Consider the following 72,089-nt stretch of genomic DNA (forward strand, 5'->3'; position numbering starts at 1 on the left):
CCTTAGTTCATTCCAGTTGGTCTCCATGCGGTTTGGGTGTCGAATATTACCAAGGGTGTGGGGAAACTTCGGGTTTCAACCGCGACGACAATATTGTCGCGCTTATCTTAGATTCTCAGCCAGCTGCGTTCGAAACGCGCAGCCTCAGATCGCGCCAGACCGCGCACGTATCACGGAACCAGAAATCAACCCAAATATAGGTTCTTTTCACTCATATCGGCTCTTCCGTGCAAGAACCCAAATTTGGCTATACCGCGTTAAAGCTCTGAGTGGGTAGTTTCCGTTTGATGCCGGCAGAAAATTGCAACCCATCGCAAAGTTCTTTCTACCTAGCGTTAACTTTCGAAGTACCCTAGTGGGTTGAAAAAAACCCACTTTTGGGTAAACGACAAAGAACCCAAATTTGGCTTCTCGCACGGACATTTTCGGCTAGGTAGCTGCTTCTCGCTTTGTTTTTGACAACAATGCGAGCGGGAGAGCGAGAAAACAACCCACTGCTGGGTAAAAAGTTCAAGCGGTATACTTATTTTTGCGTTCTTTTAACGTATTTTTTAGGTAATCTGTTTTTTTCGTCCTTGGCTAAAACTGTTTTGCAGCCGCCGGGTGCAGCTGTCAGCCGCCGTGTACAAACCAAACGGGCGCAATCTTATGGCGGCTGACTCAGATCAGCAGGATCTGAGTGATTAAGCTAGGATGCACAATATAAGCGCAATATCAAACTTTTTTACATTTACACTGTACATCGCTGTGACATTTGAACACTTTTTAATTCGACATAATATTATGTCGACATAATATTATTCGACATAATATTATGTCGAATAAGTGGGGTAAATTAATTTACCCCAATTAAAAAGTGCATTAAAACGTGTCGATAATATGTGCATGTCCATCCGAGTGTCCATCTGATCTTCGCACATTCACAAGTTCTTCACATCCGGAAAACCTTAAACTGCTCGACTACAAACATTAATTTCTGCCGCCCCCTCGAAATCGCCCAATGCTGAGCGGCTTATTACGTTGACAGCAGAACATCGGGTGACCAGTAGTAACGGTGTCATCAGTCATTCATTACTTTTGGCTGTTTTATTTTTGTTTTTACACCATGTACCGTTATAGACCGGGTCGGGTGCTGCCGGACAGAATCCAAATCTCGCGCAGCACATAAGCAAAGCAGGAGAAAGGCAAAAACGCTCCCGTCCGAGAGTGGACGACACAGAAGGACGTGATAGTGATCATTGCTACGCTACACAAGAAGAAAACGTGAAAGAGATCCGAGGTGCGTTTGACCGGCACAAGTTTAATGATCGCGGCGACCATCTCTCGGCGCACGCAACGGAACGGAGAAAGAACCATTCATTTTCAGTTTCAGTCGACGAGAACCCATCGTGCGGTTTAGACACTCGCGACAGTCAGTGATAAGACGCCAGCAGGGCAATAGGTTCGTTTTCCGGTTGATTTTATGAATTTCTTTGGAGAGGCAAGAGTGCCCAGTGTGTGCTTTTTAAAGTGACCATAATCCGGAGATTGTAAGATCGGTTTCATTTCTTTGTTACAGCAGTGATTAAGTGATCAGAAGTATCCCCCTTGGGAGTTGGTTGAAATTTGGTCTGATAAGTGAACTTAAAGCTCATTGAGGCATGTCGGGAGACGTTCAGCCAAGGAAGCGCAAGGACAAGAAGAGGAAGAAAGGTAAGTCGAATATCGGGGCGATCAAAAAGACTTCGATTATGTCGTAACGATAATACCGTGGACATTCCGCTCCAAAGGTGCTCCCTTCGTGCAGAGGAAAGTCACACGGAGCAGCACAGATAAGTTATTCCTTGGAGCCAGTTTTAATTTAGAACTTTTTATTAGCTTATGTGAAAAATCTTTAAATAGAAATTTTTGACTCGCTGCTCTCAGTCGTCTTCCGTTTGGTTGCTTTCGGCTGGTCTCAGCTCAGCTGGTCGCATATTGTGAGAAGGGAAGCGATGTAGCCGCCGCCGGTCGACACAGACTGACACTTTTCTCGCATAATATTTCTCGAGATGATCTCTGATGTGAGTTTGTCTCCATCCCAGATGAACACTGACTTAGGGTGGCGGGCCCAGATTCTTGTCCTACACAGCGTAACAAAAATTAACTGTTGGTCTGTCTCAAACGCAAACTTATATGTCGACCCGTTCAATCTGAATCTGACCTCAGATTTGCATCAGCACGCTTCCTTTTTCAGCTAAACCACACTTTAAAAGCCAAAATATGCATTTTTGGGTTTTTTTTTCACTGCATGCCATTAGGCATTGAAAGTTTTAAGCGATCAAAAGGAGAACACCCTAATTTCACCAAGATACTCTTTTCTTATCCCATGGCGTTTGAGTGGTCAGCAAAAGACTTATCGTCGGCTTTTGACTGCCCTGATAACAAAAGATCATAGAGATACAACGGAATGTATTGTTACAACACGCTGAAATGAATGGTATTTGCCATTAATTCAATTGGGTTGTTTAGTGAATAAAATATTGCTATTTTCTGTAGTTTAATCGAAAGAGATCATTTTTTTTTAGTATAACGTGATTTTATTGGATTCCAATACCTTTGTCTTGATGGTTAAATTAACACAACAGTTTTAACTTTCGTGGATAGAATGACAGTCCAATCGATAAAGTGACAGTTCGACCCGAACAAAAAATTTTCCCCATACAAACTTTAAATGCATTTTAAAAATAGTTCCCGGACTCCAAAAATAATGAAATTTTGGATTTCGACTAATTTTTGGGCGGAGAAACTGATTATGAAATAATCCGGATACCCCTAAAGAACCCAATTGTTCAAAACGATAGAGTAACAACAGACCCAATGGTTTTCCACCGTAGCATGTATTGTTAATGTCACTTTTACGATAGAAAATGTTGTTATGTATCTTTACCATAAAAAAACCCAAATTTTCTGGAACAAATTCATGTCAACTACCATTCAATTTATGGTGTTTTACCCTTCTTACACCCATAAGAAGGGTATAAATATCGCTCGAAAAACCGACTTTCGATCCGAGGCCCGGAGGGCCGAGTCTCATATACCAATGAACTCAGCTCGACGAACTGAGCAAATGTCTGTATGTGTGTGTGTGTGTGTATGTGTGTATGTGTGTGTGTGTGTGTGTGTGTATGTGCGTTACAAAAAAATGTCACGCACGTTTCTCAGCCGTCTGTCAACCGATTTGAGTTCTCTTGGAAGCAAATGAAAGCTACTACATCCTAGTAGAACGCTATTGAATTTTATTTTGATTGGACGTTTGGTTACCGAGATATCTCTCGAAGAGTACTTATGAGTCATACTTCTAAACTTTTTAAGATTTTTGACCAAGTGTATCATAATAAATATTTCGACCGTTTGTCAATTGATTTGGGTTCTCTTGGCACCAAATGAAAGCTACAGCATCCTAGTAGATCGCCCAGAAATTTTATTTCGATTGGACATTTGGTAACAGAGATATCTTTCGAAGAGTACTTCGGATTTATACAACTAAACCTTTTGAGATTTTTGACCAAAAGTATCATAATACATATCTTAGCCGTCTGTCAACCGATTTCGGTTATCCTGGCACCAAATGAAAGCTACAACATTCTAGTAGAACCCTATACAATTTCATTAGGATTGGACATTTGGTTATCGAGATATGTTTCAAAGAGTACTTGGGAGTAATACAGGTTAACTTTTTGAGATTTTTAACCGATGGTATTATAATAAATATCTCAGCCGTCTGTCAACCGATTTGGGTTCTCTAAGCACCAAAAGAAAGCTACAATATCCTTGTATAAGGCCCTGAAATTTTATTTCGATTCGACATTTGATTACTGAGATATCTTACGAAGAGTATTTCAATAAATTATTTTTTTTTATTATATTCACTTGTTATCTTGCATTTGTTTTTGACCAGTCTATGGGAAATTATTTTTCAATAAATAATGCTGACCTCATACAAAGTGTATACTAGCAGGTTATTGTTTTCAACAAAATTATAAATAACAGATTACAAATACACAGGAATTTTATGGAAACTAACATATGTTAAATGAAAGCTTTGAATTTATATATTGTGGGAAAAAGTGCAAGCCAAGAACCAGACAGCCAAAATAACTAGCTAATGCCAAAACTGATTAACTTAGTAGATATATAATTTTTGTCGTTTTTATACCATAACCATGAATACCAAGTACTTCGGAGCTAATTTAATCGACTGATTAAGAGATATTAGACAAAATGTATCTCGCTGATTTTCTTACCCGTTTGTTTATCTATTCAAGATCTTTTGGCAGTTAATAAAAGATACAATACTCCAGAATATATAAGGTATTTTTTAAACATTCCATACAAGATTCTAGGAAGTGTCTGGCATTTCTGGTAGTTTAGTCCATGGTCCATGATGCTATTTTGGAAACCAATCCACAAGATGCCAAATCCACAATATTTTCTAGAACTTTTGGTCAACTACACAAAATAAATATGTTTAATACAAATAATACAACAATAATTTTAATAAGTGTAAGAAGGGTTCTGTTCACCATAGGTGGATTAAATCGGGTTTTTATTCTTGTAATCAGTTGGACATCGTCCTGTAGATGGGCAACATCGAGCCCGGAACCGGTCGACGAAAAGGTAAATGTTTAATTACTTTTTATGTTTGTAAGAACGATAAGTGTTGTGTCCGCGTCGCGCCGCGTCTTGTGTGTGTTCTTACGTTAGCACGAAACCTAAAAAATGAGTAAGCATGGTTTATTGACTAATTAAAAATATATTACATCCCAAGTGGAACCAGTGTTGAATAACCACTTTCACAGTTTTATGACAAATTTTGCTGTTTTGCTGTTTAGCTGTTTTTTTCACAATTATAAATTGAGTGATTTTTTACCAAGAAATAGAAAGAAAGGCATTTCTCACCGTCTTCAGCCAGAGGCTGTAGAGACTGAACACATTACTTACATTAGGCAACGGACAACACTCAGAACACCCAGCCTAGTGATAAATGTTTCGTTTGACAAAAAGTTTCCGCCGACTGGAGTGGAAATCGAATCCAAGAAGCCTACCTTACCAGCAAGGATTAAACACAAAGCTTTTCCTTGTCTTGAAACTGGTTGCGGAGCTGAGGCAATCAGATAACTGTATATTGTACAGACAGCCTGTGTGTTTCATAATTGCACAGTGATAACCCGATTTAAGGAATTACGGAAATAATTCTCCAAGAAATCCCATGAAATTTGGATGATTCCTTAGTGAGATTCCTGAAGAAACCCCTGAAAAATTCTTCATAGGAACAACCGGGAGAAATTCATTGAAAAAGCTTATGATGGAAATCTCGGAAGCGTGAGGATTTGTTTATAGGAATTCCAAAAGGCGAGTCATCAAGCATTCCTAGAGAAATTATAGTGGGAACAGTTGGAAGTATCCCAGTTTTCATTTCTAGAGACATCATAGGATAAATCTTCAAAAAACAAGAGGAGTTCATGAAAAAATCCCGGCAATTTTGCTGGAGGAATTTCTGGAGTAATCCCAGGAAAAGTTCTTACCGATGTTACTGGAAGTATCCATGTAGGAATTTCTGGAGGAATCTCAGCAGAATTAAAGGAAACCCATCTGAAATTCCGGGAGAAATGCCACAGCAGATAGTTTCGGAGGAATCACTGGAGGAAATTCTGGAAGAATTCCTAGATATAATCTCTGGACGAATTCCTTAAACAATTCCCGAAGAAATCATAGGAGATTCTGGAGGAATTTGAGGTGGAATTCCTGTAGAAATCTCATCGTAAAACACGAGGTAAAACAGGTATACTTAGGTGAACACTAGAAAGAATTCATGGGGCTAATTCAGCGTGCATTTCTGGAGAACTTTTGGCAGTAATAACTTAAAAAAAACAAAAAGAAACTTCTGAAGGCATTAAAAACTGGACTCAAAAAAGTGAAACACAAAAAATAATGCAAAACTTGTGATTGCGTGCAAAAAATAGCTAATTTTTTAACCAGGAATAGCATATCATGTGTAGTTAATACCATAAAAACTTTATCAAAATTGGTGTAGTATTGGCGCAGATGTCGATACAACAAAATGTGATTATGGAAATTTTGGGCATCCATTTTAAAAATTGTTTAGACTATAGCTTATTGGCTCATCGAAACGTCTGAAAATTGACTGTAAGGTTGAGACGTAAGGCATAATAAGTTAACAAATATTAATATTTGTATTATGTCAGACAGTCAAGCAGCTTTGAATGATTAAATGAAACTAAGTTTTATAATAATTCTACTTAAGTACTTATGACCTTCAAATGGGCGTAACTGCAGAATTTGACCAACATTATTATTTTTGAAATTTAGTTTATGGGTGTGCATTAACTATATAAATAAAAAAGTAAATGAACTGTCGTTTATGTTTTTCATTGTATATTGTTCTGGCTATGATAGTAAATGAAGCCAACAACGTCCGTATCCTACAGGTTAAAGAATACTTCCCTTATACTGGTGTTATGGCTAATTTTTATACGAAATGCAGTCAATATGTGTGCATAGTATCAAATTGTGGCATTATTAATGATACTTGTTATTATTTGGGACTTTGAAGCATACTTCTGTTATGAAATATGATGGTATTCTATAGAAACCCCTATTTTTTGTATGGGTAAGGCCCATTAAAAGGGCGTAACTCAAAATTTCGTCTAACGATTATTTCAATAATTTATCCAGAGGTGTAGGAATGATAAAGAAAAAGAGTGGCGTTTCAAATTTTGTTGGCCGAAGCATGCTTCTGTGATTAACAGTGGCGTCGCGTAACCTTACTTTTTACCTGTGCACCAAGTATAAATTCTTGAGTTTTTTGAACAAATTTGCTTGTAATAATTAGAAAATGACGAGAATAGCTGCTTTCACTCATTTGTATTTCGATTTCGATCATAAATCCTCTGCAATTGCAAGTTTTAGGGTCGGTGCACAGGTAAAAAGTGAGGTTACGCGACGCCACTGGTGATTAAATATGCTGTTTTTCTATAGAAACCTTGATTTTTTACGGGTTAGGCCCTTTAAAAGGGCGTAACTCAAAAATTCGTCTAACGATTATTTTAAAAATTTGTCCAGAGGTGTAGAAATGATAAAGAGAATGGCGTTTCAAATTTTGATGGCAGAAACATGCTTCTGTTATGTAATATGATGTTTTTCTATAGAAACCCTGATTTTTTAGGGGTTAGGCCCTTTAAAAGGGCGTAACTGAAAATTTCGTCTAACGATTTTTTTTATAAATTTGTCCAGAGGTGTAGGAATGATAAAGAAAGAGAATGCACTAAGGGCCAGAATCGCAATCTAGCGGAACTAAATTAATTACTCCTAAACGAAGCATTTCTGACGCATAAAGTCTTCGACAAAGTTGTTTGACATCAGCAGAGGCATCTATTGCTAAGAAAGTAGTAGTTCGCAACCCGTCCGCATAGGTGGCGCCACCATCTAACTTCTTTGTTTTACGTCCTAGAGACTTGGCGTCTTCGGCAAAGTTGTTTATATTGGCAAAATAAACAACTCTTTCTCAGACGTCAAAATTCCACAGCCTACTGTTTTCAAGTTATTTAAAAAATAAAAACAAATCAATGAAAAAACCGTTTTTTAAGCTAATTTTGACATTTTTACCAGAAACCATGTGAGTTTAATTTTTTTCCGAATGCATATGTGTCAAGCCAATCACATTGTACGGGAATAAGTTGAATATTATCATTAAAAATTTAAAATAAAAATACAAATTCGAAAAAATAGTGTGAATTTCAACCCTTAATATCTGACAAAGCGCAAAAAATCGCAACATAAAATTTTCAGCAAATACGAAGCAATACTAGGTGAACATGTTGCCAAAAATTTGGAGAAGTATTTTTTAGTGTTTTTGAGATAATAGATTTTTAGTAACAGTATAAATATAAATAATGTCAGCATGTAACTTTTTACTGTTACACATTAGAGAGTTTATGTCTTCGAAAAAGTTGTTTATTTTGACTAAATAAACAACTCTTTCTTGGACGTCAAAATTCCACGGCCTACTGTTTTCGAATTATTGCATGTAAACTAGATTATATTGATAAAAAATGACAATAAAACAAATTTTGATACAATCAACACTATGAACTATTTTTATTGTTTTTACTTTTACGATACATAGAAGTTCAAACAAATGTCAGTTCACTATTGTCAGCATGGGTCAAGATATCTTTTAATTTATTGCATGTTAATTTCAAAGTGTTTTAAGCTTAACCTATTTTGTCAATCATTTTAAATTTTAGAGCGCGAAATATCTTATCGAAAGCTTGTGGATCTGTTTTTGGATGGAAAGGACGTTGATCGAAGATTGTGAAACAGAAAGTCCATGAAACTGACATGTTCATGACCTACTATGCATCGTAAAAGTAGAAACAATAAAAATAGTTCATAGCATTGATTGTATCAAAATGTGTTTTATTGTGATTTTTTATCAATATAATCTAGTTTATATGCAATAATTCGAAAACAGTAGGCCGTGGAATTTTGACGTCTAAGAAAGAGTTGTTTATTCAGTCAAAATAAACAACTTTTTCGAAGACATAAACTCTCTAATGTGTAACAGTAAAAAGTTACATGCTGACATTACTTATATTTATACTGTTACTAAAAATCTATTATCTCAAAAACACCAAAAAACACCTCTCCAATTTTTTGGCAGCATGTTCACCTAGTATTGCTTCGTATTTGCTGAAAATTTTATGTTGCGATTTTTTGCGCTTTGTGAGATATTAAGGGTTGAAATTCACACTATTTTTCCGAATTTGTATTTTTATTTTAAATTTTTAATGATAATATTCAACATATTCCCGTACAATGTGATTGGCTTGACACATATGCATTAGGAAAAAAATTAAACTCACATGGTTTCTGGTAAAAATGTCAAAAATAGCTTAAAAAACTGTTTTTTCATTGATTAGCTTTTATTGTTAAAATAACTCGAAAACAGTAGGCTGTGGAATTTTGACGTCTGAGAAAGAGTTGTTTATTTTGCCAACATAAACAACTTTGCCGAGGACGCCAAGTCTCTAGGACGTAAAACAAAGAAGTTAGGTGGTGGCGCCACCTATGCGGACGAGTTGCAAACTACTACGTTCTAAGAAATAGATGCCCCTGCTGATGTCAAACAACTTTGTCGAAGACACTATGTGTCGGAAATGCTTCGTTTTGGAGTAATTAATTTAGTTCCGCTAGATTGCGATTCTGGCCCTTAGTGGAATGGCGTTTCAGGTTTTGATGGTATATTTTTTTGATAATAACGGTAAATGAAGCACCGTGTGGAGGTGTTGTAGCTTTTACAACGGCGCGCGTGTTATTTGTTGAAACGTTGGAAAAATGTGAATCGAATTTATTTTTTTGAAAACTATCAAAATACAATGATACATATTGCCCTTTTTTCTGGCATATTACCAGGTTTGCTGGTATGTCTGAAACATACTGGAAAAACTTGTAATTAGAAGGCACGAAATGTTGCTAATTGACAAATTGAGAGATGAAATTTGTGAAAAAAATCGCGTTCTGGTGGGATTCGAACCCACGACTCCGTATTCGCTAGACAACTAGTTGGTTAAAGCGCCGGTCTAGCGAATACGGAGTCGTGGGTTCGAATCCCACCAGAACGCGATTTTTTTCACAAATTTCATCTCTCAATTTGTCAATTAGCAACATTTCGTGCCTTCTAATTACAAGTTTTTCCAGTATATCAAAATACAGTCAAAAAAATGAAAAAATGAAAAAAACCCGATTTAATCCACCTATGGTGAACAGAACCCTTCTTACACTTATTAAAATTATTGTTTATTATTTGTATTTAACATATTCATTTTGAGTGATGGACCAAAAGTTCTAGAAAATATTGTGGATTTGGCATCTAGTGGATTGGTTTCCAAAATATCATCATGGACCACGGACTAAACTACCAGAAATGCAAGACAAAAAAAAAATATCTTACTTATTCTGGAATTATGTATCTTTTGTTAACTGCCAAAAGATCTTGAATCGATAAACAAATGGATAAGAAAATAAGCGAGATACACTTTGTCTAATATCTCTTAATCAGTCGAATAAATTAGCTCCGAAGTGCTTGGTATTTATGGTTATGGTGTAAAAAGGACAAAAATAATATATCTACTATGCTAATCAGTTTTGGAATTAGCTAGTTATTTTGGCTGTCCAGTTCTTGCATTTTTCCCACAATATATAAATTCAAAGCTCTCATTTAATATATTGTTAGTTTTCATAGAATTCCTGTTTATTTGTAATTTGTTATTTATCTTCTTCTTCTTCTTGGCGTAACGTCCTCACTGGGACAAAGCCTGCTTCTCAGCTTAGTGTTCTATGAGCACTTCCACAGTTATTAACTGAGAGCTTCCTCTGCCAATGACCATTTTGCATGTGTATATCGTGTGGCAGGCACGAAGATACTCTATGCCCAAGGAAGTCAAGGAAATTTCCTTTACGAAAAGATCCTGGACCGACCGGGAATCGAACCCGTCACCCTCAGCATGGTCATGCTGAATACCCGTGCGTTTACCGCCTCGGCTATATGTTATTTATATTTTTATTGAAAACAATAATCTGCTAGTAGACACTTTATATGAGGTCAGCATTATAGACTGGTCAAAAGCTTATGCAAGATAACAAACGAATATAATAATAAAAAAAGGATTTATTGAAATACTCCTCGAAAGATTTCTCAGTAACCAAATGTCCAATCTAAATAAAATTTCAGGGCCTTCTACAAGGATACTGGAGCTTTCGTTTGGTGCTAAGAGAACCCAAATCGATTGACACACGGCTGAGATATTTAGTTTGACACACTTTGTTAAAAATCTCAAAAAGTTTAGTTGTATAACTCCTAAGTACTCTTCGAAAGATATCTCAGTAACCAAATGTCCAATCGAAATAAAATTTCAGAGCGTTCTACTAGGATGTTGTAGCTTTCATTTGCTGGCAAGAGAACTCAAATCGGTTGACAGACGGCTGAGATATCAATATGCTAAATGTCAAAAATCTCTCAAAAAGCTAACCTATATGACTTCAAAGTACTCATCGAAAGATATCTCGGTAACCAAATGTCCGATCGTAATAAAATTCAATAGGGTTCTACTAGGATGTTATAGCTTTCATTTGCAACTAAGAGAATCCAAATCGGATATCAGACGGCTGAGAAACGTGCGTGACTTTTTTTTGTAACATAAGCACACACACACACACACACACACACACACACACACACACACACACACACACACACACACACACACACACACACACACACACACACACACACACACACACACACACACACACACACACACACACACACACACACACACACACACACACACACACACACACACACACACACACACACACTCACACTCACACACAGACATTTGCTCAGTTGGTCGAGCTGAGTTGATTGATATAAGAGACTCGGCCCTGCGGGGATAATTTTCTTTAAAAAAGTTCATTTAAAACAAATTTTGCGATTTTGTTTGCTTCGATATAACATAATAAAAATTAAAATGCAGTTACGTTATACCGATGTATGACTGTACAATGTGTGATTGTAGCTAGTTTCAATTAATAGAGCTCTACTACGCATAGGGGAACTTACGCATTTAAGGTAGTGTAGTTCTCTTCGTTCGTTATAGTTTATTTAACCTGTTAAACTTAAAGTTGGCGTCAAATCTTTCCCAACCAAGCTGAATAATAAGACCAAGTTTCAATCAAATTTAGCAAAAACCACCAATGACGAAGAGAACAAATACTGTGTAAAGAATTAGTTTAAGTTAAAATTCACGAATGAAAAGAAAAAAGAAGAAAATAACACCTCGTGTGTTGGTAGAAGTCTGTGGCTACATATTAAGCCAAGGACCTAGGATCGAATCCCACTCCCGACAAACTCACAAAACTCCTTCGGAAAGGAAGAAAATCCCAAGATGAACTAGCCTAGGGACAAGATACATAATATCCAAAGTCACCCTATTAATTTGCTCTTATTTTGCTAACCGACAAAGAATGAACCCCGCAGATTAATCCGGTCAAAACATGATGCGCAAAATGTGTCAGCCGGATTTGCGCATTTTGCAGAAAAATTTACTTTCCATTTCTGACCGGTCATGGCTTGCTTGTCTAACGGATAGAAGCCAATTAATCCTGTCTGTCCTTTTAGCCGTTCGAAAGACACGCCCACGCCACTGCTGGGCTACAAAGCAAACAGCGCAAAATACGGTAAACCATCAACAACACATTACTCGTTGTTTTCAAATTGTCATACGTCGGAATCGGAACCGATGTGTCCTCGCCACGAGGATCAGGTTGTCATCCTATATAGTGCAACTACCTTTTTGCACGGTGATCCTTTATTACGCGGTCATAATGGCGTAGTAAGAATTCCCAGCGCAATTTGTACCGGCCTAGGTCAGCCGACCTATCGAACACACTCTGCGCGCTTTTATGGCCCTCGTTTGTTGGCGGAGCGGCGGCGCATCTTTGTGGTGCAGTTCAAAAGCCGCTTGGCGCTGCCGGAAGGCGCTGATGATGACTAAAAATAAATAAAATTCAAAAATTGTGAACGCGCCAAAGTGGTGGTCGCAGTTGGTCATGAGAGGTTTTATTTTGGTTTGATAATCGTAAAATTAAGTTGGAAAATATACAAAGAATGCCATGCCAAAAGCCAAAAGCGGCCGGCAGCGCAAAAAGAGAGTGAAAGTTATACCTAGCATGGGACGTCGCGACGCGTCAGTTGGGGGCGCATAGATGGCTACGACGACGAGCTAGCAGAGATTTGGCTTTGGCTACTGAGATTTCTGCTAGACCTAGCACCCGACTACGGTTGCCACGCTAGGGTGGCGATGTGCGCGTGAGGTGATGCCGGCCATTTGGAAAGAAATCACATGTTTGATCTATTAATATATGGTGGATATTTTTTTAGTATGTACGTGCCGGTCTATTTTGCTTATTCAACGCACGTTGCTGGGGAAACATTTCTCTCTGTTTGAATAAATAATTTAATTAATATGTAATGAGATAGTCATGAAACCTACAAAACAATGCAATAGTGAAGATGTCCGGGTTCAAAAAATAAAGCTAGGTACCTAGTAACAAAAATATTTAAATGATCCACTAATCGCCATCTTTCTTTAAGGGTTTAAAATACATAAGGGATATGTTTCCATACTTGTTTTCTCGTCTATTCCCAATACTCACCTGCATCTCTCCTTTTTTCCTTTACAGATGATGAGGACACCGTTAAGGAAACCCCCGCTCCCAAGGTGACGGCCGGAGCCGCCCAGGCTGCCACTCAGCCAGGTGACATTCAGATGCACGTGCACAATGATCACGGTACCGGAGGACACTGGTGTGCAAAAGTTGTGTTCTTTATTCTCCTGACCGGGTTGGGTGCTCTGATTGGTTTGATCATTCTCGAGAATCGAGGTGTTTCGAATGCCGACACGCCCCTATCGGAATCGCGATACGCCGAATACTTTGACGGGTGGGTGGACGAAAACCGTGAAGATGATCATCACCACGAGGAGATTCTGGAAGCGTTGAATCAACTGGATGAACACGAAGATGAAGAACACGGTGACCATGGTGGTGACGATCATGGTGAAGAAGAGGAAGAAGATGATGGGGCTCCTTACGCCGAAGAAGAAGACCATGATGAAGAACGTGAGCTGGAAGATGAAGAAGACGAAGGTGAGCTTCCGAAGTTAGACGACGACGAGGTAGAGGAAATTGTGGCCACCGAAAAGAAGGTCGTTCGGCAGGAAGCGCAAGCTGCAGCGGACGATGAAGATGACGATGATGGTAAGTTGAGATATTTGTTTTAACGCGAACGCTTCCGATACAATCTCCTACGTACAACTATGAGATATGAGCAAATGTTGCATCGCTAGTTTTTATGATGGCTTTTTTTTTTAACCCGCAGTGGGATGGACAAACTAACCTGGGTGGTCACTCAACTAGAAGCATAACTTTTTTGCGACTATTAGTATTATGTTGAATCTCACGCCCGCCAAACTCATAAAATGTGAGTTCTTCCTTCGGGAGAAAAGTAATGCGTAAGACCCGAGAAGAACTAGTCCCGGGTTGAAAATCTCGTCAATGAAAACAAAAAAAATGAAAACATATAACAAATGTAAAAAAAGATAATGTAGCCTTGTTGTAGGGATTTTCTATAAAGGGTTTGTCTGGGTTTTCTACATGCATGACCCAATAAGAGATATTTTTGATAGAAGTCTTGAAGAAATTGAAAATAAATCCAACCCAAGTAACCACAAGCATTATATCATTACATTATTTCAGTCGTATTATAGATTTGCTAATGCAAGATAACTTTCACTCATTATCTGTCAAGTAATGAAGCTTTTAATATACGTTATGGATGCATTGAAGCATTATGGATTTTTGACAGATCGATATAGTTCTATAGGGCCGTTGTTTAATGCTTCATTGCATTACCATGATGGCATCCAATAATGCAAGCATTTATTACTTCATATATGCATTTACTAAAGCTTGCATCGTTGTAAATAGAAAAACCCTCAGTTCGAAAAAAAAATCGGAAAATACTTCAAGAAACAGAATCATTCATAACAAAAGAAAACCAAACCCAAGTTTTCATGGATTGCTGTGTTAAACTCAGATGATTATGCTGTTTAACTTATCGGTTTCTGATTGCGACATGAAGCAAACCAGGTATTGAGGGAACAAAAATGATATGGTGTATTGGTTTCCTTATTATGCATAGTGCTCTCAATTTCATTATATCCAAAATTAAGGATTGAGGCACGGTTTTTATTGTTTCTTATTATTGTTTTTTTTTAATAGAAGTAAGCAAACATCAAGAACAGAATCAATCGGTTCCGTAGTTTTCTAGGATAGGATGGATTTGGGTGGGTAAGATAACTAATGGCATTCAGACCCTAGCGCAACTTTTAAGAGCTGCTGGAAACACAACAAGGCACGAGCTGAGTATATCTTACTTTATATTGCACATTTTTCCATGTGCATGGTAATTGTAGTACGCAGCGTTAGCGCGTCCGGGTTCCATCGTGGTCCAGTCTCAGCAGTCTAGGTTCAATTCCCGAAATAGAAAAAAAATACTCATCAGAACAAGAGAGTTGGATGGAATAAGGTATAAGGTATGGGTATAAGGGATGGTATAAGGAGATTGTTTTCCTTTTTTTTCTTTAGTTACCTTAAATATACTTTCAATATGGTTTCATCCCATAAGCTATAGTTGATTAATAGCTTATATATGGCACAAGCCTTTATATACTTTAGCAATGTCTACAGTAAAGCATGCTTTATATCAACAATACTAGCGCCACTTTCGACTTTAAACCTACTTTAATGATGCCTATATGACAAAACAACTTTATATTACATGCCATATAATACACTATTAAGTGAATTTAATGTTCCATATACAGATCCATGGTTACTTGGGTTTGTTAGAGACATTTCTGACTAAAATAGATAAATGGTGAAAATTCTGCAACAATACCTGTCCAAATGGTAAAAAAATCATACATTTGTTGCACTTTCGCTTTTAGCTGAGTTGAAAGAGGAATTACAGTTGATTTACTATACGCCAACCATAATTTTTTCTGTTATCATCAGGTGTGTCCTAACTATACTCAAGCAATCGGCTCAATTGGTTACTAGACAAAGGAGAAATCGCGATGGGCGTGGGAGAGGCTTATAATATACTCATTTGAACTTCAGATAGTCACCCAACTAACCAGTAAGCATTTAAAATAGCACTCCTTCAGCATTATAGCTGCCTTTACGACAAGGCGTTTAATGCTAATTAGCCGTATATACGCCTTTAGTGCTACTCCACAGCAGGTTTTGGCAAAATAACGGGCTGTCTAAGTGCTACCCCTTCAGGAACGTCGTGACAAAATGTCAAAGAAGTGTAACGGCAGTAACGCCTCGTCGAACAAAACAAAACAAAAATAGATTTACGTCTGCTTCGCGATCTCTCAGCCCGCTTCTCCGTTTCCTCATCCTTCCACACTCCAGCTGGTGATAGGTGGTACTTTTTTGCTTGTTTTAGTAGTGATTTGGGTTCGAACTTAGGATCCGAAGATACTTCTCAACCTGCTGCTACTGTTCCACGATGCTACAGCTGTAACGATGTCGTGCGTTGAATTTATCCCCAATATAAAGAATGCTACGAAAACAGCTTCAGTTCGAACACCCAAAACTTGTTTTCAAAAAGATATTCTTTTGTGTGTAGAGCTTTTTCATTTCTTTTTCGATCTGCAGCATGATTTTCTCTTCCTCTTTCGAATAATCTTATGATCCGCCCTAGGATCCGCCAAATCATCCACCTATGCAGCATCAGCGCACATTTTCCGACGAAATCATAATTAGTCATATTTTGATGGCCAAGTTCCATTAAACCCAGCTGCCGCAATGTTTGCTTCTGAGCTCTTGGATTGATGAGGAAAAAACGAAGAAGCAAATCAGATGCACAAATTTGTAAACAGAAGCATAGGTCATGTAAAAGAGAGACAACATGTGCTGTGAAATGCATAACATATCTCCCATCCTTTTTGCTCTTAGCATTTAAAGAGCAGTTGGGAAGCATTCTGATTGCTTCTGAACGGAAACATCTCAAGCAGTTGAAATGCTAATTAACAGCCTAAAGCTTTTGAGCAGCATAGCTTATGCTATTTCAAGGCAGTTATGCATTCGAACTGCTTATGTAGGGCAGCAAGCATCTCAAATGCATAATACGGGCTGCTGTACGGCTTATTTAAATGCTTAGTGGTTACCTGGGCAGTCATGTAGTCGTAAGCATTACTGGGTGTATTTGCCCTGAGCTTCCTTAAAGATCGCAGAATGCAAACTTTCAAAATCTTTCAACGAATTTGTGACGGGTTTCCTGTCAAAAATTGAAGAGCATTTTTGTTGGAATATCATATGAATCTAATCTAAGGTTGAAAATGGGAAGTGAGAGCTATATGCGACGCATGTGGTATGACTCTCAGGTCGCCATGATACTGTTATATGTCATGCATTTTGCTTCTATCATGCGGGCTGGGTGCGCCAATGTATATGCAACTCCAATAATATCTTTCACATTTTGAAAAAAAGTTTCCTCGGCTGTAGCGGGAATCGAAAGCACAACGTCTTAATGACCGACGCCGCTAGCCGCACGACCAAGAAGCTCACTTACGGGAATTGCGGAATTCTGCAAAACGTGTTCCACTTATGCACAGCTGATGTATCGATCGTGTTATGTGCATATAACTCCGATATGCGCAAGTGTCATTTAGTTTCATTAGAAGGCTTTTGAATCGGAACTGTTTATGATATAAAACGTATAACGATTCATTTGAAGTGAACGTGTCAGACTAGGGGTAAAATGTATGTGTAGCGTCTGATAAAATAGGCTCTTAGAATTATTTCAGTGGTTATAGGTTGATGTTCTGAAAAATCCAAATTTCAAAACAAACTTCTCAAGAAATAAATATACAAGTTTTCAAGAGCTAGACTACCGTGAATTGCATGTACATTTTTCTCAATTTTGAGTTTAGATCAATTTTCACTCTATTTTTTAGTATAGTTTTAACTACTGTAGTTAGACTAAGAAGACAGTGAGAAATCGTACATACCTCGTTACGTGTTTTGGTAAAATTCCTTAAATAATATTATTATTCATTACATGAGGTTTACCATTCGTGGAAGATGGCTTAGTGGAATTGTGCTTTTAAATATTGCAAACATACATTGCATATTCAACAATCACTATATAACATTTCACTAGGCCTGTCCACTTTTTCAAAAATATTCTCTGATTCTTAAGTCCACCCACATATTTTGATTGGCATCCTAAAAGAAGTAGCTGGTCAAAATTTCAAAGTTGAATCGCGTCAGCACTGATATTGATGGCCAACACGCTTGTTTGTTGACACCCGCTATAGTATGTAGCCAATGCACACTACAAGGGAGCAAAGCTACTAAGGGTCTGTTCCAATTGGCGAATTAAAATTAATTTTTATTTAAATTTGACAGTTCAACACTCAAACTTGACAGTCCTCCTAAGGAAATAACTATCGAACTGTCAAGTTTAAGTGAAAATAAATTTTAATTCTCCAATTGAGACATTGCCTAAGTTCAGTACAATTTAGAGCCACAGCGTGATTGCCTCCGTTAAGATATTTTTTGGGACGTATTTGGCTATCCCGATTTTTTTTTAATTTTTGCTCAATTCGTACAGTATTGATGTCACAGAAGCAAATTCCTGGAAGAGTTCTTGGAGAAATTCCTGGAGAAATTCCTGGAGAAAATCCTGAAGGAGTGTCTGAAGGAACTCCTAGGGGTATTCCTATGGGATTTGCTGGAGGAAACCCTGTAGGAATTCCTGGAGGAATCTCTAGAGGAAGTCTTGAAAGAATTACTGGATGAATTTTTGGATGAATCTCTAGAGAAATGTGGAAGAAATCCCTGAAGAGATTTTTGAAAAAAAAAAATCTTTGAGAAATTCTTAGAGGAATTTCTAGAGAAATACCTGGGGGAATTCTTGGAGGAGAAATCCCTGGAAGAATCCCTGAAACACTTCCCTGAAGGTATTCTTAGGGAGATTTATGGTAGAATTCCTGCGGAAATCAGGAAAAAAATCTGAAGCTATTGCTAGAGAAAATCCAGGTAGAATTCCTGGATGAGTTGCTGACACAATTTATGGAGGAAATTCTGGATCAATTCCTGGTGATTTTTTTTTATCTGTATTAACGAGATTTTTAGCCTTAGGCTAGCTCATCTCGGGACCCACGCTTCCCTTCCGAAGGAAGAACTCACAATTTCCGAGTATGTCGGGAGTGCGATTCGATCCCAGGTCCTCGGCGTGATAGTCAAGTGTTCTAACCATCACACCATTCTTGGAGGAATCGTTGAAAAAAAAAACCTGGGATTATTTCTAAAGGATTCCTCGAGAACCTGCAGAAGTTCCTGGATGAAATCGTGGAGAAATGCCTGCATGAATTCCTGGAGGAATCTCAGGAAGAAATCCAAAAGCAGGAAAAACTCCTGGAAGAACCACTGGGGACCTCTGGAGGTGTTCCTGGTGGAGTCCCTGAAGCAATTCATGAATGAATATCGAGAGGAATTCCTGGAGGAATGTCTGCAAGAATCCAAAGAAGGAATCCATGGATGAATGCCTAGGAATTCTTGGAGGAATCCCTGAAGTAATTTCTAGAGATGTCTTTGGAGGAATTCCTCAAGGAATCCCCGAAGGAATTCCTGTAGAAATGTCTGGAAAAACCCTTCAGAGGAATCCTGGTGGAATTCCTAGAGGGTTCCTAAAGGATTTCTTGTAGGAATCTCTGAAATTTTTTTTGAAGGAATCCTTTGAAGAATTACTGAAAGAAAAATTCCTGAAGGAATTTTTAAAGGAAACCCTGCAAGAATTCTCAGTTGTAACATTGGAAGAATTTCTGGAGGAATTCCTGAAAAAAATCTGGAGGAATCTCGTGAGTAATTCTTGGAGGAATACCAGGAATAATTTCTTAAAAAATTACAGATGGAATTTTGGAGATATCCTGCTTAGAAGAGTTCGTAGAGGAATTTCTTGAGGGATCTCTGTAGCAGTTCCTGAAGAAATCCCTAAAGGAATTAAAAAAAAAACCGAAGTAATCCCGAAAGCAATTTTAATGGAATCCCTGAACAGTACTGTTGTGTTATTTCCTGAATGAGTACCTTAAAGAATACAAGGAAGAATGCCTGAAAGATTCCTAAGAAAAGTTCTTGGGTAAATTCCCGAGTGAATCCCTGAAGAAATTCTTGAAGGATATCCTACAGAGGAACACCTGTAGTGATTCCCGGAGGACTATGTAGAGAAATTCCTGGTGAAATCTCTAGAAGAATTCCTGGAGTAGTTTCTGTACGCAAATGTAATTCTTGAAGAAATCCTGAAGGTATGCTAAGAAGAATTTGTGGTGGAACTCTTGGAGGAATCCCTGTTGCAGTTCCTGAAGGAATCCTTGCAGGAGTTCCAGAAGAAACCCCAGGAGGAATGCAGGAAGCAAATCCAAGAGGCATTCTTAAGGAAATCCCTAAACAGTTCCAGGTGGAAGTACTGGATTAATTTTTGCAGGAGTTCTTGAAAGAATTTCAGGAGGAATCCCTGAAGGTATCCTAAGAAGAATTCCTGAGGAAATCTGACAGAATTCCTTAAAACAGTTCCTTGAGTTGTTACTTAAATAATCACGGACGAAATTTCTGAGTGAATCCCTGGAGGAAACGTGGAGAAATTCCCGTAGAAATCCCTCCATGAATCCAGGAAACAATCCCGATTCCTGGAAGAATTTCTGTCGGAAAACACTAAAAAAATCTGATAGAATCCATGTCTGCAATAATTTTTGAACGAATTACTGTAGGAATCTTTGGATGCAATTCTTGAAAATAAAATCGCGTTAAGTACTGTTCCTTTGAATTCCACTAAGAATTTGCATCCTTTGACAGATACGTATTTCGACCTCAACTGTGAGGTCGTCTTCAGTGTCTTGTACTTCACTTGTACTTGAGTCGAGTCAAGTACAAAACACTGAAGACGACCTTACAGTTGAGGACGAAATACGTATCTGTCAAAGGATGCAAACTCTTAGTGGAATTCAAAGGAACAGTATTTAACGCGATTTTCTTTTTATTTACAGATATTCCCTAACAAGCCCAGGTTAATCATCATAGAATTCCTGGTAAAATTTTCTGCAAAGATTCCTAGAAGATATTCCTGCAGAGATATGAATTATTCCAGATTGAATTATTGGAGCAATCTTTAGTGGAGCTCTCGAAGGAATATATGGGGAAATTCCTGAAGAAATATCTGAATCCTGAAGGATCCTCGAAAACAGCACTGGAACCACTGGAGGAATCTCTGGAGCAATCCATGGTGGAATCACTGAAGGTAATAAATCTGAAGGAATTCATCGACGCATCCTTGTAGAAGTATGTGTAACAAAATCTGAAGGAATCGTGGGAGGAATTCCTGAAGCATTTCTTGGAACAAACTCTGAAACAATCACTATGGGAACCCTGCAAGACGCCCATGGAAGAATTCACGAAGGAGAAATTCCTGGAGAAGTCCCTTGAGGAATTCCTGAAACAAAGGAGAAGTTTCTGAAGAAATATCTGAAGGAATTTTTTTTTTTCTGAAAGTGTCCTTGTAAGAATTCATGAAGAAATCCCAGGTATTTTGTTCTTTGCATGACTTTTGTTTGAATTGAATACTAGTGATAATTCGTGAATTATATACTACAGTAGACGTTCGATAACTGCAACATGTTTACGTTTCACTTAGCGAATAAAATTCGATAACTGCGACAACTGACATACGTCAAAGAACTGTCAGTTGCTGCAGAATGCAGCCAATGTGCATACGGAAATCATCGCACTGCAACAAAACTGCATGCGAAAAACATCGCATCACTGTTGACATTTCGTTTTGACGGATAGCGGTGCGATAACTGCAAAATTGTTGCACTTAGCGGACTTGCAGTTAAGAAGCATTGCAGTTAAAGCGTTTGCACCGAGCGAACGTCTACTGTACTGTAAAACGGGATAATTTTGGTAATGCGGGTAACTTTGACAGTGTGACAGGCATGGTATAGTTTATTTATGCCTATGTTTAACTATGATTCTCCTTCAATTATTTAAGAAAAAGGCAAACGTAGAAATTTTGTCTTAAACGTATTTTCATTAAAACTGAGATTAAATTAAACTTTTTGGGCAAAAAATTAAAATTGTGGATATTTTTGTCATTTATCAACCCTTTCAAACAATCTGCTGTACGACTTCGTTTCATCAGCAGTAGACGTTCGATAACCGCAACATGTTTACGTTTCACTTACCGAATGTAATTCGATAACTGCAACAACTGAAAGACGTCAAAGAACTGTCTGTTGCTGCAGAATGCAGCCAATGCGCATTTGTAAAACATCGTATTGCAGTAAAAATGCATGCGAAAAACATCGCATCGCTGTTAACATTTCATTTTGACGGATAGCGGTGCGATAACTGCAAAATTAGTGCACTTAACGGACTTGAAGGCAAATAGCATTGCACTTAAAGCGTTTGCACCGAGCGAACGTCTACTGTAGTTAAATCTGTTGTGTTCGAAATTTGTCTATAAAACATTCAAAAAACCAAGTCTATAAAACATTCAAAAAAAGAGAACCATGAATAGCATGTATTATTATGTTGATGTATCGTTAAAAATATATTTTTACAAAGATAATGATTTTCGGTAGCTAAACTATCTGTGTTTTGCACTCAGTACTCCACAAACTAATTTTTAAATGTAGACTTTTGTAAAAAATCCATATTTTGATATGAAAACTCAATCTAATATAGGTACCGTAAACCGGGGTCAAATTGATCTTCAGGTCGAAATTGATCAGACGGTTTTCAGTTAGGCTGAGCATATCTATCTATGTATATATATATATATAAATACAGTGGCATACGTGGGACCGCATAACTTGCGAACGGAAGGTCCGATTTTGGTCCTCTTAGTTTTGTTCTGTTAGTTTTCATCCAAGGAAGGTTTATGAAGCAAAAAAACATGGACAAATTGAGAGTTTTTAAAAATCGATCTTCCATACATTTTGTGACCGGGGACTTGGTCTTGGATAGAAACTTGAAACGTCAAAAAACGCAGTAGGCAAGACAAAGTTTGCCGGGTACAGCTAGTTTTAAATAGTTTTCTTTCAAGTATCGTCACACTAAGAATAAATCGCAAAATTCTGTGAAATTTCACTGAAATCTCAACAGCAGAATTTTCGGTAAACTGTTCGGTGATTTTTTGATTCACCGAACAAACGGTAAAGATTGAAAATGTTCATCTGTCAAATTCACCGAACATTTCGGTGATATGTTCTACAGATTTTCTGTGGATTCGTTGTTTGTTTTTGTAGATTTCACAGAACTTTATGCGAATTTTCCACAAATTAACGGTGATTTCGCAAATGAACTATTTGCGATTAATCGAAATATTCTCAAATCAAAATCAGAATCAAAATAGGTGTTTCTCATTTACTTCAAATTGTTTTATATATTTTCATGCTCAAATCTAAACACTGCGAGGGCACACAAATTAACGTGACGAAAGTGGCTGTTCATGGGGTATTCCAATACACAGCGCTACCGCATCCACCGAACACTTCAGCCTAGCAGAATCAGCATATAGGCCAGCATATAATCAGCGAAATGACCAAAAAAAATAATAATAATATTAATAATTAGTACTTACGGAAAACACCAACCAGTCTCTTGTAACGCTATTGGAAATCGTCTAATCTTCCAAGTTGTGGGTTGTTTCCTCATTTTCACTTTACTGTAGCAATGACTGAGATACTCTCACGTAAACAATAAGCACCTATCAATTTTTGGCAACTCTCGCTTGGCAATATGGCCGACAACTGATTTTGCAGAAATTTGGTAAAAATCACAGCGCACGGTGAAAATGTTGAGGTTCACCGAACTGTAATGTAAAAGTTTCACAGAATTTGGTAATTTGTTTGCGTTCACCGAACTGTGAAATTGTGACAGTTGGATTGGAAAACATTGTATTTCACAGAAAGATCTGTAAAACCATATTTCACAGTTTTAATTCGGTGAAAATTTTCACCGAATTCTGTGATTTATTCACAGTAGGAAACATACAGGGTGTTAGGTTCATGAGTGCAAACTTTTTAAAGGGTGATAGAGGACCTTAAATGGTGACAACAATTTTTCTACGCATATGGTCAAATCTCAACCGTTACGTAGTTTTTGAACTTCCCATGTTTTTGACTCTTATTGTCTTAACTGGCTATAGCTAGAAAATGGTCAAACTTTTCGCAGTTTTTTGATCCTTATTCGAAAGATTATTGAATTTTCTATCAAATTACATCATGAATCGATTGGTTTAGTTGAATAACTAAGTTTTCTAGAGTAAAATAGCTAAAAATAGTGTGTTTTGAATTGTTTTTGTCAATTATCTTTGAAACATGCGTAATAACCTAAAATTATTTCCTAGGCAAAGTTGTGGCTCCTATTGCACTCTACAATTCGTTCTTTGACACCAAACTTCTAGCTCTTATCATTTTCTTGAAATTTTGATTTAAACGTGCGGCACAGTGCGCAAAAAAGTGCTTACCATGACAGTTGCAAATTTATGATCTGAAATGCAATGTTTAAATCAAAATTGCAAGGAAACGATAAGAGATAGAAGTTTGATGTCAAAGAACGAATTGTAGAGTAGAACAGGGACCACAACTTTGCCTAAGAAAGAATTTTAAGTTACAACACATTTTTCGAAGATAATTGACAAAAAACAAATTAAAACACACTACTTTTGAGCTATTTGCTCTAGAAAACTTAGTTATTTAACTAAACCAATCGATTCAAAGATGCCATTTGATAGAACATTCAATAATCTTTCGAACAAGGGTAAAAAAACTGCGATAACTTTGACCATTTTCAATTTATAGCCAGTAAAAAACATGGGAAGTTCAATAACTACGTAACGGTTGAGATTTGACCATATGCGTAGAACAATTTTTGTCACCATTTAAGGTCCTCTATTACCCTTTTAAAAGTTTGCACTCATGAACCTAACACCCTGTATATTAAACGGTAGGGGTATTAGGGGCATAATGGACACCCTAAGCAAATGAGTATGTTAGGCCTGTATAACAGAGAAAAACTTAACATATTATGAGTAGTCTTACAACATTAACTTGTTTCCTACGTATTTCAATCATTTACAGCAGGTAGAATGTCATTATTGTAAAGAAATAATGAATTGTAAACCGTGTGTATTTTGGGGCTGGCAGAAAAGGTATGGGGCGAAATGGACACCCATCGGGGCATAATGGACACCCCTGTATATTTTATGCTGTATCTTTGATAATATCGACCAGTTAAGTAATTTGCCTACGTAGATCAATACCAGAGATATAATACTCCATCTTAGACGAGTTTACATAACATCAAAGTTAATTAAATAAATTTTAGGCCAAAATAATCGGATTGATTTTTTCCAAACTCTCTAAAACGCCTAACAGTATGCAACGCGCGTACATCCATTCATAATTGACAGTATCGCCCCGAATCGACTACAACATTGAAATTGCTATTTTGAGTAAGTTCTGATCAAAAATATAATACTTCATCCATTGTTTAATCTGCGTATACATGTAGATAAGCTAACAATTCACATGTTTTTATGGTGGACACACTCAAGCACTCGTAATGCCTTATTTGCTGCTGCTTCGAAATTATAAGAAATCCACCATATGAAAAACATTCTTCAATTTCAATGATATTTCAGTTTGAAGGAATATAAATGGTACTTTTGAAAAATAGAACAATGACTTGTTCCTTTACAATTATGCATTAAAAGTTTTACATAAAAGTCAACGTTTTGGGCAAAAACAGGGGTGTCCATTTCGCCCCGGGTGTCCATTATGCCCCTAATCCCCCTATTTGTACGGAAACTATTTGAAGTATAGGCTTTATCTAACGGAAAATCGTCTGATCAATTTCGACACGGAGATCAATTTGACCCCGGTTTACGGTACACGGTGTTCAATAAGTTTGGAAACACAATCAAATTGAATTTATTTCCCATCTGTAATTCAGATTTTCAAAGTGAATGTATTAATTGAAAGCTCACATAATACTGATCAAATACAGTATGTGTTTGAAGTAAACTGTCCTTTGTCCTTTTGTAATAATTGCAAATGTGTCTCAAGTTCCTTTCGGCCGGCACGCACGTCTTTCATTGGTATTTCTTCTAGTTTTCATTGAGTAATGGTGTTAAGTTAAATCAAATTAGGTTGTTGTTCTCAGCTTAGTGGTAGCAACTATGACCATAAAAAATAATTTAAAAGATTTAGATTGGGTGAAGTACGGAGTTATTTTATATTGATCCTTGAAATTGCTAAAATTGTCAGGTACAGCGTTTAAATGATTATTGTTTTGTAAAAAAGCAAGGATGCGTTATATCTCAGTTTAAGCCATAATTATCTTTTACAAAACTTGATTATACCTATCCCTATTGTGGCAAATTTTGACCAGAATTGTGTTTATATAATGTATTTATGCCGTTTTCATAGAAATCAGCACAATTTGACTATACTTGCAAATTCATTGCAATATCATCACTGAAATAGCAGTGTAAAGCTTTTGTCTATTATTTTAGTTATTTTAATTTAGTATAGTGAGAGTAAACTCAAAACTTTAGATACATCTAAGGCTTATAAAAAAAAGTAGAAAAAGACGTTATTCAAAACCATATGCTGTATTTGATCAGTGTTATATAACCTTTCAATAAATACATGTACTTTGAAAATCTGTATTACAGATGTGAAATTAATTCAAGTTGTATAGTGTATCCGAACTTATTCAACACCGTGTATTCCACAAGGCTTCTCTCAACATGTTCATACTTCTAAGATTTCAATCTGTTATTATTTTTAAAGATTCGATGTGGTTTCAAATAGGTGCCCTATAGAAAACCTCGGGGTAATGCTTTCTTTTGAATTGATTGACCACCTCAACTAACAAGGTTTATTGAAAATTCCCCGTACTTTACTAAAAGAAATGATCCTCTCCCCGATCGAAATCCATATAGATACTAATGAGGGTGGTTATGAAGCCGATGATGATAATCAGGCTGACGCCGAAGAAGATGAGGAAGAGAATGATGAAGAAGAAGATGAAGAAGAAATAGAGTACAACGACGAAGAAGCCGATGATTTCGTCGATGACGGTGGTGACGAAGACGTCGATGACGATGACGACGAGAACGATAAGGAAGATGATGGTAATTCGATATTTTCCTACTTCAAATTTTAACCCGACTATTCCGAGTGAGTACAAGTGGAAACTCTCTGCCATTCCGCTACATGCGTTTTCTGCTTTGTGTATTTGCGCCGCGACGTGTTTTTGCCGATTTTTTTTTCATTTGGAGTGGTCCATCATCTTCCCAGCGCGACGGTAGACATCTCCGCCGAGGATGGGGCTTGTTTGTTGGTTTTTCTTTCTCGTTTGGCTTTCCGACGAACGTTGCGACGTCCAAAACTGCTGCAGCTTCTCAGTGATGAGTGTGGTGTGCGACTTTTGACTTGTTCCAATTGGCCGTTGTTGACTGAGGAAACAAAATTTGTTCTATTTTCCGTACGCGTGAAGCTACAAAAACAACCGCAAAGACAGTTGACGACAACGACGACGACGATCAACCTGATGATGATGATGACGACAACGTGAATGATGGAGATGATAATGATGATGGCGAGGATAAGGATACCGGTGCTGGCGATTTCGGCGACGATGGAGATGATGATAATGATGATAAGGAACCTGAATTGGAACAAAATGATGATGATGATGATGATCAAAATGATGAGGATCAGGATGATAATGACCAAGACAGTGACGATAATCATGGTCTGAACGAAGTTGATGGTGACAATGATGATGACAATGACAATGACGATGGTGATAATGTAGATGACGAAGAGTTAGACAACGATGATGATGATGACAATGGTTAGTAAATTTAAAAGAAAATCTTTACATGATGTTGCATTCCTTTTGATTGCATTCTCTATTGGTTTTGTAATGTAAAGTAACTTTATAAACGATAATTCTAAATGTTATTGAAATGTTTCCAGAATGTTTTATTCAATTTGTAAGGTTTTATTCAGGTTTTACTATACTTAGTATAAATATGAGACTATATTTTACGCGTATATGTTCCATAAAATTTTACATTTTATTGCTTATCTTTTACACTGAATCAAAATAGTATGTTTTATTGCAGTCATCAGTAACTTTATAAATAAATTGTATCAGTTAATACTTGTCAGCAATATCTTATTCATATTTGTAAAAATCACGTGGAAGTAATGAAGCGCATCACATCGTTATCTTTTCATCGATTATAAGTAGATTAATATTCGTTCAATAAATTTTAGAGCCGGCAGTCGCTGATCGTCAAACCGATGGCGACGCTGATGACGATGACAATGACAATCAAACTGCTGATGATGGTGATGATGACGATGATGCCGATGAAATTGATCAGCTCGCTGGAGAAGATGACGATGACGACGATGATACCGTTGAAGGAAACTCACCATTCGATGAGGAGGTTTGTACAGAGTTGATATAGTAGTGTTTTTTTGTTAATTCATTTATGCCTTATTATTTGTTGATTCAAGAATCAAACTAATGCTTTGAATGATCAAGCTAACAAACTGAGACCGAGAGATGTTGTACAGAATAAGACTGAAGAAGTTATAGTTGATAAGGATGCTGGAATAGAGAAGGTAAGTGATGAGTTCTTCAATCGCTTTACTCGTGCATTCGTAATTTGAGTTCGAATTTGATTGGAACACATGCAGACTGTTAGGACAAGAGATTCCATGAAGGATGAAACGCCTGTTGAACCAATCGTTAGTGCTGAATTACTAAAAACTCAAATGGATGATCTGGTAGAAAACTATAACAAACTAGCTGAAATGATGAACTTACCTAAAGAGGAAACTTTTGTTCAAAAGGATCCCAATCAAGTGAATCATAAGGTAGGAATTTGATTTTATTTTGCTGTTTTGAAGAATACATAATGGATATGACGAAGAAAAATGTATCATTCAACTTCATTTTCATTCCAGGACGATGATGATCAAGTGAACGAAGACGACAAAAAACCTACCACCGCTAACGACAACAATGACGATGATGATGAAGATGACGATGATAATGACGACTTTGAAAACTTCGTCGACAATGACGGTGGCGAAGAAGAGTACCTCGCAAAACTACGGAAGGAACAGGAGCAACGAACCCAGCAGAAACAACAAGAAGAAAAAGCCGAGCCCCGAGAAGAATCGTCTCGTAAGTATACCATCCGGATCGCTTACGATAAAACTTTTACTTTGAAATGCTACAGAATCACAATGGAAAAAATGAGGCCCCATTCATTCACTCATTTCACACCGCCCTCACCATCGAGAGAAAGTGCAACTTATAGCCTTTTCCTTAGTGAAGAATCAGACCTTTCGGAATTATTTAGATATGTTCAAAATTTCCAAATTTTCTTCGGTTTATGTGTTTCTTGCTGACCGAGCCTATTCCGACATTTCCAGTTGTGGTGCAGATCTTGGTTGGCGCAGCCCTGATCGGAGCTGCTCGTATCCTTCTGATGCCTTCCGCCCGTGGTTCTTCGCCACGGCCACAATCAGTATCCCATGACCAAACGGCGCCATCGAGTGAGTGTTAGGCGTGCCTTTCTTTGTTGTACTAAGTTGATTTTCGGTTTTTAGTTTTTCTTGATGTTACATTTTGTTTAATTTGTAGAGCTATCACTATTCACACGATTTCTTCTTATCTGACTTTGTGGCTAAATTGTTGCATGGCCTAACACCTGCCTTTAATTTGGTGTCCGTTTTTTTGTTACTTTGTTTTATAAATACTTTGAGACAAATCAATATACGAATCTTGTTCTATTCTCCTAACACACAACACCACGTGTCTGCGCGCTAATAAATTGCACTTTCTGTTACTGTTTAAAAGTTCACACATTTACACGTATTTGTAGTATATTTACAACTCAAGTTAGCAATGTTTAGGACTACACGTGTAATTTGCTGCTGTTGGTGCTGCTGCTGCCTTGTAAAAAAGAGCGAACTCGCACAAAAAGTGTTCCGTGCCGTTATGGTAGTGTATAGAGTAATGCCACCGAAATGCATGTCGTTATTGGTGTGATTCACTCTCGTTTGATTGTCACTGAGCAAATCCAACAACGGTACTAAAACGCCATCAACAACGTTTGCTTTCGTTCCGCTATTCAAGAAAGCGCATACCAACATCCCTCTTCGGTTGACGAACAGGAACAGGAAGCCACCTTGATGGGCAATCTGAGCGAACGACTGCTCCGGACCGAGATGGCAGCCGCCAATCTGGTCGAGAAAGCCGAAATTATAGAGGAGCTGCTTAGTTCAGGGCAACAACCTCGTTCGGTATTGGAGGATTTCGTCAATGCTGCCAGCAGTGGATTGGAAGATGAGGAAATTGTCGAAGGCAATGGTGAGTATTCGAATAGGTTTTAAGTTGAAATGTTATATTACAAAGAATCTAGTACAGTTGAATTATTATGCTAAAGAAGTTTTGGAAGATGGGAAACAGATATTTTTAGTAAAAATCCTACTAAAACCCCCAAGAGGTTTTTAGCGAAGTTCAAAGAGCAACTTTCGTCAAATTTCATTAAAAAATTGGATGAATTTATAAAAACCTAAAATTTAAGGATATTTACAGAAAACTGCCTTGATGATCAAAAAAATGCTTCTTGAAAGAGAACTAGAACACCTTCTGGCAATATTTCAAAGAAAATTTTCCGGAGACGGTTTCTGGCGTATAATTTTTTGCAACCTAGTAGAATCCGTTTTGGAGTTGCAACAGTAGTTTTTAAAAGATTTCTAGTAAGTATTCATGAAAATGTTTCTGGAAATCTTGAGAGATTTTTGACACAATTTTTGGAAATCTGGAAGCTTGCAAATAATCTGAGTTGTTTTTAAACGGGATGACGGTAATAGTGAAAAATCATAGAGAATAATATGTATGCATTATTGGGTTTTATTGTTTATTTTTGTTTCAATGGTTATTTTTCACAGTTATGTATTCAGGTGCAAAGCAATCTGGGGTCTCCACTCGACTTCCCTGGGCTTAGAGTATCATTATACTTGCCTCACAATATACAAATTCATGCAATAACAGGTAAAGAAAGCCCTTCAATTAATAACTGTGGAAGTGCTCAAGGAACACTAAGTTGAAGAGAGGCAGGCCAAGTCCCCATTGAGATATCGAACCACAAAGAAGGAGAAGAAGCAATCTGTGAAAGTTTCGATATGATTGAACTATTTTTCAAATTTTAGCGATTTTTTAAGCTTTATATGGAAACAAGTTTTCCTACTTTTTACAAATTGGACTGTTATGAGAGTAAGGACAGTTTAGAAACATCCTTAAAGAGTTTTCCTTAGAATCACAGTACTAATTGACGACTGTCTTGTAATGAGGCAGCACCTAAACAATTTAGTGGCGAAGTTTTCAAAAATATATCAGAAGTTTCAAAAAATCTCGTGACGTTCTTCTTTAGAATTTCGTTGAATTTGTGAATTGGATTGTTCAGTGAATAAAATATTGCTACATTCTATAGCCTAACAGAAAGAGCTCATTTTTCTGAGTATAACGTGATTTTATTGCATTCCACTGGCGTAGCCACGGGGGGGGGGGGGCGATTAGGGTTAACCCCTCAACCGGGAGCCATAATTTGTGGAAGAAATTCATGATATAGAGCGTTGTAACAACAAATATTTCGGCTGCGCCGCTATTTTCAAACTTCGAACACGTTTGCCCATTGCGGTTTACGAAATGTAAGTGTAAAATCGAAAAAGGTCTCATTGACCGTTGAAAACCCCTCCCAGAGACAAATTCTGGCTACGCCACTGTTGCATTTCAACACCTTTGTTTTGATCGGCAAATAAACAAAACAGTTTTAATTTCCGTGGATAGATTGACAGTTCAATCGATAAAATGACAGTTCGCCTCGAACAAATAAAAAATTCCTCATATAAACTTGAAATGCATTTTAAAAATAGTTCCTGATCATAAAAAATGATGAAATTTTGGATTTTGACTATTTTTTAGGTGGAGAATCCGAATGTAAAATAATCTGGATACCACTAAAGAACTCAATTACACTTTAAACAAGTTCCGGCGAGAGTTTTGTGAGAAAGTTTGTGAAAGTTTTTTCAAGCTAAGGTTTACTTACTGACGAATTTTTTAAATTTTAGTTTCAAAAATGAGGTTATTTTTATAGAAATGGACGAGTTTTCGAAATCATTTTTATCTAAATTGGTATGTGTTGGGAGTCGATTTCTCCGGTTTGAAGAGATACTTTCTTGACAGTAGTGCTCCTTAGACACACCTTTTCGCAATCTGTTCTACTTTAAAAACTACCTAATCAATTATACCGTACTGCCTGCAAAGGCAATTGTTGCAGTGTTGCCAGTTTCATCGCAAACTCGTCGCAACAGGTATGGACTAAATATTTGGAACCATAAAATCCACGCCAAGTCATTTAAAATCCATTTCAAGTACATCGAATCTGCGTCAATATAAAAACAGCTATTTTAAATAAAATAACACATATATTGATCTGATCCATATATCTAAACCAAAAGACTTCCAAATTTTGCAAAAGCATTTTTCATGATCAAAATGAATAATTTGCATAATTAGTTTTCCATTTTGGCTCTAGCGTTAAGTGCCCCACACAATGCATACGTTTGCGTGTGCGTGACAGTAGTTTGACACATTTCCCTTGGGAAAACTGTCAAAAAACGCAAACCTCGACGGAACGGACGCTATGTGTTCCACTCTTGAGAAAGGCCAAAGCAAAACATCACTGAAAATTAAGAAAAAAAAAACATAACTCAGAAACGGTTTGTCCGATTGATTAGTTATCTTTGGCAATATTTTAGGCAATTCATGGGAGTATATTGAGTAGAATATGGAAATACTGATGTTATGGAAACTACCCTTAACATTGTAAAACTTGCATTTATTGCTGGTATTGACTTAATACCGGGGATGATAATCACATCTCTAGCACTTCCGACTGCCTGAACAAAATTATAAAGTTTGTTCTAGGAGTTATGAAGTAAATACCAAGTCATTTTGTCTCATTCACAAATGTAACCACATAACAGTCACAGGGGAACAAAGGCTGACTTTAAAGTGTATCATCATGCATACAGTGGATAGACATGATCGGGACAGGCAAAATTTTTACTTTTCAAAAAATGTTCAACTAGCTGTAATTTTTCGAAAAGTGCATCAAAATATTTTCAAATTTTCACTGTAAGTTCATCAACTAGTTGTGTATTAGTGGTCCAAATTTGGAAAAAGTTGGGCTATTCTCCATGAAGTTATGAAGATTGAATTCTCGAAAATGGTATAATTATCCGATAGCCAACTTTGAGCTGTTATATCTCCGGATTCAATTAACCGAATGCAATGAAATTTTGACTATTTATGACTTATATAATGAGCTATGAGCTATGGCTTAACTTGAAATTCTTAACATGGAAGAAAATTAAAACGATTAGATTATTTTTCTTATAAAATACCAAATAATCCAAAACTTTAACATCGTATCGAAATTCAAGGTGCAAATTATAGTTCATTTAATTTCCCTCTAATTGACTTATGTGTAAATGTGTTTTGAAGGAAAGTAACAATAGACGCCAATAAATTGAAAAGGTAATGGGATGCATATTAAAAATAGACTAATTTATTTAAAAAACGTGTAATAAATGAATTCGCTATAACTTTTTCTTGTTTTAAAAATTTCAAATTAAGTGAAACGTTTTTCAAAGCTCATTATATAAGTCATAAATGGTCAAAATTTCATTGCATTCGGTTCATTGAATCCGAAGATATAACAGCTCAAAGTTGGCTATCGGATAATAAAACATTTTTCAAAAATCGTTATAACCTCGTGGAGAATAGCCCGATATTTTCCAAATTTGGAACACTAGTAAACACAACTAGTTGATGAAGTTACAGTGAAAATTTGAGAATATTTGATGCATTTTTCGAAAAGTTCTAGCTAGTTGAACATTTTTTGAAAAGTGAAAATTTTGCCTGTCCCGATAATTTTGTCTATCCCCTGTATATAGGTCAGAATTATTTTCTGGCTATTGGCAGAGTAGGGAGATTCACCAAATGTTGAACAGTTTCTGAAAATTTTATTATAAATCTAACTTAAGTAATTCTCGCTCAACGTAAACGTATGATGTAGATGCGTATTGGACTGGGTCAACAAGGTCGATTATTTTTGGAACTAAGCTTTTTCGATTCCTTTTAGAGTCCATACTAACTGTGCAAAATTTGGGAGCGATTGGTTGCGTATCCGTATTCCGCATTGCGATTTTGTATGAAAAAAAGTACTTTTTTGCATGTTTCTCAGAAGTTGAAAAACATTGTCTACTGCCATATAATTTATGACGTTAAACAGCCAAGGGTATGCAAAACAACTTTGTCGAATATCGCACATTGATCAGAGGCTTGTGGAAAAGTTATTCGGTTGGCAATATAGGCCAAAAATTGAGATATTATTATTGAACACCGTCGGACAATCCGTACGTTTAATCTTTTTTCACAAGTGTCGGATCGCTTTGCGATCTTTGATATTTTTTTTGCATATCCAAGGCTATATCTTAACGTTATCGGTGTTACAAAAATAAAAGAAATTTAATTATTATAAAGTATCAACACATCACAAAACATGGAACCTCACAAATGTACAAATAAGCGACATTAAAGATTAACACAAAACGACACAAAACATAAATGTGCCCTGTTATCCAGATTGATAACATCTTCCGATCACAGGAACCGTTTCGGGGTTCGATACTTGAGCTCAATAACTTGAAGTCCGTCGCAGGGAAAGGTTTACATCTCTAGTACTTGATCGCTGTCCGAAATGGCCTGAAAGTTGGCAATCAAAGTGGGATTGCATTTCATGGGTTTCTATTTTTGCAGAACCCTTTAAATGTGCATTAAATTTATAGGAATATATACAAGTTAAAATAAAACATACAACACAAAGAACGCACAAATAATAAACTTATAATACAATTATTTTACACTGTTGAAAATGCTTTGACATCCATGTGCACAACAGAACATGTGCTCGATGAACAAATTGAGATTTGAAATTATGAAAAGAAATCCACGTACTCCGGTGAGACTCGAACTCACGACTCCCAATTCGCTAGACGGGCGCTTCTATTCCTTCAAGCTACGGAGTCACTCGACTATCTCCGTCGCCAGCAGGCCTAGAACTGAACTTCGATTCCACTATCGCACATGGTTATCTTCTTTTCACAATCCAAACCCCCTTCGGATGGGATTAGATGAACATCTAACACATTGTCTGTTGTGCACATGTATGTCAAAGCGGGAGAGGAAGTTATTTTTAATTGTCGAGAGCTTCGGGCACTGCCTTCCAATCACTTATTGGTATGGCAATTAGTGTGCAGTCGGACTCTCGACGGGTCGGTCGAGCGCCCGTCTAGCGAATTGGGAGTCGTGAGTTCGAGTCTCACCGGAGTACGTGGATTTCTTTTCATAATTTCAAATCTCAATTTGTTCATCGAGCACATGTTCTGTTGTGCACATGGATGTCAAAGCATTTTCAACAGTGTAATTTCCCACATGGCTTGGTCAGCCAAAGCAAAATCAAGAAATTGACATTTGTAAGGTGCTACGGTCACCCTTACCGTATTCGGTCGGCCGAGGACCGACCCGTCGAGAGTCCGACTGCACACTAATTGCCATACCAATAAGTGATTGGAAGGCAGTGCCCGAAGCTCTCGACAATTAAAAATAACTTCCTCTCCCGCTTTGACATACATGTGCACAACAGACAATGTGTTAGATGTTCATCTAATCCCATCCGAAGGGGGTTTGGATTGTGAAAAGAAGATAACCATGTGCGATAGTGGAATCGAAGTTCAGTTCTAGGCCTGCTGGCGACGGAGATAGTCGAGTGACTCCGTAGCTTGAAGGAATAGAAGCGCCCGTCTAGCGAATTGGGAGTCGTGAGTTCGAGTCTCACCGGAGTACGTGGATTTCTTTTCATAATTTCAAATCTCAATTTGTTCATCGAGCACATGTTCTGTTGTGCACATGGATGTCAAAGCATTTTCAACAGTGTAATTTCCCACATGGCTTGGTCAGCCAAAGCAAAATCAAGAAATTGACAATTATTTTGTCTTATAATTATAACAAATATTTATACCCGTAACATCGGTTATGTAGTCGAGAAAAAATGTACGCCCCTCTTGCAAAAAAATGCAAAAAAGTGATTTTTCCCATACTAAAACCACAGAGAACAGACATCCAGGCTAGAACAAATTTCATTCAGAAAGTTGTGTAAGGATTTGAATCCTCACTTGAGTAAGGCGATGAAAACGCTAACGCCACCAAACACCATATTGCCACAGTCAGTGGTGAATTGAAACATTTCATTAGTTTGGGAAATTAACCGATTGCAGCGCCACGCTGTTGCCACTTGTGTTACCGATTTCAAATCCGTTAAATTCCTTACTCAGTTTCGGAACTGGACTTGGATGTTTGTTCTCTGTGCTAAAACCCATACAAATTTCATTCGCAATGCGGAATACGGGGACGTAATCAATCGCTCCCAAATTTTGCACAGTTGTTTTAGACGCTAACATGGTCCGAAAAAGCTTTGTTCCGGGTTTATTACATAAGCAATGACCATGCGTCTCTATTACTTTTAAAACTGCCGTTTATTTTATTTTTTATTCATTTATTTTTATTTATATACAGGCATATGCTACTGGGTGAACTTCAAGTAGTAAAAAAACATCTAATTCGGCTGCTGCAGAGTGATAATCCTCCATGAATTCCTTTAGAAGTTCCTTCTGAATCCCTCCATAAACTCCTTCTGATTTTCCTACGAAAGTTTCTAAAGATTCTTCCTTGAGTTCTGTGATTCATTCAGTAGCTCCTAAAATTCCTCCCGGAGTGCCTTCAGAGATTGATCAAAGAGTTTTTTTCTAAGGTTTCTCCAGAGGATCCTTCGAGGGACCCCTAGGAGTTCATACTAAAATTACTCCTTCAGTGTCTACTGGTGTTCCTCCAGGAATTAATTTTGGAAATTCTCAAGAAGTTTCTTCTTGGATTCGTCCAGAAGTTTCTTTAAGGATTACCTTTTTTGAGAATTTTGGAAATTCTTTAAAAGTTTCTGAGTTCTTTCTAGGATTCCTCAAGGAGTTTCTTGGAGTCTTTCTGGATTTCTCAAGGAGTTTCTTAGAGTCTTTTCTGGATTCCTCCAGAAGCTCATTCGAGGATTCTCTAAGAAGTTCCTTTTCCTTTACGGATATCTTCTGAAGATCATTCTAAGATTTTCCAAGATTTTTCTTCCGGAATTATTCTTCCAGAAGTTCATTCCGGGGATCACTCCTTTTTAGGATTGTTCAAGGAGTGTCTTCTAAGGTTCCTCCTTCTGAAAGTTTGGAGATTACTCCTGAAGTTCGTTCTGGAATTCTTCTAGGATTTTTTCCTGGATTCCTGTAGGAGTTTTTTTTCTGTTATTCCTCAAGACGTTCCTTCTGGGATTTCTCTAGAAGTTACTTCTAAGATGTCTTCAAGAGTTTTTTCTTCGATTTATCCAGGAGATGTTTTCTCCTGGATTTGAGCTGTTATATCTCCATTCCGCCCAGAATTTCTTGCGGATTTTTTCCATTAGCTCTTATTGGGATTGCTTCAGGAACTCCTTCTTTATGGATGTCACTTTTCTCTGGGATTCGTTCGATTTTTTTTCCAGAGGTTACACCAGAATTTTCTTGTGGGATCTCTTCCGGAATTTCACCATTCCAATCCAATCCAAAATTTCCAGATTTCCTCTCGAAGTTCTTTCCGGAATTGCTTATAAAGTGCTTTCCAGGTATTTCTCCAATAAGTTAAAGAATTCTTTCTTTGTTTTATCCAGAAAAAACTTCTTGGGAGATTCCTCCTAGAACTTATTACAGAATATTTAAGGCAGAGGTTCCCAAACTTTTTGCTATCGCGGCGCCTTTTGAAATTTCCAAAAATGTTGCAGTGCACTTACATTTAGGTATTTGTTCAACATCACGTTTAAGGCTTTTTAACGGAATCATCAGCATTCTTGGTAGCCATGTTGGATATGTGGCGCGAAATTTCAAAGTGATAGTTTTCAGCCATGAAAGTGAATATTCGTATGAAAAAGTATCATCCTATATGCTACTCCTATCCCATCCTGTATGTTACTTTTTCAGCTGCGTTGCTGTAGAATTATCAGTTCACCTCAAAAACGCGAGGCAAACACTTATTGTAAAGCAAGATGTGAATTATTCCTTTGAAAGCTCAGTGATGCATCATGACACCTAAAAATAGGACATATTCAACAATAAGGACTGTTCATTTTATAAAGAGGACAACTTTGCAAGGCTATAAAAAGAAAACGCGTAGTTCAAATTTGAGCAGCCTTGGTTAGTTGTTCAGTACATTATATTAGCAGATAATAACTATAAATAAATTGGGTTAAAATTATTGAACATCATAGAAATGTGGCAAAATGTTTCGAGAGATCAATTTTTCAATTCCTAAAAACTAAAGATAAACACAAAATTTCTGTAAAACATCGGTGTATCGTTTTTAATTGCATAAAAGTGTTTGCCATGCTGCAGCAGTCGGAATAATGGTTGTCGAGATATTAAAGTTACAAGTTGGACTCGATTTTCAGAATAAAATTTATTTGTTAAACAAAAATGTATAAAAATATTAAATTTTGAATGTTTTCAATGGATCTAGTCGAAAGTACTAATAATGCAATTTCAAATGCAGAAAACCGCTTCTTGATAGCATTGTTGGCTTGGTTACTGTTACGTTCTTTGAAGGTTCTTCTAAATAACGATGTACTCTATTGCAAATACAACTTAACAATGATGTCGAAAATAAAAATTAACATGTAGTTACTTTCAAATAAGGTATATAACCACATAGGGTCAGACCTTGCTGAAAATAAATAATAATAAGCTTCTCTAGAATCAAAAACTTGCATTTATGGAGCAAAAAGTATGCAATTTTCCATTATGGCCATCATTAAGTATTAAATTTATGATGAAGAATGTACTTTAAAGCATATTTTTCTTCGGTATCATTTGAATGCGATTCTCTTCTATACTGGACAAATTTTGAACTGATTCCGTAGTGTTATTGCATCACTGGACTTAAATAAGTATTTTTTATCAATTTCATTGATAACAAGGCAACTCACTATATCAAGCTGTATAATGCTTGGTGCATTATTACTGACCAACTATTACACTCTACCTTTAGAAGAATAGTATTAGATCCCAACACATTGAAAAGTTCATGAAAATTTTAAAGTTATGTATGTGGAAAGTTGAGTAGAATTTTGAGAAATGGGATTTTATTGAGTTTTAACGAAAACCGCTTGAGTTCCATAACTAAGGACAATTTGTATAATGTTATATTTTTCCTACACTGTAGAATAGCCATGGAAATTTATGCAAAAAACCGATAATGATTTTATTGAAAAATAAAAAAGATATCACACAAATAAGGTGTCCTCTTTATAAAATGAACAGTCCTTAGTACGCCACAATACTCGGTTTGTGGCTGCCTCTCTTCATTCTCTGTCACTCCCAATGCTCACCATATCACGCTCCACTTGATCCGCCCATCGTGCTCTCTGCACTCCACATCATCTTGTGCAAATCGGATCGGTAGCGAATACCAACTTTGCAGGATTGTTGTCTAGCATTCTTGAAACATACCCTGCCCATCAGGTTGCGGCTTATTTTTCGGCTGTACCACTACTGGGCGTTGTATGCTAGTCCGTTGTCTTGGGTTGTACGTGACGAGCGCTTCACATAATGGGATGTTTTTTGCCAATCGTAGGGACCAAAATGTAGCGACATAAACCTGGATAAACAACATTGTTAGTGACCAACACTCGACAGATGGGCTCCGTGGCGTATATAAGGAATCCTCGCAATGCAATGAAGTCAGTATCGAATTGGGAACCAACGAATCAAGAACTCCGAACATTATAACCCGAGACATTATAACTAGTTATTAGCAATAAACTTAGATCATAGCAGCAGATGTGTTATTTGTACTCGCACTTCTCAGCCTGAAATTGGTCTAGTTGTTCCTTTCCCTCGGTCCACCGTTCCATCTACAAATGTTGCAAAAGTACGGGTCGTGTTCCTTTTTTTTGCAGAAGTCTCCAGAGAAATGACGAAAAAAAATAGAGAATATGCCAAAATTAATTTCGTGAGAATCTCAGGATGAATTCCACAAAGCATCTCGGTAGAAATTTCAGGAGAAATTCCGGAAAAATGCCAGGACGAATCATGGGAGAAATCTCAAAATAAAATCTTCTGGGGAAAACTTTGGAGAAAATTCCAGAAAAAGTGCCATGACGAAATCCTGGAAGGAATACCGGGAAAATTTCTGTAAGAAATCATGGAAGATTTGCAAGGAAGTCCCTCGGAAGGTATTCAGGATATCAGAAATCCTGGAAGAAGTTTAGGTCATAATTCGTGAAGCAGTTCAAGAAGGAATTCTATATTTTTTAATCAAGATTGTCAATTTAATCTTCTCTGATCTAAGGAGGAATCATATTTTATTCTAATACTCAAGATACAATATAAATCAAGGGCTGCTTAGACACATATCGTATAAATAATAACGCCCATATGGACATAACTGCTTCTGGAAACAGTTGTTTCCTTGGTTGTTTCTTATTAGCCTGTGTAACGAAAAAAAAAAGTTTTGCGGAACACTAAAAATGCATTGTGCTCCTGATGGGTACCACAATGTAGACAACTGCTAACAGAACCCTATAAATGCGCATTTGATTTTCCGCATCGAGCCCCACATTTTGAAACTAGTGTGTTACGAAAAGTAAAATGGAACATTACAAATGCACAAAGCACAAACATGCAACACAAAACATTAATTTGTGCCAAGTCATCCATATGGATACGAAGTACGAACCCAGGATGATGAGGTTTCATTATTGTTCTTGGTCCATCAGTCATCCTAGAAATGTATTTTGTTTGGCAGTTCGCAGCATCTGTTGCTGCATTCATAGCTTGTTTTGGTCTAAGAGTTTCTAATCCATCTAGATTCGGGCAACAATACAAGACCGTCTACAATTTGATGTCCGTGTTAGGGGACGGCTTGTGTGTTTTGTACTGGATCACTCCTCAAATGTTTGGAGCACTACAAATATACATTAAAATTCACTTGTTCACTATGTTCACTTAGAATCCGGAATCATGTCACATTTTCTAGTGGCGCTCTCAATGAACATAATAATCATTCTTTTGCAGAACTCTGATCATACACTAATCCTCTTTAAATGATGAAAATTTCATCGATTTTCTTGCAACGAGTGAAAAGTTATTTCAGATTGAAGACAAGAGGAGGAACAAAATCTTGCACAAACACGTTGAAAATTTAGCGTGGTCAGGTACGACAGTCGCGAAAAATGTTGATATCGTCAAAACCATTATGTGTTATGTGCACAGATGTTGTTAACCATGACATAAGGAAGTGTCCTCGGAAGAAAAAAACTTGGGTTCATTGATAAATCTGCTTTGAATTTGAAGATTTGGCAAGAAGTTCGAACTCTGGGCATGGTTTTTTCGCAACAAGATGATGAGAACCAATTCATACAAGGATGACAGCCTCAAGAATCGCGTTCTGCTTTTAAAAAACGCACACAAGGGATATGTAGAGGTTTTACCTATTTTGATGAGCTGCCATGACAGCCGGAGACGTTCAGTGGTATCGTCATAGATGGGTAGTGTTTATCAACGAAAGAAACACTCAAATTTCGCGTTTTCTCAATTCACTGAATTGCTCCTCATTTCGCAATAAAAAAAAGTTTGGCAATTTTTCTTCGGAAACCTAGTCAGACTAGTCAAGGCACTCAGGACACTGCATATGTAGATGACCTGATTGTTGAACAAACGTGCGGAAGGGGTTGTTGCTAAAATTTACCACCGTTGTGCAGATTTTTAGAGAGGTCAACACTGAAAAAGTGAGAAAATGTGTGAAAAATAAAAATAAATAATTTCAATGATATTTTTCCATGAAAGTACAATAAATAACCTTTGTTTTGAGGGCTTCACCTTTTATGTTTGTTATTCCATCCCTAAGACATACGTGATTTTGTCCTTCCGGATTCTAAATGAACATAGCTATAACACCTGTTCATCCCTTTCTCCAGAAGTTCCACCAGCAACAACCGAAAGTTGACATCGATAGGCTATTGGGTATTCTATGTAAATTTTGATGACCTGGAGTTCAGTTATTTGACTGGTTTCTTACGCCAAATATCTTCACAAAATTCAAAGCAATTCCACAATGTTTGTTTTTTTTATGTAAAACTAGCTAACCCGGCAAACGTTGTATTGCCCCTTTGATGTGTGGACCTTTTTACAATTATTGTCCAGTTATTAGAGTTCATTCAAATATTACGTAATGCAAAATTTGACAATTCCGGATCCCTCCCCCCCCCCCCATGTAACAACTTTTTTATGCGTAATGTTGGATTTTTTATGAAGCTTAACGCAGTGCTTGACCCCCTCTCTCCCCTTTAATCGTTACGTAATATTTTAATGAACCCTAACCCTGTGGTGCGGTACTTGACTGTCTACTGGCTACCGTATCTGATTAGTATGCAGAATGTCCTATTTTCAATCCCTGTCTGTCCCCGACTTTGTATCTTTCTATCTACTTTCTCTCTTTGTCTTCTCTAACTATACAACTCATTTAAATTCAAAATTTCATAGCTATTGCTAGAAAATATACTGGTTGAAAAAGTCGTTTCTTTTCGTTCCAACTTTAATAGCACATTATCGCATCACCGATCAAAGGTGACATCCAGATCTTATACCTACCCTACTAACGAATACCCCATCCATGCTGCTTTGGGGAACTTTTAGGTTTTTAGGCGACAGTTCCTTGAAGTCACTTGAATTGCCGAGTCAGTCAGTTCACCACTCTATTCAAATTGAATTGACCCATAATTGTTCTATGAGTGTACTTGAAATCTGCATGAAAAAGAAAATGTTTTCAATGCTTTTGGTAGAAAGGAAGACAATAAGTGTCAATTTTTCTACTCATCTCTATTCAGCTCGTAAGCTTTCAAAAAGTACACTTTTGAAAATTTTCTGATATGTATTACTTATTAGCTATTGGGTTACTTCATGTGAAAGGGTAAATAAATATGTCCTTTTGCAAATCTATGAATATTTGCAGCACAAAGGCCACTGCAACTATGAGTGAATATAGGAGTGTGCGGGACTATTTAAACAGGGGATTCTATTTTGGACAGTTTCCGGTTAGAACTCAGTCAATTATATACCAATTGACCTTAATTCATGTACCCAGCTAGATACCGTGTGTATTTAATTGAGTACAAAAATTTAAATCAACAGGTATATAATTTACCGAGTTATAAACTGAAACAACCCTAAATAGGCCAACAGCAAGTTTTTGGAGGAAACGGATCAACGTGCGTTGTGTGTTGATAATGATTAAAGTAATACAATAGGCTTAGTCATCTTCTTAACATGTGGCATTATCGAAAATCTTCGTCAGCATAGGTGCTTCCTTGATCACGAACGTCCACAATGAATCATGGCAAAGATTGGAACCACTATCCTCGCTACTCTCCATAGATCAGGATCTTCGTATGCGCTCCTTCCATGATTCGGGTCAACATATTTATACCTCGACTGAGTGTCCTGCCATTCACGCAAACAGTAGCCAACCTTTCGAAAAAAATAAACTTTCTATCATGATGAGTGAATGCTAACCTAAGTATTTTACTTACTGTCATCGGGAGCCTGTCCACCTCCAATAACTCCTGTCTCTTTTTGGAGATATTGAACACTTGCTGTCCTGCAAAGATACGGCTCATTGTTCCGATTGGTGTTCGTGGCTGAACAATGCAAATTTTGACATGATGTAGCTGTCTCGGCAAACGTCGTACTGCCTGCCTACTGCGTTTTTTGACATACAGCTCTATAGGGGCGTCCCCGGCGAAGTTATCTGTATGGGGGCCCCCTGTTCCAGAGACCGGAGAGGTCTCACACCAAGCTAAGAACCTTCCCCGGCCCCTAAAGTATTCACACACAAAATTTCACACCGATCGGTTCAGTAGTTTCCGAATGCATAGCGGTCAGACAGACAGACAGACAGACAGACAGACAGACGGAAATCCATTTTTATATATATAGATAGATAGATAGATAGATGTTGCTCGCATGCTGCCTTATTTATATTTATTGCATTACAAACATGCCTTTTATAAGTGAGGGATCTCTCTTTATGGCAGAAACATAAAGTTAAAATAATCAAGATTTAGTTCTGGACCTATTCGGCAGTATGAAGATATACGAAATAAATACGTAGGATAAAAATATATTCTTGGCAGGATTTGGAAGAAACAGGGTATTGGTTGTTTTTTTGTTTCTGATTTTTGTATTTTTTATTAGAAGAAAGCACACATGAACAAAAAGAACGGAATCAATTGGTGCCGTAATCGCTTGTTTTCGAATAGGATTAATTTGGGAGCATGAGATTACTGATGGCACACATACCCTATGTTTCATTCTAGCTGCCTATTTTGTCTCAACTATTTCTCAATATTATCACTAAGTAATAAACACATCCAAATTGACGTATTTTTGTTGCACATTTCACAGTCATCCTCATCGAAGGTGACGACGGAGAACTGTACTCCGGGGATGATGAGTACGACTACGAACTGGAAGATGACTACGGCGAAGAGCTTGAAGAAATTGAAGAGGAGGAAGAATACGAAGAGGAAGAAGAACGAAAACTGGTCGAACAGGAACTCGAGATCGGCTCCTTTGTGCCGACGACTTTCGAAGAGTTCAGTTCTATGTACCGGTCGCCTTCGAGTGGCGAAACCAACGAGTCTATCCCGGTGCCTCCAGAACCGGTTTCTGAGCCAACCCCAGCTGTTGTGGCCCCTGAACCTCCAATCAAGGAATTTCCAAAAAGTTCACACAAAGAATCTCCTCTAATGAAGAAAAAGCCCCCCAAGGGAGCATTGAACAAGCTCATCTACGGACTCCACAAAGAACCACTGATCACTGCAGAGGATCTCCAGCAATCGATAGAGGCTAGAGGTGAGGCTCCAAGTACCCACACGTCACCACCATTGGACATTCATTCCCCTGTCCAAAGCACCGAAACCCCCATCGTACCCTCCCCGTCGGAACCAAATACAGCAAGCATTAAAATTCTCACCACTACCATTATCCCTGACCCTGAACCCGAACCGATCGTTGAAGCAGCAGTAGCATCTACGAGTCAATCAACAAAAGAGAAGCACGTGGAGTTCATACTTCCGGAACAGGTTTCGGAAATTCCTTCGCCCGAAGAGGAACTTCCCATGGAAGTTCCCGAAGATATTGTCGATAATGGAAGTAAAGAAAATCTATTCATTCCCTATGATGATGATGGAGATATAGAAGACTCGTACGAGGATGAACTGATGTATGAAGACGAGGAAGAGCTGGATTCGGTTTTGCTGCGACAGTATCCTTCGGATGAGGAGGAAGAACCGTTCTCGGACGACGATCTTTCCGATGTCGATGATTCAGAGTTGATGAGACGCCTGGAAGAGAAATACGGCAAGTTGGAGGTGAAGAAGGATCCTGTCGCCCAACCCGAGGACGAGGATGAAGAAGAAGGCAGCTGGACAAGTATACCTTCGCATAAGCTAGTCGATAGTAGAGTAGATGGCGCGCGAGTGCCCACATTTTGAGTCATCATCCATCTAGTGTCACTTCGTTTGCTGAATACCTGCATATACTCACCGATTTGAATTCATTTCTTTTCTAGTATTTTCTTTATGTGATTCTGTAGTAAAAATGTTTTATCGAAAAAAAAGTGTTTGCTGATCAATGTTCTCTTTTGTACCATTTCCATAGAGATTCCCTCTAGGCCTAGTGAATCTCAAATCTACGAGGAAGAACTGAATCGAGCGAGAAGACATCTCGATGAGGTAAGTGTTCGGTGTTCGTCATGAACACTGAATTCCTAATTGTTTTAATTCAATTTCTTCTGTTACTTGATTTCTTAGGAGTTCGGGTTCGAATAAGTTAGTTTACTCTATCGTAATGCTCAGTTATGTTTAAGAAACCAAAATAGTTTACAAATACAACAAAAAATCAGACAGTGCTCACCAGTGTAGTACATAATTAAGACTTGATCAGTAAGACATCAGAATACCGTTATTGGATGGATACTTTTTGACTCTCAGACTCTTCAGATACAATATGACAAAACTGACATCGTACTAAATTTTGAAGACAAGTTGTTACTCTCATCATTTCTAATTTGTGCCATTTTGTTTGAGTATTCATAAAACTACCTAAGAATATCGTTTAAACTGCACCGATCTGTGATTTTTATGTTAGCTGTAGTTTATTTTTCTTTTAGTTTTGTTCAACCTTCCCAAACGATCAGGAAGTACTAATCTCAATTTTTCTGCACCCACTAAAAGACGGCAAACCATGCTCATGCTTTTGCATGTTTTGCCTTCCAACTTGTAAAGATTGAGCTTACTATTTCACTTGCCCAAACTAAAATACTTTTGTTTTTCGATGCGACTAACCTATAAACATCCTAGTGATTGTGCGTGATTGAAAGTTTCATTTTCTTTTGCATTTTCCTAACCTCAACGCTTTGGGTGTGATTTGCGCTAACCTGATTCACCATATTGCGGACGATTACCACAAACACACGCACACGTGCACACTCACACGCAAACGACAATCGATAGCTGAAGAATCCGAAGAAAGCACTGGAAGAATACGAGTCACTGCTGCGTAAACATCGAAGCCTGGTTCCGGCCCTGATTGGCAAGGCACGTGCCCTGGATGCTCTGGCTGAGCAACAGCAAAGTAATACACTGCTAGGGGAAGCCATCGAAGCCTACAGGGATGTGGTATTTTTGGGGAAGGCCGTAGATGACGAAACGGTCAAAGTCGCTGGAGAGCGGTGCATCGATCGGTCTCGATTCCGTGGACAGTACCTGAAGGTGGTCGATGTACACCAGGAGCTGATACGGCGGTTCGATTCCGAGCCCAAGTTCAGGAATCAACTGGCGGTGACCTATCTGCTGGCGAACAGGTTTGTAGTATAGCTTTTCCATTCGCTCGAGGGAAGTTATAGGTAGAATCATTATATCGTTTTTCAGATTGGCTGAAGCTAAGGCAGTCCTTCACGAAACCTTAATGCGCTGGATCGACGATGGATTTGCCCTGGTCCACTACGGGTTTGTGCTGAAGAATCACGATAAAGACATGGAACTGGCAGCGCAATATCTTCGCGAGGGCATCGAAACCGAACAGGAAGGAACTCAAGATGGACGATTTTACTTCCATCTGGGAGATGCCTTGCAGCGACTAGGGCTGCAACAGGAAGCCTTGGACGTATATCGAAAAGGTGCCGAGAAGAAGCTGTTTCTATCGATGTATCAACGATCGTTGTACAATGTGGACAGTCTCAAGTCACGTCCGTTTTGGACGATCGAGCAGACCACATACGCTGCTCAGCTGGAGTTGATCCGATCCCAGTGGACGGCAATCCGCGACGAGGGCCTCAAGCTGCTGAACTCAGCTGGAAATTTCAAAGACGAAGCCGAGAACCTCCGTGACACCGGAGATTGGAAGCAGTTTGAGCTGTTCTTCCGGGGTCATCGGATAGACAAGAACTGTGCCAAAGCACCGCTGACCTGTCGGCTGGTGGAACAGTTTGCGGCGGCTCGCAGTTGCAAACGAGGTCAGGTGAAGTTCAGTGTGATGCACCCGGGGACGCACGTGTGGCCGCATTGTGGACCAACTAACTGCCGAATACGGGCACATTTGGGACTGAAGGTGCCGAGCGGCACGTTTATACGTGTCGCGGAAGAAACGAGGTAAGAAAAGTTGGGAGCGTTCTATAAGGCTAATTTTAGAACTAATCATTAGTTTCGTACTCAAAACGTTTCACATCCTCACAGAATTCCTCAGAAATTCTTACTGTAGTAGACCCAATAATTCTTCTAGGGATTCCTGAGAAATTCATACTGTAATAACTCCAGATATACTTCCAGAAATTCTCCTGAGGTTTTTTTTTCAGAGATTCCTTAAGGAATTCTCGCTGGGATTATTCAAGGCAATCTTCCTGGGATTCTTCCACAAGATCTTCCGATGATTCCTCCAGAAATTTGATTAGAGATTTTATCCAGGGATTCCTTCAAAAATTCCTCAAGGCATTCCACCAGGATTTCTCCAGAAATTTAAACTGTGATGCTTCCAGGAATTCTGTTAGGAATTTCTTCTGGCATTCTTGCTGATTTTTTTCGGGAAAATTTTTCTGGGATCTTTTCAAAGACTGCTTCATGAATCCTCCAGAATTCCTCTACCAATCCTCCCAGTGATTTCTTTTGAAATCGTACAGGTTTTTTTTTTAAACTTCGTTTTGGATTCCTCCAGGTATTCCTGTGTGACTCTCTAAAAATTCCTATAGAGAATCCTCCAGGAATTCCTGCTAGGACTTTACTACAAATTCCTACTAAGGTACCTCCCGAAACTCTAAGAGGGATTCCTCCAGGAACTCCTCTTGTCCTTCTTTTATGAACTACAGCTGGGATTCCCCAAGTAATTCCACTTTCTGGTTCTTCCAGCAATTTTTCATAGGGTTTTATTAGAAATTCCTACTATGGAAACTCTTCCAGGGATTTTTCCTAGCATTCCATCAGGAATTCTTACTCGGATTCTTCCAGTAGTTCCGGCGCAGATTGCTCCAAGAGTTCCTCAAAAGATTTCTCCAGGAACTTCTCTTGGCCTTACTGCAGGAATTCTGGCAGAAATTCTTCAACTATTCCTCCTGTGCATCTTCCAGCATTTCGTCCTAGAAATCCTTCTGAAATTCTAACTTTGGTAAATATCTCGATGAATTCTTCTTGGAATATCTCCTGGAATTTTGCTGGGATTCTTCTGGAAAATTTTCCTGGGATTCTTGAAAAATTCCTGTTGCGATTCCTTCAGGGGCTTCTGGATTCCTTCATCTACCGATTATGTCAGGGATTCCTGTAGGTATTGCTTTAGGCATTCCTCCAGCCAAGCCCCTGCACAAGAGGGGGTTTTGGGTATCAAACTCCCCCATAACCGACACTTTATACACTAGGCGCCCCTCCGCCTTTTGCCGAAATAGCGAAAAACCTCTCCCTTGGCGCCACTTTTGTGCACGGGCCTGCCTCCAGCCTGGTATTTCTTCAACGATTCCAGGGTTTTCGCCACAGACGTTCCTGATAGGCTTTCTCTAGATTTTTTGTAGTGATTCCACCAATTCCTCCTAGAATTTCTCTAGAAATCCCTATGTTTACGCTACCTCTCGTGGCGGATTAGCAGGAAGGTGGTCACTAACCTGAGGGAGGAGGACCAACGTTTACGCTACCTCTCGTAGCGGAACTGCAGGACGATGGTCACTAATCTGAGGGAGAAAGACCAATGTTTAAGCTACCTCTCGTAGCGAAACACCTGGACGGTGGTCAGTAACCTCAAAACTTGGCTTGGATTCTTTAAATCTAAAAGTTCAGAGCGTTCAATTTCACGCGTGCTCGCAAGTGGAAGATTTTCACGAATTTTAAATTTGAATCGCCGCTTGCTGCGATCGTTGCGATGGGTTGCACCCCGTTGGCATGGCAACCACGTGCGACGTCGGGACACCAACGATACCCGAGCAAAAATGCTTACATGATGGTACTGTTGGCGATACCTACTATGATACCTTCCGGAATGATTCCAGAGATGGCTCTAGGGATGTCTGCTGGATCCTTCAGCAATTCTTGCTAGGATCATTCAAGGAAACCTTCTTAAAGTTTCTCCGATTATTTTTTCAGGATTTCCCTCTGATATTTCATCCAGGAACTTCTCTTGTCCTCCATTCCAGAAATCCCAGCTGGGATTCTACAAGAAACTCCTGCTGTGATTTTCTAGCCATTTATCCTATGAATCTTCCAGAAATGTTTACTGTGATATCTTCAGGAATTCGTCTAGGGTTTTGGCTTGCTTGAATTCTTTCAGAAACTCCTTCTGTAGACCCTCCAGAGATTTATCCAAGGACTCATCCAGGAATTCTTCCAGAAATTAATAACGGAATTCCCCCTGGAACTCCTCTTGGCCATCATCCAGGAATTCCAACTGAAAGAATTCCAAAAGAAAACTATAGAGGAAGCACAAGAAGAATCCCGGGAGATATTATAATAGGAATTTCTAGAAAAATGCTTGGAGAGGTTCCTAGAAGAATTTACCGAACTGCTTGAAACAATTCCTGAAGGAACTTCTGGTAAAACTTCTAAAAAATCTATGGAAAAACTTATGAAAAAAGTTCCTGAAGTAATTCTAGGAAAACTGAAGAAGTCTTTAAAATATTTCCAAAAGAATCGCTGAGGAAATTTCAGAAGGAAAGTTCTAAATGAATTCCTGAAAGAATTTCTGAAAAAAAACAAGAATATTTTTAGAATCCATAAATAGATTTTTTGAAGAAATTCCAGGAGGAATACCTGAAGAAACACCAGGAAACTTCTTCTTCTTCTTCTTTATGGCTCGATGTTCGCATTGGAACTTGGCATTCCTCTCTTCAACTTAGTGTTCTTAGAGCAATTCCACAGTTATTAATTGAAGGGCTTTCTTTGCCTGCCATTGCATGAATTTGTACATTGTGTGGCAAGTACATTGATACACTTATGCCCAGGGAGTCGAGAAAGTTTGCCCGACCGGAACGAAAATTTAAACCGCCGTCTCCGGATTGGCGATCCATAGTCTTAACCACTAGGCTAACTGGAGACCCCTATTCTCCAATAAATTTCTTAAACATTTTTTCTAATGAATTCCTGGAGAAATCCATAAAGAAATTGCTAGAGGTCTTGGGAGAAATCCTGAACGAATTTCTAAGAAAATACAGCGAGAAATATACGGTGGAATTTCTGACGAATTTCTACAGGAATCTCTGCAAGCATGCTTTCCAGCCTTTCCATAAGAATCATTATGGGAATCTCTGAAAGAATCTGTAGAAAAATTTCTGAAGGAATTCTTGGAGGGTTTTCTAAGACTTTCTTAAGAATTCCTTGGAGCAATTTCTGGAAGAAATTTTGGGAATTTCCTTAATAAACTCTTGTAGAGTTTCTAAAGCAATTATTGGAGAAAATTCTTTAGAAAAGTTCTGAGATAATTTTGAAGGACTTCTGGATTTCTGATTCTTTATGTATCCGTGAATCGTTTTCTAAAAAAATCGATGCAAATTTTTTGAGAAAGAACATGAAGGTTTTCTAGATGAATGCTTTGAAAAATTTCTATAACAATCTCCAAGACAAAAAAATCTGAAGAAATTCGTAGATGAATTTCTGGAACAATCTATGTAAGATTTTTTTAGGGATATTCTTGGAATATTTTCTAAAGGAATCTATGCAACATTGTTGGAAACTGTTCGTGCAAAACTTTCTTAAGGAGTTCTTGGAGAAATTTCCGGAGGACATTCTAAAGTCTGAAGGAATTCCTAGAAGATTTTGTGAAATAATTTCTGACTGAAATTCTTTAGGATTTCCTGGATGATTTTTTAAAGAATATTTATGAGGAGTTTCCAAAAAAGTCCCTGAAAGAATTTCTTTAAGAATCCCTGGAAGATTTTTTTTCAGAAACTCGTGAAAGATTTTTTTAAGCTAGACCTAGGATGGATTTCAGAAAAGGTCCATAAAAGAATTATCGAAAAACTTGTGAAAGTTTTTTCAAAGTAATCCTTGAAGAAATTTGTGAAGCATAGGTTCCCAAACTTTCAGGTGCGCGACCCTCTTTGGCCAGCAGACGCACTTTTCGCACAGAAATTCTTCCATTTGTTGTCTGTTACAATGAAATATTAGACTGTCCTTTGTGACCCCCTGGATGAAGGTCGGCGACCCTCCTGGGAGATCGCGACCCACAGTTTGGGAAGCCATGTTGTAAAGAAATCTCTGGAGGAAAATCTGGAGATATTTATGAAGAATTTATTAGTCGGATTTTTAATGAAAGCCATGGAAGATTTTCTGAAATAATCTGTCGAAAAATTTGTGACGGAATCTCTAGGGTAGTTACTATAGGAATCTCTGCAGAAAATTCCCGAATGGATATCACTTTTTTTTAAAAAAAGATTCCCTGGAGGAATTTATAACGAAATCCTAGAAAGATTTTCTGAGAGAAATCCAGATAAAAAAACCCTGGAGCAGTTCCTAAATCAAACCCTGGAGAAAGTTTTGGAATGATTCCTTGGAAGATCGTTTGAGAGAATGTCCAGAGGAATTTCCGAAAGATTTTTCCGAAAAAAATCTGGAAAAGGCCCCAAAAAAATAGGATTTTCTAAAGAAGTCCATTGAGAATATCCTGCAAAAACTCATGCACAACTTTCATACACAACTCTTTGTGAAACTTCTGGAGGAATCCCAAGTGGAATTTCTGGAGAAATTGGAAGTTGCTGTGGGAATTTCTGGTGAAATCTTTGGATGAATTTCCGAAGAAACCTCAGTACATTTTTTTAAGAAACTTTTGAAACATATTCTGAAAAACTCTGGAATAGCTTTTGAAGGCATCGCTGGAGGTTTTATTAAAGGGATCCCTGGAGAAATATCTGAACAAATGTCTAAAGAAATTTCTGATGGAATCTCTGAACGAATTTTTGTAAGAATCCGTGCTCAAATGCATGGATAATTCTTTGAAAAAAAAAATGGAGGAATTTCAGAAGTAGATCACGCAAGATGCTTTGGGAGATTTTTTTCTGGAATTTCTAAACAAATCCCTGAAGAAAATTTCCGAATGAATCCGTGGAAGTTTTTATTGAAAGAATCGATGACGGATTTTTGGCCGAATACCCGGACAAATTTGAAGATTTTTTTTCAAGATTTTTTTGAAGAATTTATAAAGAAATTTTTGATAGATTTTCTAAATGAATCTCCAATAGATTCTCCAAACGAATGCCTAGAGAAATTTCTGAATAAGTATCCAGAGGAATGTGTGAAGTAATCCCTGGACGAATTTCTCAAACAATCTCTGAAATGATTTGTGAAAAGTCATGGTGGAATTGGTGAAACAATTCATGCTAGGTTTCGTAAAAGAATTCTTTGTAACACTTCTGGAGGAACACATGGAAGATTTTCTAAAATAATCTGTAACATGATGATTTGATTTGGGAAGTTTTCTCCTGGAAACCGTCGTAATAAAGTTAAAAATTCTGGGTTCACTTAATTTTATTCAACACCGCAGAATTGCAACAAAAGGGCAACCGTGCAGATAGCGATACAAACCTAGGCTGCTCGTACAGAGAGATTGTTCAGCAAATACAACACAATTAGTAACCACGCTCTATCAAGTGCTTGTCACGAATTCCTAAATTGTCGAAGAAATTGGGAAGTTTCAGAAGGGATCCCTGGAGGAATTTCTGAACTTTAAAAAAAAAAAAATTGTGACATTTATGCAAAAAAAAAACGTTATTTTGTATGTCCATTTCTCAAAATATTTGATTATGAATCAACCTTACATGTTTTTAGGGTCAACAGATTTCGATCATAGCAAGCTACCCGAATAAAAAAATACAGTAGAAAACCCGAACGTTGTATTGTAACAGTACTATTTAGAACCATATTTTTACAATAGACACCACTGTAAAAATAAAAATACAAAAACAATAAGATGTACTGTATATCACAAACGTGAATTGTACGTGAATTGTTACGTGGGTTTTTTAAAAACCATACCTTGTATGGCGCATGTATGATTCTAAACAATAGAATGTACAGTAAATATATTGTTTAAATTGTAATTTCACTACTGGCTATACATCAAATCAAATGGTTTTGGAATGGTTTTCTTTTGTTATGTTGTATTATTTTACATTACATACGTTACATAAACTATATAATGTTATATTATATTTTCATTTTGCTCCTGTTAAAGGCATCCCAGTCAACCAGAGATCGTATAAGATGTTGCATAGGATGATAATGTGGAGGCGATATGCGTACATTTTACATGCGCCTAAATGGAGGCATGCTTGCATATGGCCTCCTCTTTATCATATTATGCAACATCGTATACGATTACTGGTTGTCTGGGATCTTAGGCTTTTTAGCCAAACTAACCTGAAAATAATGTCAAATAGAACTATCTCTGATATTGTGGACTAGGAGCTATTAAATTCAACATTATTAGGATGCGCTTTGGAAATTCTCCAGAGCGTCTTGAAAAATCCTTCAAATATAGGATCGCTCACGTCTAAGTCTGAGTAGTCTCTGATTGCATCAACAGTTGAAGCTTAGGCTCCTATGCCCCACCAGCCAGATAACCGGGTTTGGCAAACTAAGCATTATTTGTGGCAACACTCTGAACGGCATGATGGAACTATGCCGAGCGCGTCGATTGTTATTAGACCACTAAGGGCCGATTTCTTCACCCTGGATTAAGCGTTAAGCCAGGTTTAACTGTATGGGTAAGCCTGGCTTACCGGTTAAGCCGAGGTGAAGAAATCGGCCCTAATGTAGTAGCATGAAGTGGGTGACGAGGTACATACGTATCATTACAGCGTGCTTAACCATTATTTCAATATTTGAGGCTCCCGTTTGACTAAAGTTTGAAATACATAGCAACACGCAAAAAAACTGCCAAGTTCGAGTCAAATATAAGTTAGGTTAAAAAGCGAACCCGAAGTAGTCTAAGGCAAGTTCACATGAGAGAAGGGGAGCAAACCTTCCCTTAATGAAAATACAGAAAGATTACTGTTGAACTCATCCACTGTTTTACGGTAATCTGACCTATGTGTCTTTCCGGGTTAACCTACATTCGTATTCCTCTCATCAACCGCTACAATTTTTTCTGAATTTTCTGTAACTTGATTTTTTTTTCCTAAATTATAGGTCATGGGAGAACGGTAAGTGGCTCATCTTCGACGACAGCTTCGAGCACGAAGTGTGGCACAATGGCACCAGCACCCGGCTGGTGCTCATTGTCGACTTTTGGCACCCGGACCTGACGGAATCTCAGCGAAAGTCACTTTCGCCGATCTGAGAATGCAACAACAGCGGTATTCGTCACACCAGGTAATTTCGAATCAAAAGCCTTATCTCGGTGCAAACTCTCACCAAAGACGTTAGATGTAACACAAAAAAAAAGGTCGAGGTCGATCATGTATCAAATAGAAAAGTGCATTTCTTTTTAATCGCTGCTTTATTTTATGTTTTGATTTGAATTTTACAAACCGAGTGAGATGTAGAAACTATAAGAGCGAATCATCTGTATATGTTAAGTGAGAAATGAGAATATTTTTAGAAGTTTGTTTATACATGAACAAATACGACTACTTGAGTTTAGCCATGAGGACAATCAAAGACTTAAAGGAAGAGGACAAATATCGTATTATAAGAGTTTTAATACAAATCGTTATTAAATGTTTGCGTACAATGCCTTATTTCCGAAATCCGTACACACACTAACATGTGTAAAATTCTGTCCAGAATTTGATCATGTTCTCGTCGAATCCTTCAATGTTGCTCAGCTTGTATGGTTTAGCAGAATCCTTCGAGTTGTCGTATTCCAATATAGAGCAAGTACTTCCTTGACAGCCGGTAGATTTCAACCTGAATAATGGTATATTCGTAGGTTAGATACGATCTATGGGCCACTATCGAACAGTACTTACCCATCATAACCGAAGTGGATGTAATCTTCTACCAGCTTTTCGGCCATGGCGTACTCGTCAGAATCCAACTCAAAATCTGGGAACAGCTCTCCAGCTCTAAACAGGTAAATCAAATCATCCGAATGACAAACTCCAAAATTGCCGTCGTTCTTTGCGAAATATTTGGAATGCGAGTAGCGACCCGAAAAGTTAAAGTATCGAACATCGATCGGGGCTTTTGATGGATTATCTAGGGCCAAGTGTTGTTGCACTCCCTGTGCTATGGGGAAAGTGATGAAAGCTTCACTGAGAATCTGAAATTAAAATGCATTCGAACATTTACACTTACATCACGAACTTACAACAACGAACTCACATCTTGGATTCGATGGGCGTTGGCCGGAGTTATCCAACTATCTTCACTTCCATCGGAGAAGAATCGCTCCTTCAACAACTGGGCAGATTTCTCATTCTCCGGACATCCAAGCATACGAGGAAGATATGATTCTATATTCGCGTTCAGCTGATCCAGTAGAGTTTGATTGACGATCAGAGCTACCGATGCAAAGGCACCTTCATTGGGAACAAACGATGTAACCCAAGGTACCTGCAGGTATTCACCTCGTGCCCATAGATCTCGCTGATCCTCGCTGATAAATGTTTCGTTATCTACATATTGCTCCACCACAGGGCGATACGGCGTTAAAGGAAACACGTGCCAAAACTTGAAAGAAAATCAAATGAATGTCAGATTCGGATTCTACATGGTTCAAAAATCACTTACCTTCAACTTATCTATGCTTTGTCCAAGAACTTCAGCGTCGACTTGTCGCAAAGCTTCTACGAGTTCTTCCGAACTCATTTCTTCGACAGAATCAATACCAACAGCCACCGCTTGTTCCCTCGCGAATTTCAACGGATTTTCGTTGGGTTTCGTCCAGAATCCTAAAGCACTCCCGCTCAAGCTCCAAGCCCGAGCAATCAAGCCCTTACTCAGCGGACTCATCATTTGCATCTGCACGGAGGCTCCTCCGGCGCTCTGTCCGAACAGCGTCACCAACTCCGGATTACCGCCAAATCGATCAATGTTCTTCTTAACCCATCTCAGCACCGCGTTTTGATCCTTCAGTCCAAAGTTACCCGTAGCTGCCTGATCCCCTGTCGACAAAAATCCGAAAACTCCCAATCGATACTGCAATACCACCAGGATGACTTCCTCGGTATCCATGAACCTATCCGGTCCAAACTCTCCTTTCGAAGCCGATCCAGCAAAATACCCGCCACCGTGGATGTACACCATCACTGCCAGCTTGTCGCGCTTAGCTTGTTTCGGTTTGTACAGATTGATGTACAGGCAGTCTTCGTCTCCTTCGACCTTCTGATTGATCCAAAGATCATTCTTCTGAACACACTTGCTCCGCTCGAACGAGGCATCGTAATCTCCAGTCCACGGTTCAACCGGTTGTGGATTCATAAATCGCAGATCTCCTACCGGAGGCTTGGCATATGGTACGCCCAGGAACGCTTCGTACTCGTTGCCTTTTTGACTGGTGAAGAACTTCCCCTTAAGGCAACCATCGTCAATGCAGACTCTTGGTGCGGATAATTCCGAAAGAACAGATACTATAACACAGCTACCTATAAGGAGAAAAAATCTTAAAATCACCATTCTGCGTCCGATGAGCACAACTGCAACTTTTGAAATGAATATTTTCATTGGTTTTATTTTCATTGTTACCTTTGCGAATGATTAGAAAAATTTGAAGTATCACCTTTGCTCATTTATTTATTATACATTTGATGACCTTGCTGAACTTTTGCTGTCAACTTGAGTGGGATTCAGTCGCTATCAGGTGGTCTATATTTCTTTCAAAGGCGGTTTGCCTACAGTTGGTCATTAGATTAATTCTGCTTTGGATGAAGGGAAACAGTGATGTACTTGAAGTCTCTCAAAAACTTGTATATTTTTCTGATGTATGCTATGAAAGTATAGTCATTTTTGTCAAAAGATAAGCAGAAGATTATTTTCCATTTAAACGGATCTTTGTGTTATGTCACACTTGTTTTTTTTCAACATTTTTCAAGATGTTTGAGCTATTGTCAAGCTTATCTTGAAGCCCTAGGCGCCATTGGCAAACGATATCAAAAACAAGGATGAAAGTATTCACTTGCTGGTAACTCGCTATTGTAGCATTAGGAAGACTTCAATATGAAACTTTGCAGCATAACGCACTGAAAAATACCTAGCTTACTTTGTGATTTTTTCTTATGGTTTTAAACCGAGGTTTGCACAATCTACGGATGCTCAATTTGGAAAGGGAAATTTTATTTTGTTTTATCTAAAAACAATCAGAAAATATCATGTCATCACGATAAACTTAAAATCACAGATATCCTCTGGAACAAACTGCCTAAACACCAAATTGACAGAACCAAATACATCCATATAGTTTTATTCATACTATGAACAAATATTTGTAGTTGAGATTTAAAAACTCACAAAATACCGTATTTTTCAGATTTTTTTTTCAAGAGCTTATTTTATTGTTGTAGTTTTTTATAAAACTTCCCAACCCAACTATCATTATAAGCTTCAGTTATAAATAACGCTATAAGCTTCAGTCATTTGCTTTCTGCTGTATAACAGTTGAATTAAAGTAGTCAACGCTGAATAAAATAAAGCAATTCAAAAATAAACTATAAGCTAATACACAGTTGCAAAACATACACCCTTGCATTTGAGCTTAATTTTTTTTAATGGGGAAACAGAACTTCGATAATCCAAAGTGCAAAAACATTCAAAAATCCATCTACAAACTCATTTCAGTCAGACTAAAATATAAACGGTTTATTCAGGTTTTTTTAGGGATACGTCTACCGATTTTTCCACTTCCCTTTGAAATTTCATGTTTCTCCTGAGATTTAGTCTGACAGGCTCTGCCAGGTATTTCTCCAAGAAAGCTTTATGAATTGCTACAGCGATTTTGTTAGAAATTCTTCAAGGAATACATTAAAAAATGAATGGAAGTTCTGGCGAAATGTCTTTACATTCTCTCACGGAAAGCGGGATGTGGAGCGTGCTTAAACCATCACGACGAGGACCTGGGATCGAATCTCACTCCGGACAAACTCACCAAATATGAGCATTTCCTTCGAAAAGGAAGTAAAGCTGTGGAAGTGGATCCCGAGATAAACTAACCTAGGGATGAACATCTAGTTGATACTGAGGAAGAAATGTTTTCTCAATAGGGTGGGGCGGGGCAAGATGGGTCGCGGGGCAAGATGGGTCAGTGCCATTTTCGGGCGCATTACTCATGTTTTGATTATGTTAATAATTTTGTTAGATGACCAGCATGAATATACAAAAGTTTGGGGCATTGATTGAAAAATTATTCACTCTCATTGGAAATGAAAAATAAAATGGTTTTTAGCCATTTTTCTTATGCGATACATCCCATATAATCTCCATATAAACGGCCGCGGGGCAAGATGGGTCACCTTCAATTTTGAAGATATTTTTGGAGCATTCAAAAGTTATTTATTTTTTATTACAAGACTATCTCATAACTGACTTCAATCAAGCGGAAAGAACGCTTAAAATTATAACATGAAATTATGAAATTTTTTTAGTAAAAACATCGATTTTCAAGTCGCCTCAGGACCACTCAAATCGTAAAGTTTTTTATATTCCAAATAAATTTATAAAATGTTTACTAGTAGCTCTTGTTTACTCAGTATGGATATGGAGCATATATGACTGCGGAACAAATCTTATATTTTGAAGTTTTTCGTTGAGAAAATGTGAATTACTTAAAAGGTGACCCATCTTGCCCCGCCCTTTTTTCACGGCGCAAAATCGATCACTTTTTAGAACTGCTTGTTTAACATTAAATTTTGTATTTAATGAACCTTCTATCTACTTTTAGCATAGCTAACTAGTGTATTAAAGAGTAGCGGACGAATACAAACCAATACGATTTGTATTTACAAAGTTATGGTGATCCATCCTTAGGTAACCCATCTTGCCCCGCCCCACCCTAATATTGAAGAGGAAAAAACGAAACTTTATTCTCGCGAATTTGGCGCAAATTTCCAGAATCACGCGAATTTGGCGCGGATTCAAGTTTTGCGTTCTCGTAACAACCCTTCATGTATTGCAATGGATAAATTATTTGTTGCCACACAGCACATGATGTTGTTTGTAAACACAACAAAAGATTCAAAAATATGTGTAATTCAGGAAATGCTTTTGTTCCATTGGTACTATTATAATAAACTTCACAAAAATCGTATAATGCAGAAATTATAATTTTACTGAATCGAACTGGCCGAACAAACCGCTATATTGACTGAGAACTAGCATATGAACAATTGAACATAAATTGTATCACAGAAAAAAATGTTCTTGGATTTAAACTTGCGTATGATCTTATTTTTACGCTGTAACGCCAAATTACGTTTGTTCTGATGTTTTTACGAAACATGATATCGTACTATTCCATTGTCACTGATAGGCAATGAATCATCGATTTCTCTACAGATCTTGTTTTGTTACCTCAGAGGTTCAAGCAATCGAATGCGATGAAAAGGTTACATTTCCATAGAGAATGTGTTCTAAAATAAGAATTCACGTGAGTCCTTGAATTACCAGAAGTTTACTGTCCAGCATGTTTGTTTTCCTAACATCGCTTCCTCCACTGCCGTACGATCGATGCCGATGAGATCAATATCGTCCGCAAAGCCTTGGAGCATTTGCTACTGTGTGATTAATAGTGCCATTCCTCTGCACGCCCGACCTCCTAATCGCTGCTTGAATTGCAATGTTGAACAGCAAATTTGAATGAGCGTCATCCTGCTTCAATCCACCCAAGATCACAAACTAGGTAGATACATCGTCTGCGATCCGAATACTTGATTTTGACCCATCCAGCGTTGCGCGTATAAGCCTAATTAGTTTCACCGGAAGACCATGTTCTGACATTATCTGGCAAAGCTCACTTGACAATCCTGGGCTACTAGGCAAATTTTGAGGCTGAAAGTCGGTTTTCTACAGAAAAATATTGAAAAAAAAAACAAAGAGTAAGGTTTCTGGAAAATTAAGATTATGTGACATCTTACATAGATCCGCGATGAATATTACACTCATTGTTTTTTTTTTCCTAAAAGTCCTTCAAATATCCTCAAGCATCTTCGAAGATATCATTTTAATCAAACACACCGTTTGTGGGAGATATACAGGGGATGGCCAAAATGTTTGGGATAGGCAACTTTTTTTCTCTCACAAAAATGTTCAACATGCTGTAACTTTTCATAGAGTGCATCAACAATTCTCAAATTTTGACTGTTTGTTCATGTAGTAAATATATAATATTACTGTACTCGGACGGACTTAACAGACTTAGATGATTGTAAGCAGGCCATGACTTTTGAAATAACGGAAATAAAGATCATTCTGTCAGAAACTGTAAAACTGAGCACCCCTATTATCTCTACAAACTCAGAAGTGGGATACGTTCCGGAATAAGCGATTTTTTTTTTCCAAAGGAGAGGCCCGGTGATCAAATGTTTCAGAGGAAGGTCGTTATGGATGGCGTTTTCTTCAATGAAATATCAAGAGCTGCGGGTATCGATGCAATTGGCACAATGAATGCTGCAGCGAGTCTCAGGCCAAAAGTCTCCGATGTATATTGCTCCAGTTCGTCAAACCAACCATCAGTTCATGCAAATGGTGTGGATGTCTTTCCGAGTGTTCCAGTAACCAGAGGAAGTGCGGAGCGATATTGTCAAGAATCGATCAAAGGTGGTTCAAGTATTCGGCTCAATGAAATTTCAACACTTCTACCGACATTCAGTGGAAGCAGTAACGAAGACGTGGATCATTTCATCAACACTGTTGAATTCACGAAGCGTGTTTTGAATGTGAGCGACGATATTATGAAGTTACTTTTGATGAAGCAATTTGATGGGAAAGCAAGATTATGGATGTCTACCTGTTCGGAGTTCGTTATGAAAAGTTATCAAGACATACTTGGAGAAATTCGTGAGATGTTCGGAGTAGCAGAAAACAAGATTGAATTGTGGAAAACCTTGGAAAATATCAAGTGGAATGGTCGTCAACCTTTTGAAGAATATTGTTTTCTCAAGAAACTCGTTGCGCAAAAACTGAAGATATCTGAAATGGAGTTGGTCGAGTATGTGGTGGAAGGGATTGCAGATGACGTTATCAGAAATCAGGCCCGGATGCAAAACTTCAAAACGATGGCGGATGTTCTTCAAGCATTTCGACTGATCAGGCGTTCCGATGTTCAATGTTCCAGGAGAAGTTCAATAATATGTTATGCATGCAATCAAGAAGGACACAAAGCAGTTGACTGTTTTAATCGAAGATATGAAAATAGAAAACATCAGACCAGACCGATGAAATATTCAAACAATGAAACTATCAAGGAAACTGTAGTAAACATAGTATCGACAAAAGACAGTATTTTGACCAACAGACCATTAGAAAAGTTAGAAGGAAAAGACGGACTCATTGACTTTAAATTTTTGAATAATAATTGTAATTTCAAAGGACTTTTCGACACAGGTAGCCCAATCTCATTGATACGCCGAGGTTTAGTAGAAAAAAAAGATATTGATGAACACATTAATTGTAAAAAATATCGGGGTATCGGTGGGAAGAGGCTAAAAATTTTAGGAACATGCAATAATATTATATTAATTCAAAATCTTCGTTTCAGCATTGAATTTTATGTTGTACCAGACTCAACATTGGGCCTATTCGATGCCATTATAGGAAGAGACGTCATTATGCGCCCCGGGATTCGAACAGTAATTGAACAAAGTATTAAGATTTGTCCGGTAAATGAAAATTTGAAGCTTAGCAATCCATCAATTAACAAGGTAAAGTCCAAAACGCTTTTTCATATTAGTTCGGATCTTTTAAACCAAATCAAAGAGAATACAGATAACATATCTTCGGATCAAATGGCAAAATTTTTAGAAATTTTCAAAAAGTATTATTTGTTTTATGAAAAACCTTCGAACCCAGAGATAAATTATGAAATGATAATTACGTTAAAAAAAGGCGAACCATTCCATTATAAACCAAGAAGGCTATCATATGATCAAAAGAAAAAAGTAGATGCTAAAATTGATGAACTTTTAAAAGCAGGAGTAATAAGAGAAAGTGATTCCCCATTTGCGAGTCCTATTGTTCTTATTCCTAAAAAAGGCAATGACTTTAGAATGTGTGTTGACTATAGAAAACTGAACAAGGATACAGTACGAGATAACTATCCATTACCGGTAATCGATGAGTTGTTTGATAATCTTAGAAATAAAAAAATATTTTCAATTTTGGATCTTAAATCAGGATTTCATCAAATTAGAATATCAGAAAATTCAACAAAATATACTTCTTTTGTAACTCATCGAGGACAGTATGAATATGTTAGAGTTCCATTTGGTTTATGCAATGCACCGGCAGTTTTTCAACGTTTTGTGAACAAAATTTTTAAACATTTGATTGATGAGGGTAAAGTTTGTATTTATATTGACGATATTCTTATAATAAGTGAAAGTTTTGAAGAGCATTTGGAAATCTTGCAGGAAGTCTTGACCATTTTAAGCAAAAACTTGTTAGAGTTAAATTTGGAAAAATGTAAATTTTTATTTCAAGAAATTGATTATTTAGGGTATACTGTGAACGAACAAGGTCGTAAACCAAACAAAACTCATATAGAGAGTATTTCTAATTTTCCCGAACCAAAAAATTGTAAAGATGTGCAGCGTTTTCTTGGATTAACTAGTTATTTTCGAAAGTTTATTAAGAATTTTGCAATATTAGCTAGACCGCTTTATAATTTAATTAAAAAAGATGCAGTATTCATTTTTGAAAGGGAACAAAAGGAATCTTTTCTTCTTCTAAAACAAAAACTAATAACTTCCCCAATTTTGGCTATTTTTGACCCCCATGCTGAAACTCAGCTACATTGCGATGCCAGCTCATATGGTTTTGGAGCAATGTTACTTCAAAAACAAGCTGATTGTAACTTTCATCCCATTAGTTTTTTCAGTAAAAAAACAGATGAATTTGAAGCAAAGCTCCATAGTTTTGAGTTAGAAACACTAGCTGTAGTTCACGCTATAAAAAGATTTCATGTTTATTTGGCCGGTTCTCATTTCAAAATTTTCACTGATTGTAGTGCTCTTGTCAAAACATTGTCTAAAAAAGATATTAATCCTAAAATTAGTAGATGGGCAATGTTTTTGGAAAATTACAATTTTGATTTGGAGTATAGGGAAGAAAGTAAAATGCGACATGTTGATGCTCTAAGTAGGATAGATATGAGTTCAAATTCCAACCATGAATCAAATATTGTTTCAAAAATAAAAGAATCTGTTGAAATTGATAATCATGAAGTTGAAACTATAGGATTGCTTGATACTTCGGATATAGAACATAATATAGTAGTTGCACAAGAACAAGATGGTAAGATTTTGAACATAAAACAACTATTAGAGAGATCGAGTTTTCCAAATTTTAGTCTAATTAATGGTGTGTTATTCAGAAAAGAACAGAATAAAAATTTATTAGTCGTTCCGAAGTCTATGATAGACAACGTTATACGATTATATCATGATAACTGTGGGCATATAGGAATTGAAAAAACAATTCATGAAATTAAAAAAATGTATTGGTTTAGTAGTATGAAAAAGATTGTCAAAAGCTATATAAAAAATTGTCTTACTTGTATTTTTTACAGTCCAACTAATAAAAAAGAGGGATTTCTTAAAATAGTTGATAAGGGAAGTCAACCATTTGATACATTACACATAGACCACTATGGGCCAATAAAGCTAGCATCGTCGAATAAATCTAAATTCATTTTGATTATAGTTGATGCTTTTACAAAATATACAAAATTTTATGCTACTAGATCTACAGGTTCAGAAGAGGTTATCAATCATCTTGATAGTTATATACAATATTATAGTAAACCGAATAAGATTATTTCTGATAGAGGCACGTGTTTTACATCAGAAAAATTCGATGAATTTATAAAAAAGAATAACATAGAACATATTAAAACTGCTGTAAGAACACCAGAGGCAAATGGACAAGTTGAACGTATCAACAAAACTCTGACCCCAATGCTTGCAAAAATGTGTAGTGAAAATTCGTTGAAATGGGATAAACTGTTACCAAAGATTGAGTATGTATTCAATAACACTTACCATAGGTCGATTAATAACTATCCTAGTGTTTTGCTTTTCGGAGTTCAGCAAAAATCTTCAGACATAGAAAAACATAACATTGAAAGTTTTATTCAAAATAATCAACCTGCTATTCCTGCTCAAAATATACAATGCATTCGTGAAAATGCTCGTCGAAAGAATTTAGAAGTTCAAAATTATAATAAGAGCATCACGGACAAGAAAAGATTAAAATGTCCTGATTATAAGATAGGCGATTTTATAGTATTAAAAACAATTGAGTCTCATAAATTATCTCCAAAGTTCAAAGGACCATATACTATTAAAAAAGTTTTGCCAAATCAAAGATATGTTGTATCCGATATAGATGGACTGCAAGTTTCAAGTGTTCCTTTTGAATCGGTTTGTTCTCCGCAAAATATGAGAAAATGGGTGCACAGTGACGTAGACCAAAATGGTATCGATGAGGACATCGCGGAGATCAGGATGGCCGAATTGTAGTAAATATATAATATTACTGTACTCGGACGGACTTAACAGACTTAGATGATTGTAAGCAGGCCATGACTTTTGAAATAACGGAAATAAAGATCATTCTGTCAGAAACTGTAAAACTGAGCACCCCTATTATCTCTACAGTTCACTAATTATATGTGCAAGATTGGTACAAATTTGAGCTCGATTGGTTAGTTTTTCGCGAAGTTAGAATCGCTCCGGTAAAACACTATTTTTTAGACAACTAATTTTTGAACTGTCATATCTCGGAAACCAGTGAACCGAATTGAATGTAATTTTTGCATTTATCAACAATATATTGATACTTATACGACGCTATAAAATTTAATATTTTCTCACGATGAATTAAGTTATACCGGTTTGTCATTTTCACCCATACGAAGGAAAATAAGTCAAATTTACAATATCATACAAAAATTATTAAATGTGTTATTCTTTCAATCCAAATAGGCTCTAATACATCTTATCAGAGATATCTTGAGAACAAAAGCAGATAATCTTTGGATATCAACACTAAAATGTCATTAAATTGATGTAAAAAAATATGATTATTATGATAACTTTTTTCAACGTTCGAAAAGATAATTTGTTAAGCATTAATATATAGTTAATAAACGTTCAAAAGTTCATTAAACTCGGTTCACTGGTTTCCGAGATATGACAGTTTAAAAATAAGTTTCCTAAAAATAGTGTTTTACGAGAACGATTCTAGCTTCGCGAAAGATTAATCAATCGAGCTTCAAAATTGTACCAATAATGCACATATAGTAGGTTAACAAACAGTTCAAATTTGAGATTTTTTGATGCACTCCATGAAAAGTTACAGCGTTTTGAGTTTTTTTTGTGAGAGAAATAAAAGTTGCCCATCCCAAACATTTTGGCCACCCCCTGTATTTTTTGATGAAGCTAATTTTCTTTGTTTCTTACGCCCTTTTTAAAAATTCTGGAGCAACATTTGAAAAGGGCATACAAGCATTGGTAAACAATGACTTCACACGTCGCTCCTGAGCCCTCCTCAACTTATTCACAAAAACTAAGACCGTTATCAGATAGAGCAAACATCGATCTTTCGGATAACGGTGTTCATTTGCGTGGGCGGGCTGCTGTTATGCCCTACGGAGCGTTTTAGAAAAAAGACACAAGACCTCTTGGGCCCTTTTCAAATGTTGCTCCAGAACTAGGAGAAGAATATTTCAAAACAAATACCTAACATGCAAATAATTTTCGAATAGAAGCTCGTACATGAAAAACATTTCATTTGAATTGAAAAAGGTCGCATCTGCGCGAATCGTGCTTCTTCTATTGTTGTTGTCGAGGGACTTTAACCCGAAGGTCATTCGTCCCTTTACGCGAATCGTGCGTTGAATTGGAAATGCTCTATAGGTGAGTGCTGTTATGATTTTGCGTAAGGTTTTGATTCCTCAATCGGTTCAAAACTGCGCTGGTGCAAATGAGTTGAAGTTAGTATGGAGTTTTTGGGAAATTTAATGAACTTCAATCTGTCATTCAGTACGCTGGTTTGTCGTGCTAGATTTTGGTCATTATGCGGAAAATAGTGGTTCATACTTTAAGGAACAAATTTGTAGAATGTCAAACCGCGGTAAACTAAATTCAGATGCAGTTTCAGCCAACGAAAGAAGGATGAGTATTTCTACAGCATTCAGTTCCCAGATATTTGTTCGGGAAGCTTCCGGATAATCGAGTCCGACCTGTATTTTGTTCTATCAGGGTGATGTTTACACAACTTGTCCCAGAGGAAACCTGTGATCTTTAATATTTAACAGGAAATCACGGTATTTTCTGAATATTAAAAAACCACATTCAATAACTTCAGTTATGGTGTTTTGGCTTGCTCTCTGTCAGCGCTTTCAAACAATTCGGTTGATAGAACTCTAACTCAGTTTGTCTCAAAATGTAAATTTTTCAAGTGAAAAAATATTATGGAAAGTAAAGTGTATACTGAATAGGAACAATACTAGTGGATGGTGGGCACAGTAAAAGCGGAACGACGCTGACTTCAAAACGAAGTTTTCCAGCTGTTGCAGTTTGGGTTCCGGAGCCGTGTCAACCAGTGTACGAGATGGATGCATGGGCCCCACTCAAATCCTTGTATTGTCTATCCGGTTGGAATCAAGACCGACATTCAATCAAAAATTGCAATTTTCTTGGTCCACAAGTGTCGCAACTGTTTCGCATCTAGTGCGCTGTGTTGCTGACAGCAACGGGAAGGATGCGCACTACTTTTGACATTTTGGGTGAAAATAATTATTTCTCGCATTGGCCATACATGTATCTTGCAAAATGTATCAGTTTTGCTCTAAATGTAAAACAAAAAAAAATTTACTTTTTACTTCCAACCTAAACATGATTAAAAAAAAACAATACGCACGCCCCCTGTGCTGCTGTCACTTCACCCAACTAGCTTATTGAATTCGTTGGTTGAGTGGAGGTTGTGGCTCAACGAGCGAGTTCCGACTGTACTTCCCATCCCATTTCCAACTCCAGATATCTATGAAGTGGGCCAAGTTTTTGGACATATTCTGAGTAGATATCTTATCGACATTTCCTCCCCATCCCCGCTGATCGTAAGGACCTGGCCAGGTGTCGAACAAAGAGATCGTTCAATGAAAGGTTTGCCAAGTCCCAAGTAACTTTTCTGGCGCATTTAAAGTCTCTATCGACAGCCACCCCAGGATGTGTATGGTCGGCTATGCTGTGCTATGCTATGCTATAACTTCAGTTATACAATCTCTGGTACAATATGAAATTAATTCCCAAAAAAAACATCCAAATTGATCAAGAAAAAAAAATTAAATCAGATCGTAATATACAGTTTATTATTCTCCTTCTGAATTGAGCACCCATAGTTCCCCATAGAAACTTTGGGTGTAAACCATGGAACGGTGCTTCAATATTTTTCAAAAATTCTTTCAATATGACTTTCTGAGGACTTCAAATCTTATTATTTTGAGTTTATTTTCATAGCGTTAACTTTTTTCAAAATTTGTCGAGCAGTGTTATCTCCTATACAATTCTCAAATTGATATGACTTATGAGAATCGTTTCAAACAGAGCGGATGTTGATTACTATTGCGGCGAGTTGTCATAATACTGCGTGCCTTTGATCTAAATAGAACGCAATATTTTACAACGTGTTCGAAGATGTGCTGGTACGGTAAATAAGTCTAAAGATTAACTTCCTGTATTGTTCGTGTCATTTTAAATCATTCCTCACCATAGAACTATTTGGAATTTATGGGTGAGAATGATTCTATATCTGCAATTTCCGATCATGGATAATACCAGCCAGATTCATGTAAATCAATAAGACCAGAACAAATTTCTTTTTCTTCTTTTGTAACCGTGCTGGTTGACTCGACAAGGAGGGGATGATAAATGAGGGGCCCAGATGCAAAGGGGTGTAAGTGACCATTTTGTCCATTAAGAGTTGAGTATATCAAAAAATTCTTCAGATTTCAAGCTTTTAGGTACTTTTTCTTCCTTCTCAGAATTTGTCAAGGTTTTTTTTAATGATTCTCTCTGAAATTCCGCAATGATTACTCTCAATATTTCTCTCTGGATTTTCCCATTTTTTTCTCCAGATATTAATTCAGAAACCCATACATACTCCTGTCGAGATTTGTCCCGAGATTCTATCAAGAATTTATCTTAAGATTTTCTAAAAAAATCCTGGCGGGAATTCTCCAGGGATTTTTATAAAAAAAATCTCTTGTTTTCTCCTGGGGTTCTTCCAGGGTATTCTCCAGAATACTCTCAGCATTCTTGTAGGGATTCTTCCCAGTACTTCTTCAAACATTCTCTCCGACAATTATCCATTTTTTTTTCTAGGATTCCTTCATAGAATACTCTTGAGTTCCTTAAGCGACACTTTCAAAGATTACTTCGTGGATATTTGGTGATATTTCTCAAAAGACTTCTTTGGAACCAATCAGGAATGTTTTAGGGTTTCTTCAGGATCACCCGAACCACGTTCGTTTAGGAGTTACCCGTTATTCTTATTTTATTTAGTAAACTTCAAAGATTATTTCCAAAATTTCTTCGAAGATTCAACCCAAATATTCACCTTTTTTACACTGTTCCTGCTGCATACTCCCGTAATTTGCCTGTTTTTTCCAGAGATTTTTCCAAAAATCTTTCTAGTATATATTCAGATATTCTCTTGTACCGACTTTTCGAACCCTCAGATATTCTACCTTTATGTGCCGGATTTGTTCAGACCTTCTCCCTGCTGTCTTTCAGAAGTATTTTAGAGATGCGTTTTCATTTCGGGAATCTGGGATTCTCTCTTTTTTATATTATCTAGGGATTCCATCAAAATTTTATTCATAATTCCCATAAATGTGGAAATAACCATAAAATACTTAATACCCTACTAACAAAAGTAGCTGCATGACAGTTTATGAAGCAAACGCTTTTGGAAGAAAGCTCTTTTAAGCTGTTATACAGCAAAAATTTTAGTTTGGTATGGTATGTAGACTATGCCCCATTAGGGTCGTAATGTCAGGAGGAAGAAAATAAACAAAATGTGAAAGTATCAGCAATCGGATTCTGCTGCACAGCTGAACTACATTACAACTTATAAAATCTCAGAGGGTGATAAAATTGTAAGTAGACTTAATCGGGGTGTGATAAAGTAGTGTCAAGACTGTAATTGAATTTTGATTTAAGTTGATAATTCTATTTTTTTTTTACATTTGCGAAAATCTTTTTAATTCAGCTAAGATTTATTCACAAATATCGTCTGCAGGTTTAACGACAGCTTTCCGGATAGAGGTGATGTACTGGCAATCAAAACTGTGATATTGTTTTTATTGATATAAGCGAAACACCTAAAAACATTATGAGGAAGTTGTTCCCTGAATATCTCAACAATGGCAAAACTTAATGTTTGATACAGCTCACTGCCACAGGTAAGATTTTACTAGAGCTAATATCTACGGAATAAAATTTAAATATTATTTTCAGATTTTTCTATCTCTTATTTCAATCAAACCTATATCACTTAGATTTCCCTATCAAAATATGATATTTGATTTTTTTTTTATTCGGGCTCCCATTTATTTCACCAAACGTACATCTTTCGATATTCTGTTAATTCCTGCCAGCGGTTTCCAAGACCATCCCTCCAACTACATATTTTTTCTGACGTTTTTTCTACAAATGGATTGGCGGTCAAAGATCTTTTCAACTTAACTTACCGATCAGGCTAAGGCCGGGGAGGCCTCTGCTGTACATAGTAGCCGCCTCCATTCCACTCGGTCCATGGCTGTTTGTCTTCAGTTCCGTACTCTGCGTAGGGTCCGCAGATCGTCCTCCACCTGATCGACCCATCTAGCTCGCTGCGCAGCACGTCTTCTTGTACCGGTCGGATGACTCTCGAGAACAATTTTAGTCGGGTTGCTATCCGACATCCTGATGACGTGACCCGCCCACCGTAGCCTCCCGATTTTCGCGGTATGGACGATGGTTGGTTCTCCCAGCAGCTGATGCAGCTCGTGGTTAATTCGCCTTCTCCAAGTCCCGTCTTCCATCTGCACTCCACCATAGATGGTACGTAACACCTTCCGTTCGAAAACTCCAAGGGCGCGTTGGTCCTCTGCACATAGGGTCCATGTTTCGTGCCCATAGAGGATGACCGGTCTAATCAGCGTTTTGTAGATAGTTAACTTCGTGTTACGGCGATCGAAGAGTTCTGCGGAGTCCAAAGTAGGCACGATTTCCTGCCACAATGCGCCTCTGAATTTCTCTGCTGGTGTCGTTGTCGTCGGTCACCAGTGAGCCCAAGTACACGAATTCTTCAACCGCCTCGATTTCATCACCGTCGATATGAATTCGGGGTGGCGGGCGGTGATTCCTCCCTGGAGCCCTTTGCCATCATGTACTTTATCTTCGACACATTAATGACTAATCCGATTCGCCTGGCTTCACTGTTTAGTCGGATGTACGTTTCCGCCATCGTCTCAAATTTACGAGCAATAATATCAATATCATCAGCGAAACCAAGCAGCTGAACGGACTTCGTGAAAATCGTTCCACTCGTGTTCATCCCCGCTCTCCTAATTACACCCTCTAAAGCAGTGTTTCCCAAACTTTTAGAAGGTTTCGCCCCCTTGGAGCTTACGAAAAACATTTTCGCCCCCCTAAGTGAGATTTATTTTTCCATGATAAATGGTTGAAAATTTGATAGGTAAAGCCTTTGAAAGCCCACTATTTGACGCTACTGTGGCAAACTGGTAATTAATGTATGTCAATTAGTATCACTCTGATTTTCATTGAGTTCTTTTCCAAATGCATTGATTGTCTGTATTTTAGATAAAAAAAACTATTATTGCATGTAAAAACGAACGTTCGTTAGCCTCAACCAGATGTTTTACCAAAGGAGGTTCTTCAACACCCGAGATGTTTGGTCATAAGAAATGAAAAAAAAGCAATTGAGGGGGATAGATGCAAAGGGGTGTAAGTGACAAAAACACACTTTCGAGTAAATGAGGTTTAAAGTTTTTGACCAATTTTTCATCCCATACAAATATATGGAGTTTAAAAATCAACCTAATTTTCTCTGATTATTGTTATCTTTCCAAACATGGTAGAAACAATCTTAAAAAAGTTCCTGAAAGCTTGAAATCTGAAGAATTTTATGATATGCTCAGCTTAAAATCGATAACATGGTCATTTACACCCCATTGATTCTGGGTCCCTCAATCACAAAAATATCTTTTATGCAACTCAGAAATGTATTGGTGTATTTTTGATGGTAGTCAGTTTTGCTCAGTAATTTAAAATTAAATGAATTGACAAGCTTCTTATAAATTGGAGAACTTTTTAATGTCAAATAAGCAGACATGCATTGCATGGCTTTGGAGCAATTCCACACTGAATTCGAGAAAAAAAAATCA

The 72,089-nt window shown here is 37.5% G+C and overlaps 2 protein-coding genes and 1 long non-coding RNA gene across 12 annotated transcripts; 1 reads left to right on the top strand and 2 right to left on the bottom strand.

The window, feature by feature from the left end:
• Positions 1 to 1,091: 1,091 nt before the first annotated feature.
• LOC109409693 (aspartyl/asparaginyl beta-hydroxylase) lies at positions 1,092 to 55,207 on the top strand. 10 transcript variants are annotated; one of them, XM_062854586.1, is made up of 17 exons: positions 1,092 to 1,493; positions 1,559 to 1,692; positions 13,288 to 13,863; positions 26,687 to 26,878; positions 27,244 to 27,603; positions 28,032 to 28,207; positions 28,278 to 28,385; positions 28,461 to 28,640; positions 28,731 to 28,953; positions 29,205 to 29,327; positions 29,911 to 30,144; positions 44,427 to 44,876; positions 45,045 to 45,455; positions 45,684 to 45,757; positions 46,538 to 46,887; positions 46,955 to 47,674; positions 54,677 to 55,207. In XM_062854586.1, the coding sequence occupies exons 2-17, from the start codon at positions 1,641 to 1,643 to the stop codon at positions 54,825 to 54,827; spliced, it is 4,380 nt and encodes a 1,459-aa protein (XP_062710570.1). In that variant the 5' UTR covers positions 1,092 to 1,493; positions 1,559 to 1,640; the 3' UTR covers positions 54,828 to 55,207. The 10 variants fall into 10 exon arrangements, with proteins under 10 accessions (XP_062710570.1, XP_062710569.1, XP_062710571.1 ...); XM_062854585.1 differs by having other exon boundaries at positions 1,092 to 1,441; XM_062854587.1 differs by having other exon boundaries at positions 1,092 to 1,441; positions 1,562 to 1,692.
• LOC134288757 (uncharacterized) lies at positions 35,255 to 44,411 on the bottom strand. Its single transcript, XR_009998129.1, has 2 exons — positions 43,553 to 44,411; positions 35,255 to 43,490 (listed from the first exon to the last, which is right to left on the bottom strand). It is a non-coding gene; the product is annotated as an uncharacterized LOC134288757 (long non-coding RNA).
• Positions 55,171 to 57,142, bottom strand: LOC109409692 (juvenile hormone esterase-like). Its single transcript, XM_019683167.3, has 4 exons — positions 56,222 to 57,142; positions 55,814 to 56,161; positions 55,459 to 55,751; positions 55,171 to 55,396 (listed from the first exon to the last, which is right to left on the bottom strand). The coding sequence occupies exons 1-4, from the start codon at positions 57,104 to 57,106 to the stop codon at positions 55,249 to 55,251; spliced, it is 1,674 nt and encodes a 557-aa protein (XP_019538712.2). The 5' UTR covers positions 57,107 to 57,142; the 3' UTR covers positions 55,171 to 55,248.
• Between the last annotated feature and the right edge of the window lie 14,947 nt (positions 57,143 to 72,089).

The sequence above is a fragment of the Aedes albopictus genome, chromosome 2, assembly GCF_035046485.1.
Source record: "Aedes albopictus strain Foshan chromosome 2, AalbF5, whole genome shotgun sequence".
Classification (NCBI taxonomy): Eukaryota; Metazoa; Arthropoda; class Insecta; order Diptera; family Culicidae; genus Aedes; species Aedes albopictus.

Bases quoted from the DNA above. Each gene is read 5' to 3' on its own strand.
- LOC109409693 (XM_062854586.1), top strand. From the start codon at position 1,641: ATGTCGGGAGACGTTCAGCCAAGGAAGCGCAAGGACAAGAAGAGGAAG. The intron at 1,693-13,287 runs GTAAGTCGAATA...TTTCCTTTACAG, and splicing joins GGACAAGAAGAGGAAGAAAG to ATGATGAGGACACCGTTAAG. The intron at 27,604-28,031 runs GTTAGTAAATTT...AATAAATTTTAG, and splicing joins CGATGATGATGATGACAATG to AGCCGGCAGTCGCTGATCGT.
- LOC109409692 (XM_019683167.3), bottom strand. From the start codon at position 57,106: ATGGTGATTTTAAGATTTTTTCTCCTTATAGGTAGCTGTGTTATAGTA. The intron at 56,162-56,221 runs GTAAGTGATTTT...TTTTCTTTCAAG, and splicing joins AAAGCATAGATAAGTTGAAG to TTTTGGCACGTGTTTCCTTT. The intron at 55,752-55,813 runs GTGAGTTCGTTG...TTTTAATTTCAG, and splicing joins ACGCCCATCGAATCCAAGAT to ATTCTCAGTGAAGCTTTCAT.